Source organism: Vicia villosa, linkage group LG3, assembly GCF_029867415.1.
Source record: "Vicia villosa cultivar HV-30 ecotype Madison, WI linkage group LG3, Vvil1.0, whole genome shotgun sequence".
Lineage (NCBI taxonomy): Eukaryota > Viridiplantae > Streptophyta > Magnoliopsida > Fabales > Fabaceae > Vicia > Vicia villosa.
Genome location: NC_081182.1, coordinates 112,387,471 through 112,459,559, shown reverse-complemented (window position 1 = coordinate 112,459,559; position 72,089 = coordinate 112,387,471). Strand labels below are relative to the sequence as shown.

General features: G+C 35.6%; 2 protein-coding genes across 2 annotated transcripts; both read left to right on the top strand.

The window, feature by feature from the left end:
- Window positions 1-22,658: 22,658 nt before the first annotated feature.
- On the top strand, window positions 22,659-56,623 carry LOC131658811 (uncharacterized). Its single transcript, XM_058928065.1, has 3 exons — window positions 22,659-22,799; window positions 22,931-23,198; window positions 56,373-56,623. The coding sequence occupies exons 1-3, from the start codon at window positions 22,659-22,661 to the stop codon at window positions 56,621-56,623; spliced, it is 660 nt and encodes a 219-aa protein (XP_058784048.1).
- Window positions 56,624-57,209: 586 nt separating this feature from the next.
- On the top strand, window positions 57,210-58,204 carry LOC131658810 (uncharacterized). Its single transcript, XM_058928064.1, has 5 exons — window positions 57,210-57,265; window positions 57,369-57,489; window positions 57,578-57,748; window positions 57,823-57,885; window positions 57,989-58,204. The coding sequence occupies exons 1-5, from the start codon at window positions 57,210-57,212 to the stop codon at window positions 58,202-58,204; spliced, it is 627 nt and encodes a 208-aa protein (XP_058784047.1).
- The last annotated feature ends 13,885 nt before the right edge of the window (window positions 58,205-72,089 follow it).

The window sequence follows — 72,089 nt, the reverse complement described above, 5'->3', positions numbered from 1 at the left end:
TTTTGAGTTTGTGGAAGCTTTTAGAGAAGAATAGAATCATCGTTCATGAGCTTTGAAGCCTAAAACGAAGAACACCATTATTAGGGCAAAGAAGGTGTTCGTTCTTGTTTTCATGGATACAGGAACATTCAGACAAAAACGATGGCATATTTGAACTCAGGAGATGTTTTTACATAGGTCTGGGTTGTCTTTGTTTTTGTTCGTCTTGTTTTTGCAGGTTTTCCGTTTCGAAGGTTTTTTTCGCAGGTAAATCCATGGAGGATTCCACAGAAAAATCCGCAGGAAATAATGAAGAAGATGATGATGTGGAGCGCTGACTCCTTGACCCCACGCGCATGATCCTCATTGGCCAGTCAACAGATGGCCATTCTCCCTCCGTCTGTGATTCGTTCGTCCAACCACGCTGGGCCCCACCTTTTGACTAGTTTGAAAATCTGTTTTTAATATCCTTTTTCATATTTATTATTTGATGAGCATTATATTATCAATTGAGAAGCGCAGCTGGGTTGGTAAGCTTGTCTTGACACTAAGTGTAAGGGACTGAGTTCGAATCCAGCCCTTGACACTATTAATTTTTAACAATTTTCGTTGTCAGTTTCTCTTAGATCCCACGCGCGTAGTCTAGGAGGGCGTATCATACACCCTCATGTTCCAGCCAGGTGCTCCCCTCACAACCAGATCTGAAGGGCCAGAAGTGGACGTTCCATGGTACACCCTCAGAAGCTCCCCACACTGGATCACACGCCTTGGATCCTCTCTCAACTGTGGGCTTAACTGCTTGCTCTTCACACTCTCTTTTGGGTTTGCACCCCTGGCCCATGTTTTTTTTATTTGTTTTTCTTGTTTAGTTTTTTTACTAATTTATCCTAATTGTTTTTTTAATTAAAATCAACCAACCCAAAAATACAAAAAAAAAATAGATTTGGACTTAGTTAATTTAGTAATTAAGTTTTAATTAATTTAATTTCAATTTAATAATTAATTAAGTAATTAATTTAGTAAACTTAGGTTTATTCTCACATGTTTTAAGATTAATTTCCCGCGATTCTCTTCTCGTCTCAAAACTTCGATGAATGACGCATGTTTGTTTTTTATTTTATTTAATTATTCATTTAAATTGTTTATTTAAAATATTAGAAAATGATGTATAGGTTGCAAGGAAATTTTTGTAATAGCGTAGATTTATGTTTCCGCGTTTACTTTCCGCACATTATAACTGCTACTACTATCTGTTTAGATGTATGGTTTAGGACTGTATGACAAGATAAAATCAATCGCTAGCTAACCTTAATTCAAGATAATATCTCTGAACATAACACACTTTACTGTTCACACACTCACCTCTAGGGTTTCCTCTCTCAGTTGCCTTCTCGATCAATTAGTCAAGTCCCTTCGAGCGTAGGGATACCTTAGCACTTGCTGCCTGCGATTCGAAATCATCGTTGTCCCTTCGGAATAAAAGCTCATAGTCCCTTCGAGTTGCCTACGATAAATGATCTTGTCCCTCGAGTTGCCTTCGATTAAATGATGATAGTCCCTTCGAATGCTAAGGTATCCTTACATGTTGCCTGTATGACTATTTACAACGCATAGGACTTCCTACTCTCTTAATGGTATGGATAGCCTCTATGACGTTCGATGACCCTTCGATGACCCGCACATCCAATGTATAGGACTACCTACCCTCAAATGGTATGGATAGTACTATCGCCTAAGTAAAGATTTAAAAGTATAGGAAAGACCTCATAACTTAGGGTAGGTAACTCTTAAGTGCTTGCTCACAATCAATTCAAATCAAATTCTTTTCACACCATGTTTTTTAACATTGTATTTTTAGACATTCTCAAAATTAAACTGTTTTTCTAAACACACACGACACTTTTCAAACGTTTCAAACAAACAAGTGAGCTAAGCAACTAAGAGCCCGTAGATAACTACGGATGAAAAGGGTGCTTACACCTTCCCTTTTCATAACCTACCCCCCGAACTCAATCTCTTTTCAAAGAAGGTCTTTCGTGTTCATTTATGCCTTTCCTAATTGGATAAAATAAAAGTTCAGTGGCGACTCTTGCTCACCGCAACATTGTTGCTTAAAAATAAAGTCAGTTCACCGTATTACAATATGCAATGCACTAATGATGATTATTAAAACATATAATGTCTATCATAAGTCAAATGTTTAAACAAACAGAAAAGAGATTGCAAATGAAAGTAGAGCTAATGAACCAATAGTCCATCCTTCTAGACATTAATCAGTTTTGTCATGATTAGGTATGGGAGCAGTGATCACCATAAGAGTCTTAGGAGGGATGAACTCTATTTCACCAGCATCAATCATGTCTTGGATCTTGTTCCTCAGCGTCCAACAGCTATTTGTATCATGACCAAGGCTATCAGAGTGGTATGCACGTCTCGCATTGGGATTAAAGCTCCGAGCAGAAGTACTAGGATTCTTAGGGGGGTCCTTTAAAGTAATCAACTCTGACTTCAGCAAGTATTGTACTGCCTGAGCCAGTGACATATTGATCTTTTTGAATTGACGCTTAGGTGCATCTGGCTTGCGTCGTTGTTGTGGAACTGGTGTAGAGATCATAATTGTCCCCACGGATTGGTTGCGTTCATTTCGACCTTTCAGATTGTACACAGCATTAGCCATATGAAGTTCCTCAGGTGAATTGAAATCAATGATCTTGTCATCGATTAAGTCTTGGATCTTATGCTTCAATGGTCCATAATCCTCTGTATCATGACCAGGACTATTCAAATGATAAGCACATCTCGCATGATACTTGTACCCAAGAGCAGGATTGGTAGGAACTGAATATTGAGGAAATAGGGTTATCAAGTTTTGATTGAGCAGTTGTTGCAGAACTTGAGACTGTGGCATGTGCAATGGAGTAAATGATCGCTTAGGTTTGGATTTCCGATTATCTTTACTAACTTGATGCTTATGTTGATTCTTCTCCTTCTCGATCAAAAGTGTCTTCAATTCTTCTTGCCCCTTGGCCAAGCTAAGGATCATCTCTTGGAACTGGTTGTTATGAGCTTGGAGATTCTTGACAGATTGTTCGAGATCCATTTCCTTACTGAAATAAACCGCAGAAAGATGAGAGACCTGCTTATAGAAACCTGTGATGCAATGTTTATGAATGGTATGCTTATGCGTATGCAATGTTTCAAGGACCTTGGAATTCAAATTCGTTTAAACCAAACAAGAAAGAAACTTTATTAATAATGCTTAAAGAAAAAACTGTCAATTGTTTTATTATTATCTTTTACAAAAGGGAAGGAATTAAAATAGGAATAAAAATAAAACAGTAAAGATAAAACAAAATCTTCAAGTATCCCATGGACGCTTCCTTTTTGCACCAATGTAAGCGTTGACCTTCTGTTCGTCTTGAAGTTGCCTTGTAAGCTCCAACACTTTCTTCTCTTTAGCGCGGAATTGAGCTTCAAAAGCATCTCTTTCTTCTTTTAGCTGAATCCAAGATCTCTTTAGTTCCTCGATGTCAGTTGGCATGTATGGATGAGCAATAACTTGAGGAACCTTTTCTTCGCACTGGGGTTCCACAATTATGGGTCTGACATATGGATAAGGCATGATGAAGCATTTAGCACGAGTGCATACCCGTCTGAGGTAAGGCCCTAAAGGAATGGAGTTCCTTTGCCCCAAGTTCTTGCTATCAATTCTGTTTACCATATCCCATGCACGTACAAAGTTCCGGCGGTGACCTCGAGCATCATCTTCATATTCAAACACAACCCCTTGTATAAGCATCTGATGAGGACCATCTCTTCGAGCATAACCAAACTGACGTAGGGCCAAGCAAGGGTTATAAGTAATACCCCCTCTTATGCCAAGCAAAGGCACATTAGGATATTGTCCACAACGTTCGATGATAGTAACATTCTCCTTGGATAAGGAAAGCCAACGGATATCAGAATGAGAAAGTGACATTACTCTCTTATGCCATTTCAGCCCTTGGTCATTCCTCATTATTGAGCGAGGAAAGTGCGAAATAAACCACTTAGATAGCAAAGGTATACAACACATAAGAGTCCCTCGTTTCTTCATAGTACGAGTGTGAAGAGAGTGTAAGATGTCTCCAAGCAAAGTAGGCACTGGGTTATGTGTCAGAAATATCTTTATGGCATGCACATCTATAAACAGATCAGGATTAGGAAATAGCACCAAACCATAAATAAGTAAAGCTAATGTGTCTTTGAAGGCTTGATAACTCATGGTTTTCAAAAACATATGAGCTTTTCCGAATAAGAACTTAGCGAGGAAACCCTTGACTCCACTTCTCGTTTCCCAATGACCTTCAATTTTAGATTTCTTAAGATGCAAAGCAGTGGAAATGACTTCCAGTTTCGGAGTCTCTTCCAAACCAGTGAACGGAATCTGATCTTGGATAGGGAGGCCAAGTATGTCATAAAACTCCTCCATAGTAGGTATTAGCTGATAATCTGGGAAAGTAAAACAATGGTGCTCGGGGTCAAAGAATTGAAACAATACACTCATCATTTCTTCTTCGAAACCTGAGGTAACCAAACTGGGCAAGTGACCATGTCTTTCAGTGAAGCGGGAACCTCCAGGAATCTCTAATACCAACTCTTTCAGCTCGGAAGGTATCTTCACAAAGTTAACTCGGATGGTGTTTCTAGTCTTCATGACCTACAAAATAGAACAAAGATGAATTACTTGGTCCTCGAAACGGTTAGTAAAATGATATGTCATGATGTCATGATGCTTATGATGTTATGATGTCAAGTAGATAACAAACACAAACAAGTCACATAATTTCCTTAGGGTTAGGCTTGCATGTAGTCCAAAGGTGCATACCCTCCCACTGAAGTTTAGTTGGTTCAACCTGTCCTATATAAATATCGGGTTCTACGGAGCTCATATCATTGAACTTTCTCAAAGGCACTTATTTCAGTTCAGCAATCGAATCACCGATCGAAAATGTCCTGAAAGTCCAGTCCATATGAGTTTAGCTTCGAGTATCAACCAACTTCAGTCGGAACCAAAGCCATCCATCTCGCTACTTTCTAATAGGCCAAAGTCAAGTTCAACTAGGGTTCTAAGGGCAAATTAGTGCTTAATGACACCACGCAGCAGCCAAGTGTTTCCTCAAGCCGGATCCCAAGGAACACTAGGACACACCAATGTATCACACTAACGATGGCCACCATACCAACCACATCAGTATACGCTTTGCAGTCTCCTTGGTCTCATGCCATTTACCTAAGGTACTCAGATACGGGTTAGGATCTTTCATACAAGTAAACCCAAGTAGGCCCACAAATATAAAGCAAACAATACAAACAATTGAAAACATTTAAAGTGAATCCTAAACTTTAAGGTAACCCCTCTTTTTATTCGAATATAATCTCCAGCAGAGTCGCCAGTTCTGTAATACAGTGGGAGAACTGACTTTTTGAACTGTTGCGGATAGCAAGAGTCGCCACCGACTTTTATTTTATCCAATTTTAGAAAGGCTAAAAGAACAGAAAAAGACCTTTAAAAGAGATTGAGTTCGGGGGGTAAGTTATACAAAGGGAAGGTGTTAGCACCTTTTGTATCCATGGTTATCCATAGGCTCTTAATTGCTTAGCTCACTTTTGTTTCAAAGTGTTTGTAGTGTGTGAATAGTAAAAAGAGTTTGAAGAATATCTTTAGCTTGTAAATGAGCGTAGTCTTTTTGAATTTGACTTTGAAAAGGAGTTAGAAAAGATTTTGATTTGAATTTGAAAAAGAGTAAGCAATTAAAAAGCAATTACCCTTAAGTTAGAAAAAAATGTTCATTTAGACTTTAATGAAAGGGATATCCATACCATAAAAAGGGCAGGTAGTCCTTTCATTGGATTTGAAAAGGGTCATCGAGATTATCGTTCGCCACAGACTGTCCCTACCATGTAGAGGTAGGTAGTCTAAGGGAAGGATATAATAGTCATTTAATCTTTTAGGCAACAGGCGAGGATACCTTAGCAATGGGGACAATCATCGTTTATAAGGCAACCTCGAGGGACAAAATTGAAGATGAATGAACTGAGGGCAACATTTGCTTTAGGTATCCTCGGAATCGAGGGACTTTACTATTTTAAAGGCAACAAATAATAAGGCAACAAGGCAACAAATAATAAGGCAATAGGCAACAAGAGATGCTATCCTAAAGGTGTGTGTGTGGCATAATCACGTGGTTAAATTCAGTTATTTTATCTTGTAATTAATTATTCTAGGTTAATTTAAGGCCTGCACTCCCTAGGATTACTAACCACGCACTTTAAAAAACACGGAAATTAAAGGCAGAATTTAAAAGTCCTACGATATTACAATAAACACCTGTGGGCAAGGGGAAATAAAGGCAGAAAAAGAATAAAGGCAAGAAAAATAAGAGACAAAATGATTAATTCAAACGTCTCGAGCCTTCATCGAATCCTTGATCAACCCTGAAAAAGAAAAGAAAAGTTAGTGCATTGAAGATCGACAACCCTAATTTATCAAGATAAATCAGGGTTAAAACAACTGGTTTATATAAAATATGAAAAGTAAATAATTTAATATTTTAAATAACCATTAAATGTTAAGAAAATTGAATGTTCGATGAAATATGACAATTAAATAATTATTGGATTGAATCCTAATTATTTAATTGATTAAACGTATATGCAAAAATTTGAATTTTTAGTAAAAAAGCAAATATTGGTAGAATTAAAAAAAAATACCGAGTTTTCGATAAAAAATAATTACATAAAAATAACACTCTTGGTAAATATAAGAAAAATTTAAAGAAAATATTTAATAAATAAAAGAGAAAAGAAAACAAATAAATAAAGGGCTATGTAATTAAAAATAAAAAAGATTGAAAAAACTTAGCTTCGGAGCCTGTGTGGTTGAAGTGTGGAGTTCCATGGTAGTCTGGCGCTATAGCGATCCTTGGATCTAAAGATTTGATAATCTAACGTTGAACATGCGCGGGCGCACCGTCTTCATGCTTGGGGCAGCACACTGGATCTGCAAATAGGTTTAGACAAAGAAAATATTATAAAAGTTAACGCAAGATGTAACACCCCTCTAATACCCCGCGGTAATTAATAAAATTAAATCAGAGTAAACATGCAAAGGGTGTCACAATTCAAAAATAAAAGAAAACACACGTTCGGCATATGTCATGCATTCACTGAAAATATCTGAATTATAGCTCATTAGATAAAAATCATGTTTACACAGCGGAATCAAATCATCAAGTCAACATTACATCGTTAATGTATCAGACTTCAAATAAAACAAACGATAGAGTTATAATCGAAACTCAAAACATCGCGTTCCTAGTGTTACATCTATCAGAGCATGACACCGACACAACAACTAAACCGACTTATGAGCTAATCCTCACCAAGTCGAAAGCGGCTATCCTCAATCTGAAAATATCAACAGTAAGGGTGAGTCTCATCACAGTTAACAAATGTTATTGCATCTTAAATAACAACACATCATAGTTTATCATTCACCCAATTACATCATATTCAGATTATCAGGAACATCCATCGTTTACACAAACATCATCAGAACACATCTTTCACACAAACAATCATACTCAACACTAATTCAACAAAACACGCAAGCAACACATCATCAATATTTATAACACTGGAATACTTCCAATCATGTTATAAAAGTATGCATATGTATGAACTGACACTATGCATGTGGTACCAACATCGTCAAATGGGAATAACCCATGACCGATCCAACATCATCCAGATACGGCCCTGCCAGCACAGATTCCACACAATGGGAATCATGCCCTTCACTGATCCAACACACCCTTATGGATACAGTATCATCAATGCACATGAATGAATGCAACATATACAACATACTTATACCATCGTCAAGTCTAATGAGTAACATCATCAAATACTCATTTCATCATCATCATCATTAACATCATCATCATCATCAAAGTATGTTTATATACATTAGCATCATTCAATACAATCAATCATCATCATCATCATCATCATCATTAAAGAACATACATGTGTCCACATCAATCATCATCATCAATAAGAAGAACACACATGTACCCACATCATTCCAAAACAAATCAATCAACATCATACAATTCTCTACAAATCATCACATCACAATGTTTTCAAAACAACATCTTTTATTGTCACATTTCATCATATATGTTAACAATACATCATCCAATCAACAAATCGTCACATGATTAATATTTCAACATAGCATGTATTTAACACATCTCATCACATATATGTACAATACATCATTCATCAAGAAATAAAATCATATTTAAAAATAATTGGATTCACACCTCATTTCATCATTTAAACACGTAGGCTATCTCATAAGATTCATCGTGCTCGAAACGGCACTAAAAATGGACCTACGGTTCGAAAGTTACACATCAATTAACTTTTCCGATAAAACAATTATCGCTACAGCACGCGGCGCAACCAAAGTTCGCGGCGCGACCTGAACCACAAAAACACGTTCGCGGCGCCAACCTATGCACGCGGCGCGGAACGAGAAAAAGTTACGCCTTCGCGGCGCCAACACGGGGACGCGGCGCGAACTGGCGATTTCGCAGACTATCGGGTCTGCGTCAGATCCTGCGATCTGACTCAATCTGAGTCCAAAACTGACTCTAAACATCATATGCAGGCAGTTAATCATCAATTGCATCACTATTCATCATCACACATCAAAACAACACATAATCTATCAATAATTCATGCAATTTTCATCAATTCATAACCTCCCTAAACCTAACATATGATCCAATTGACTCAACAACATCCCTAATCAATATTATTATCTAAGAACACGATAATAGATGATAACCAGAGAGTCCCCCCTTACCTTAGCCAAGATTTCTTGATCTTTGGTCCTCTTCCTCTTTGGTTCCTCTTTACGTTCCTCAGCTCTTCTCTTCCACTTCTCATTTTTCACGTTCTGACTCTTTTCCTCATTTCCCAATTTTCCTTATTTTATGAAACATAACATTTTAATTAGTAAAGGCTTTACTAACATAGTACCCCCTCTTTACTAACACCACACTTGGCCCAATAGCCTATCTCATATTTCTTTCCAAATAATTCCACAAAATACTGAATAATTCCAAATAATAATTTAATTTCCAATTAAATTTAGAAAATATGGGGTGTTACAACTCTCCCCCACTAAAAGAGTTTTCGTCCTCGAAAACATACCTCAAGTAACCAGCTCGTATAAGAGTCCTTCACCTGACTCTCCAGCTCCCAATTAACAGTACCATCAGCCAATCCCAATTAACATAACCAACAGGAAACATGTTTCATACATTCCAATCCCAGTTCTTACGTCACATTTGACCATCCAAGGGGTACCACTCATAATATCTCCAAAAGGTTAACAACAATAGAACTTTGAGGTACAACATATACCATACGCTCAACAACTGAGTAATACAATTACACAATCCATAGTATGATCACACTTGATCCATAATGCAGTAATGCATTCCATCTACCAACATACCAACCTCAGACACACTCTTCCATCTGAGCGATAAAACAATACTTACACTTTTCACCAGCTGCTTCCTTCAAGAAACTCAACAATAATATTCATATATCGTCGGATTTCAACTTTCTGACTCCTCTTAAGTCACACCAGCAATTATCCAACACGTTACATTCCGCTTTTCCGCATTACTCTGATTACTCATCACAATCATCTATACCAAATAGATTTTTTGAGTTTTACCCGATTCCGACTCTCTCTTTACTAATTCGTTCAAGAATCATTCTTCATCATTCGTGGTACCAATTTACCACTTAGCAATACTTACTCGTACTCAAAAACAAATTCTTGAATTACTACATCTATTAAAACATTCTAACCATCAGAACGAGTATACACAAGCAATTATAATCACACTCATCAGCTTCAATACACAATTTCTTACAAAACAACTCAAATTGAGTTTCGCTCTTTTCTAAGAATTAAATCAATTCCTCCCTTCATAGAGTATAATTCCTCATTATAATTGGAATCTACAATAACCCCTTGACAACAACACAAAATTATTACAACATCATATATCATCAACTCTTCGTTTTAATTTCGCCGAATACATACTCGTTAACTACGTACAACCGTAATAACATATTCATCATCTCAGCAATTATTCAAAAGAGTTATAATTCTTCGACACGACATCCTTACATCCACTGGATTCTAAATCCAACATACAGATCAACACGTATTCTCTATGTAGGCTTCCGACATATTAATTCCTCACTTGCCACAAGTAGTACTCATAACACTACTCCACATCACACTTTCACTGCACGAATCTGATTACCCGTCTTAAGTCATCATCCACCATATTGCACTCTTTTGTATTCACTTCTTCATAAGTTCACACAACATGGTGAGTGATTATTCCCACGGCTTTGCATTCATCACATCTTATACCATTAAGGTAACAAAACAAGCTCATCTCATCTATATGATTCCATCTACTACCAACAAGAGATTTAGGGTGATCAAGTCCTAAATTTGTCAATATTAGTTGAAAATCATATTTAAGCATAAACCGTCGTTACTACATAATAGTGTCCTTTCCGAGTTCGCACCCAAACCCATTAACATCATCATAGTTCAATAATTCAATACGGTGTCCTTCTTCTAGAATATTATTCCGAAGCTCAAAACATCAGGAACACAAATCTAATCACTAACCTCATTATACTATTCTCGTCGATTCCGAATTCACCGCCTTTACCTTGGTAATTCAAAGTCAACCCATCGATCAACTCAACATCATCTTTCTGACCTTCTCTAATCTCTTCAAGAATACCACTAGTCATCTTCTAGCATACCCAATCTAACACTATTAGGAGTGCCTTCACATACCAACTCAAGTCTCAAAATTGTCCAATTAAATCCAACTCATTCACCATTAGCACCGACATTTTTAAAGACTTCCTACGCAACACAGTAACACAACATTCATAACTCGTGGTTTTACTTCAAATTCTACGACATCTTTCGCGTCCATATATCATTCCACTCGGAGTCTCAACAAAGTCTCCCTCACATTTAATAGGTCTCAGAAATCCTCTAAAATTCTTCTTTTATACTTATCGTTACTTTTCCATCACAAATACGATTCCAAGAGTTCTAAAGTTTATTCCATCTTTACTACTAATTCACTTCTCACTAAAATCCATCGGTACTCAACTCATCTTTATCGCCGAACATCTCGTCAATTAATTCGTCGACAACATATTCTACTCTATTCTGTTTCAAACAATCGCGGTAGTAGGCATTCTTATTCAACAAGTTTCACGCTTCCTTAACCAACTTCACAATATCCCCTTATAGGATCAATCTACTGTATTCATAACTCTCCCATAAGGTAGAACATAATTCCACCTCTTCGTAGGTTCAAACGGCACATTAATCCGACACTCGAAACTCAAGATATGAATTTTCCAATCATTGCCCAAAAATGCAACACTGACATCATGCAACGACACTCTATACGATATATCCAAAACTCCTCAATTGGTAAATTCAATTCTTAAAATTACTTCTCACAAGCCTTCTAATTATTCCTTCAATCCACCCAACACTGACACTGACATCCCGTGCAGTACCAATAAACAAGTATAGTTATAAGAACAAGAGTAACTGTAACTTCACTTCTTTCCAACGTCATCCTGTCACGATTAATTATGTTACAGCTGCTGCAACCATTTTTATAACAAAGTTCATCTCGTTAGCTTTCCGACGCTTTAAACGGAACTCGATTCGGATACCCGGAACTCCAGTTATGAATTTTCGAAGTTCTGCAGCTATTCAACAATTTTCCTGCGTTTTGCTTACGAAAATCTCACTCCACAACTCATTTTCTTCATCTAGATCACATCCCAAACAGCCCCTTATCATATCTCTTCACTTCCGAACATTCTTATAACTTAGTAACATATTCCATCACCGAAGTGCGATTTCTGGAACATTACGACAGCAATCCTCTTTGCAACTTGCAGCTTAACCTCTTGCGAGACGTAAGGCTACTCAACTGACAACTTCTCAGCACACCAGCAGAGCTGACACATCGCAAATTTCCAATTTTCCTCTCCTACAAATAATCACCAAATACCTCTAATCATCTTCCTTCAAGATGTTCCAACTCAATTACCAGTCAAATCTTAATTCCAAGCCACCTTCAATTCGGGAAACAACAAACTCCCACAACGCTTGCACTGTTGCCAACAACAGCCTACTGAATCAATCGGCTTACAACTGAAACATCACCGAGAAGCCAAACTTCTCCCCCACTTGTCTCAATCCAACACCTGCAACAAACAACCAAGTACCGACAGTGATTCACTCACATGTCGCGTACCAAGGAGTAAAACACCGACAGTATTCAACTGTCGTGCAACTCAACTGACTCGACATTTGGCCGGACGGACCGACCTGCTCTGATACCACTATTGTAACACCCCTCTAATACCCCGCGGTAATTAATAAAATTAAATCAGAGTAAACATGCAAAGGGTGTCACAATTCAAAAATAAAAGAAAACACACGTTCGGCATATGTCATGCATTCACTGAAAATATCTGAATTATAGCTCATTAGATAAAAATCATGTTTACACAGCGGAATCAAATCATCAAGTCAACATTACATCGTTAATGTATCAGACTTCAAATAAAACAAACGATAGAGTTATAATCGAAACTCAAAACATCGCGTTCCCAGTGTTACATCTATCAGAGCATGACACCGACACAACAACTAAACCGACTTATGAGCTAATCCTCACCAAGTCGAAAGCGGCTATCCTCAATCTGAAAATATCAACAGTAAGGGTGAGTCTCATCACAGTTAACAAATGTTATTGCATCTTAAATAACAACACATCATAGTTTATCATTCACCCAATTACATCATATTCAGATTATCAGGAACATCCATCGTTTACACAAACATCATCAGAACACATCTTTCACACAAACAATCATACTCAACACTAATTCAACAAAACACGCAAGCAACACATCATCAATATTTATAACACTGGAATACTTCCAATCATGTTATAAAAGTATGCATATGTATGAACTGACACTATGCATGTGGTACCAACATCGTCAAATGGGAATAACCCATGACCGATCCAACATCATCCAGATACGGCCCTGCCAGCACAGATTCCACACAATGGGAATCATGCCCTTCACTGATCCAACACACCCTTATGGATACAGTATCATCAATGCACATGAATGAATGCAACATATACAACATACTTATACCATCGTCAAGTCTAATGAGTAACATCATCAAATACTCATTTCATCATCATCATCATTAACATCATCATCATCATCAAAGTATGTTTATATACATTAGCATCATTCAATACAATCAATCATCATCATCATCATCATCATCATTAAAGAACATACATGTGTCCACATCAATCATCATCATCAATAAGAAGAACACACATGTACCCACATCATTCCAAAACAAATCAATCAACATCATACAATTCTCTACAAATCATCACATCACAATGTTTTCAAAACAACATCTTTTATTGTCACATTTCATCATATATGTTAACAATACATCATCCAATCAACAAATCGTCACATGATTAATATTTCAACATAGCATGTATTTAACACATCTCATCACATATATGTACAATACATCATTCATCAAGAAATAAAATCATATTTAAAAATAATTGGATTCACACCTCATTTCATCATTTAAACACGTAGGCTATCTCATAAGATTCATCGTGCTCGAAACGGCACTAAAAACGGACCTACGGTTCGAAAGTTACACATCAATTAACTTTTCCGATAAAACAATTATCGCTACAGCACGCGGCGCAACCAAAGTTCGCGGCGCGACCTGAACCACAAAAACACGTTCGCGGCGCCAACCTATGCACGCGGCGCGGAACGAGAAAAAGTTACGCCTTCGCGGCGCCAACACGGGGACGCGGCGCGAACTGGCGATTTCGCAGACTATCGGGTCTGCGTCAGATCCTGCGATCTGACTCAATCTGAGTCCAAAACTGACTCTAAACATCATATGCAGGCAGTTAATCATCAATTGCATCACTATTCATCATCACACATCAAAACAACACATAATCTATCAATAATTCATGCAATTTTCATCAATTCATAACCTCCCTAAACCTAACATATGATCCAATTGACTCAACAACATCCCTAATCAATATTATTATCTAAGAACACGATAATAGATGATAACCAGAGAGGTTACCTTAGCCAAGATTTCTTGATCTTTGGTCCTCTTCCTCTTTGGTTCCTCTTTACGTTCCTCAGCTCTTCTCTTCCACTTCTCATTTTTCACGTTCTGACTCTTTTCCTCATTTCCCAATTTTCCTTATTTTATGAAACATAACATTTTAATTAGTAAAGGCTTTACTAACATAGTACCCCCTCTTTACTAACACCACACTTGGCCCAATAGCCTATCTCATATTTCTTTCCAAATAATTCCACAAAATACTGAATAATTCCAAATAATAATTTAATTTCCAATTAAATTAAATTTAGAAAATATGGGGTGTTACACAAGAGGCATGGATCGAACCCCTGCTCTTGCATGCCAAACACTTCAGGCCACACGCTAACCACCAGGGCGTTTTTCTTTTGATGTTAAATGAGTATCACGCGTGGAATATAACCCAACGAACAAGAGAAGACGAAAGTGAAACGCGCTGTCATACCCCAAAATTTACTCGATTGTTTTACGTTTGGTTAAAATTAATTCCTTAAGGATATACCAAAAAAAATAGGAGCCATGGGGTTTAACATTTCTATTGTTAAACCCATTATTTTATAAGTTGGTTAGAATTAAAATAGAGGTGTGGTTAGTAGGTATTGGGGCCCCAAACATTTGACCCGCATATTTTATTTTGGTTTTTTAATTCTCCCAACCTATTTTTGGTTATTATTATTGACTAAGGGGTGCATACAAAGGAAAAGGGGTGTGATTGAAATTCACTAGGCTGAATCTTGAAATGTTTGGCCCATCTATTTTATCTTAGGGTTTTTTGTCGATTTTTACAATTTATTTAATCATCAATTAAATATTTCTAACCTATTTTCGTCATTTTGGATTAAGCATTATTTAAATTTTATTTAGATAATAATAATTATTTTATTATTACTAATTTATAAAATATCAAATTGGGTTTTTGGATATGGGTTATTTCTTCTTATAGATTTTAACCTAATTCTCCAACTCTATGAAAAGGAGTATTGGCAACCCTGAAAAGGGGACGGTCCTTCACTTTCACGTATTATTTTCACAAATTCACACTACATTTTTCACACAATTACGTTTTCTACGCTTTTTTCTCTTCTCCCTTTGAGGGTTTGTCTTAGGGTTTGTCTTGAACATCCCTAATCCACAAACTCTTTCCCCTTCAAACACAATTTTCAAACCACTCAAACACAATTTCAAATTATTCAAACTCAAACATTTTCGCCCGATGATTACCTATGAGGCCTCCTAAAAAAAAGGGTTTTTTGGCCATTGTCGTCTCGATCTGACAATTGCCTATTTTCACTATACATGGCTTTTGGCCTTTGGTCATTGTTGTCTCGATCTAACAATGACTCTCTCCCTTGGGTTTACCTTTTTGGCCAATGATTAAACCTTTTGGTATGAGGCCGCCCTTTTATTAAAAAGGTATTTTCTATTGTCAATATATTTTTTACAAACCTTTGATTTTTTTTTCATTTTGGCCAATGATTTCTATGAGGCTCTTTTATGATGCATTAAGGCCTATTAATTTTATTAAAATTTTGTTTATATGCCTTTTGGTATTCGGCTATTGTTGTCTCGATCGACAATGATTTTACCAAAACTGAGATTTACCCTTTTGGGCAAAGGCTAACCTTTTTTAAATCTATTAGTGAACAATTGTCAAATCTTTTTTATAAAACCTAAACCTAAAGATTAAATGGGTCCCCATGACTACAAGGGAGGCAAAGAGTGCGTAAATTTTTAACCAGGTTGCCACAATTGGTGACTCTGCTGGGAGCTTTTGTAAAAAGTTAGGTTTACCCTAGTTTGATCTTTGGGTTTTATTATTATCATTATTTATTACATTTTACCATTTATATTGTTAATTATTATTAATAATTTTATTATTGTAATTATTATAACTAACCATTTAATTATTATTATTAATTAATTTTAATAATTTTATTATTATTACTATCAATCAATTTAACTAATAATTATTACTGTGATTATTAATCATTAATATTATTATTGTTTCTTATAATTAACTTTCTACATATACACATCTATCCTATAAGAAAAGTCTACCATTTCCCCATCTCTTAGCTATGCCACATCAGTCTCTCTTCTCACAAAATTCCACATCATTCCCTTCCCATTGTATGTTGCAGCAGTTATAAGGATTGAACTTTAAACCTTCAACCATCTCGCAGTTACAAATTATTTATTTTCTCTGGCCATTCACATTCACAACTGCTTACAACACTAATGACCTCATATAATGCTTCTGCCTTCCAAGCCCCTTCTGCCTTCCAAGCCCTCCACGTTCCAAAACACTTTTATCATTACTATATATAACCGATCATACTTTCACAGTATCTATCATGTTCATCAAACCTAATCGTGGAAAATTTTGGTTTATACTATTTTTGCAATTACAGCCATTCCCATGACTATTCATGTGGAAAATTTTGTTTTATACTATTTTTGCAATTACAGCCATTCCCACGACTATTCATGGACAAACCGGTATTTAACATTTTTTCCTTTCTTTTCTTGATAGAAAATATCTTTCATGTTATTTGCAGGTTGAATTTGTAGTGTACCATTCTCCAGTACTAATTGGCATTTCATGTTATTTGCAGGTTGAATTTGTAATGTACTATTCTGAAGTACCAATTGGCGTCACTCCGTAGTATATGGTTCGTTTTTTATGGTTCGTTTTTTACATGGGTTGTTTCCAATCCCTATTTTTTATTTTTTTAGTAACAATTTAAATAATGTCCTAATATGTGTTTTGGATTTTTTTCTGGTGCAGACAGTAGCAAACATCGTCTATACGATTCGTTTGAAATAAATATTCTTCTTTGACTGTCCCGAAAGTTTGAGCTCTAGAAGTAGAAATCAAAATCTGCTTGAAATTACTGGGTTATGCTTGCGCAAGTTTTGTCAAAAATGTAGATATTATACTATGTAAATAACATGATATTTTATATTAATTCATAGAATGAACTTTAATTTTTTATATTTTAAGTGCAAATATTAATAAATAAATCTTAATTGATTGATTTTATATTTGAGTGATATTTATATTAAATCTTAGTAATTATAGAAATTGTAGATATTATAATATGTAAATAAGATAATATTTTATATTAATTCATAGAACTAAAGAATATTTTAGTTAGTTCAAATTAAGAAATTAATGTTATCAATATATATAAAGTTAGTTTTATAAAATATTATTGATATTTATTTATTATAAGGTCGAACAAAACAAAAAATAAAGATAAAATATTATAAATTAAAAATGTATACATAATTTTGAAATTTATAAGAAAATAGAATCAAAGAGTAAAGAAAAAAACATTATATTTGTTTAGGTAAATAAAGAGTTTTGAAATGAAAAGACATAAATCATTTACCTATAAAAAAATAAAATATCATAATCATTTTACTTGGTTGCAACTTTAATTTTTGATTTAATCTGATTGCAACTTTTGATTTATTATTTTAAATTTTTTGATTTAATGTGATTACAATTTATAACTTCTTATCCATAATAATCCAAGCAGTCGATTTGAACGTGATTTTAAAGAATGGTTTGTTGAAATAATGAAGCAGCGCACCTATTTTCTTGATATGAAAATAATTGGTATATTATTGCAAATTTTAATAAATAAATTTCATTGATTAATTGATTTTATCTTTGAGTGATATTTATATTAAATCTTAGTAGCTGTAAAAATTATAGATATTATAATATATAAATAACATAATATTGTATATTAATTCATATAACTAAAGAATATTTTCGTTAGGTCAAATTAAAAAAATTAAGTTTATCAATATATATATATATATATATATATATATATATATATATATATATATATATAAAATTTATAAAGTTAGTTTTATAAAATATTATTGATATTTATTTATTCTAAGGTCGAACAAAAAAATAAATATAGAATATAATAAAATATTACAAATTCAAAATATATACATAATTTTGAAATGTATAAGAAAATAGAATCAAAGAATAAAGAAAAAAACAGTATATTTTTTTAGGTAAATAAAGAGTTTAGAATGAAAAGACATAAATCATTTACCTATAAAAAAGTTAAATATTGATTGCAACTTTTAATTTATGATTTAATGCATGTGATTGCAACTTTTGATTTCTTATTCTTTTAGTACTTACCATATGTATATTTAAATTCTTAGATTTGAGAAAATATTGTACTTTTATATCTTACAAAACTATATTGTTTTTACAATATTGTATGATTTACCTAAAAATAATATAATTTTGAGTAAATAGTGTACTTTTGTATGATTTACCTAAAATTATCTAACTTTGTAAGATATAAAAGCCTTTTTAACGACCCATACCTTAAAATCAGTACGTTGGGAATAATTTAATTGATATAGAATGAATACATTAAAATCATATCAATTACTTACCAATATCTTAATTGGTATAAAATAAATACGTTACAAATATATTTAGTACTCCAATTATATTGATTTTGTATCACCAAAAATTGAGTGAATCATATTATCATTAAAAATTAATAAATATAATTTATCTCACTTGATTTCCTTCAAAATTATTTAATAGAAACTTTCAAAAATAATTAATTTATCAACATAATTTTGAAACCAAATTTCATATGGTTAGAAGATTTTTAACCTCTCATTTAACAAAATGATAAATATTATTAGATACATGTTTTAATAAAATGTTTTAGGCATATCATTGCTTTTATATATTGTATGGAGTTTTTTGATAAAAAATCCATAGATATTATTATAAAAATAAAGTATATTTTCAAAATATTTAAAATACAACACGTGCCATCGTCATTCTCTGTATAGAAAAACTAACTATTATTTTCTATTTTCACTTTAATAAGATTTCTTACTAATACTACTAAATTATTTAAAATATAAAATATGAAAGTTATATATATATATATATATATATATATATATATATATATAAATGAATTTTTTTAGAGATTATTAAATAAAATATATATATATATATATATTAGATCTATTGACGTTTTTTATAAAAAAAATATTTAAAAATAACTATGGGTGTTAATAAGCATAAGTAATCGAATGAAACATAAATACTGTATGAATAAATAGTAATAGAATGAAACATAAGTAATGTATGAATAAATAGTAATAGAATGAAACATAAGTAATATATGAATAAATAATATCAAAATTGTATGATATTTTTTATTAATCATACAATTTGCTTGTCATTTATAAAATTTAAAATTTTAATTGAACAAGTTCATCAATAATCAATATATATATTTATCTATATATAATATAATATAATTGAAATATTACCATTAAAACTTTAATGGGTCAATTCTATCCAAATACAAAATAATATATTACGGATACACATGGGTAATTATATGGTACACACATATGGTACTGATATTAACACATTTAATTAAATGTAATAACGAGAATAAGTTTACAATTGATTTAAATAGTTTTATAAATAATTCCAAAACAAAAATATTTATATATAGGAATAATTAACTATTGATTCAAATATTTTATATATGGAATAATATATTTGATTTGTAAATTGAGTTTAATCAATTATATTAAATATTTATTATTAATTGTATTATATAATTTTATAGAATATTTCTTCATTATAATTTGTCAATTTAAGATTTTTGTTATTATAAAAAAATTTAATTATCATCAAATATTTTTAAACAATGTTAAAATTAATTTGTTTTTGTTTCAAAAATATCATCAAAATATTGAATATTAATAGAAACATGAAGTTACTGATAAAAAAATTGAATATTAACGGGAACATGTAGTTATTAATCAAAATATTGAATATTAATAGAATTTTTTTAATATTAATGGGTACATGAAGTTACTAATCAAAATATTGAATATTAAAGATAATATTAAATTACTGATCAAAATATTAAATGTATTGAATATTAACGGAAACATGAAGTTACTGATAAAAAATGGCATGTTAACAAGAGCATAAAGTTACTGATCAAAATATTGAATATTAACGAGAACACGAAGTTATTGATCAAACTATTGAATATTAACGGGAAAACAAAGTTATTGATCAAACTATATTGAATATTAACGGGAACATGAAGTTATTAATCAAAATATTGAATATTAACGAGAACATGAAGTTAGTAATCAAAATATTGAATATTAACGTGAGTATTAAATTACAGAGTAAAGTATATAATATTAACGGGAACATGGAGTTACTGCTAAAAATATTGAATAATAACGGAAACATGGCGTTATTAATCAAACTATTGAATATTAACCGGAACAAATTTGGAACATTAACAGAAACACGAAGTTAATGATCAAAATAATGAATATTAATGGGAACTTGAAGTTATTGATCAAAATATTGAATTTTAACGGGAACATGAAGTTGCTGAACAAAATATTGAATATCAACGAGAACACGAAGTTACTGATCAAAATATTAAATATTAAGGGAAACATGAAGTTACTGGTCAAAATATTGAATATTAATGGGAAATGAAGTTTATTGATCAACATATTGAATATTAGTGGGAACACGGAGTTACTAATCAAAATATTGAATATTAACGGGAGCACGGAGTTATTGATTAAAATATTAAATATTAACGGGAGCACAAAGTTAATGATCAAAATTTTGAATATTATCGAAAACATTAAGTTACTATCCAAATTTTAAAAATTAACAGGAACAAATTTTGAATATTAACGGGAACACAAAGTTACTAATCAAAATAATAAATGTTGACGGGAACACGGAGTTATTGACAAAATATTGAATATTAACAGGAACATTAAATTACTGATAATTTTTTTGAATATTAACGGAAACGAATTTGGAATATTAACGGGAACACGAACTTATTGATCAAAATAATGAATATTAACGGGAACAAGGAGTTACTGATCAAAATAATGAATATTAACAAGAACATGAAGTTACTGATCAAAATTTTGAAAATTAACGGGAAGAAATTTGAAATATTAACGGGAATACGAAGTTACTTATCAAAATAATGAATATTAACGGTAACATGAAGTAACTGGTCAAAGTATTTTTCTATTAATTATGCATTTTGAATGAATCATTAATATAAATGGAGTTTGTAGTGGTTTCTCATAGGCCTACAAGACATAGCTGATAGTTTGAGATTGGGCTGATAGTTTGTAGTTATAATTGAGCCAAAATAGTTAATTTTCTTCTTAGCTAGCAAAAAATAATCGATTCTCCTTAGCTGATAGTTTGAGATTGGGCTAATAGTTATCACTAATTGAATTATATAATTTGATTGAATATTTCTTCATTATAATTCGTGAATTTGCGATTTTAAAACTTTTCCTTCATTATAATTTATTAAATAAAATATTACTATTTTTATAACTTTTTCAATTTTACCCAAAACTTAATCTTTTACTAATATCTTTTATTTTTCTCAATCACAATGCGCGAAAACGACGGGTACCCGTGCGAACGCACGGGTAAGACACTAGTCTACTATCTACCCATTACTAATCAATTGCCCAAACTGACGATAATGCCCTTCTACTAAATAAATCTTCCAAAGGCAAAAGGTTATTCTGGTAATCAACAAAATAAAAAACAATTCATGCCATTTGTTCTCTTCTGATTGGTGTTTTTTAAACTTTTGTACTTTCTATTTTCTTTTACAAGACCATCGTTCCCTCCAATACAGTTCAGAACCTTTTTCTTGTCTTCTCTATCTACCACAACCCATACGCCTGTTCCTTCTATACCTCGTGAACGCAAGCTCAGGTTTGAAACTTCCACCTTGCTATTCTCCGGTTACTTATGTTGCCTGCGTGCCACCGTCTTCCTTGCTTTGTTTTTTTAACCGTTTTCTTTGTATCTTCGTTCCTTTTGCAGGCCTTTAAGCGGTTTCCAAGCTCTGTTACTCAAAGCACGGTACTTATAACATCGTTGTCTTGCTTCTCTATGTTACTCTTGCAGGGTGTATTAAAAAAGGGTTTCTTTCCTTTTCTGTAGCGTGTTCCATTTTTAACCGTTTTCGAAGCTCAAAAAACATCGATGTCCAGCTTCTCTATGTTACTCTTGCATAGTGTATTAAAAAAGGGTTTCTTTCCTTTTCTGTAGCGTGTTCCATTTTTAACCGGTTTCAAAGCTCAAAAAATTGTTTCCTTTCTGTTCTATTTTAAAGTATACATAAGCTCTCTATCATTCAGTTAGTTTTCTTTTCCATTTACCACAGGAACAATGTCGAGGGCGCCCATTCTCATTAAGGATTTGGTCAAGGGAAACCAAGTATGGAAAATGCTTATCCGGGTTGTTGATATGTGGGTTGTTATTGAGAAAAATGGACAACAACACCTTGAAATGGTTATTCAAGATGGAAAGGTAACATTTTTCTATCTTTCTAACAGGTTAATGTAATATTTTATCAATGGTCTCTTATATTGTTGTTTATATTTTAATGGAAAGGTTTCATTTTTCTTTATGAACATTCTATGTTTGCATCCATTTCACAGGGTGATAAGATTCATGTGACCACTTGGAAAAGAGACTTCCAAGATTGGATTGAAGTTGTCAAAGAGCATGAGACATTTTATCTTTATAATGGAGAGCCGGTTGATAACGATGGGCCTTTCAAAGTTTGTTTTAATCCACTCAAGCTCATCTTCAATGGAGGTACCACCATGACAAAAGCTGATATTCCTGAAATACCAACTCACAAATACAATTTTCACCCTATTGAGCACTTTCTCAAAGGAAACTACAAGCATGATATGTTGTATGGTGAGACTTCAACCATTTTTCTTTTTCTAAAAATGGTTCTAAATATCACTGTTTATGCATAGTTTGAGCCACTGTGGACCTCCGTTTTTTAATCCGGGCCATACCTCTGTTCGGTAGAGATACGTGAACTGACTCTTTTTTATCGCTTAATGCTTTTGCATTTTTGAAAATATCACAGAGTCGCCACCGACCTTTTATTTTATCCAATTAAGGAAAGGTTTATAAAAGACACAGAAAAAAGACCTTTAAGAAATTCTGGGTAAGGGGGTAGGTTATACAAAGGGAAGGTGTTAGCACCCTTTGTATCCATGGTTATCCATGGGCTCTTAAGTTTGCTTAGCTCAATTGTTTTTCGATCATTTTTCAATTGCTCTGAAATTGCTCATATGTGGTTCCAAATACTTTTGTAAATTGAATTTTGTAATGCTCCGTGTGTGGATGTATACAAAATGCTTGTTTATCTTTCGAAAGATGTTTTGAAAAGAACGTTAACTTTGTAATAATCCGTGTTTGGGATATATACAAAGTATTGTCTTTTGGAAAGTTTTGAAAAATCAACAGTGTATGAGAATTTTGTTTGTTTTGATTTGAGCAAGCAAACTAGGAGTTCTACCCTGAGTTGTAAGGTCTTTATCCTATTTCCTTTAAAAATCTATCCTTTCACCGGATATAAAAGCAAGGTTCGATTTTGTACTCAAAACAGTAGAATTTGACTTTGATTTTGAAAGAATGAGAAGGGATTACCTGAAGAGGTGCAAGTGTGATTGTGATTGTATTCAGATATTTTATCTTTGAAGTTAGTGATCTAACGGTTCAATTTTATCTTTGACATACACGCAGTTTATATTTGCTGGAAATTAAAATGCGGAAATGTAAAGTGCGGAAAGTAAATCTACGCTATTACATCGATTGTGCAGGAAATGTAAACTAGCCTATTTACATGAATTTGACATCCTATACATTTATCTAGGAATTTAAATTGCAAGGAAAATAAAAGGCATGTTTTTGGATTTTTTATGATTGATTTTAATTATAATTAATGCTTGATTAATTAAATTAAAATGAAGAAAAAAGATGAAAATTGATTTAAACCTAGAAATTAAGTTTAAAATATGTACAAAATATTTGTCAATTAATTTTAAAACAAAACTAATTTTTTTGGAATTTTTGAAATTTGATTTGAAATTGATTTATTTAATTAATAAATAATTATGCAAATAATTATACAAATAATTAAAACCTAGAGAGAAAATTATTCAAAATATGTACAAAAATAGTTTATAATATATAGACAATATTTTATATAAAGAACAATTTTTTTTTATGATTTTTTTATTGGTTAGAATAATTAAAAAGCAAATATATAAATATATACTAATTAATTATGCAAAATATTGAAATTTTGAAGAAAAATAAAATATTTTTATTTCAGAAAATAATATATTATTTTAGAAGTCTAAAAATATTTTTTGTGTATTTTTTGGATTTTTAAAACTATTTTTAATTAATTTAACAAAGAAATTAAAATAAAATAGAAATATAAAAAGGATACTGATCCTGTGTGAAAATCAATGAAGTCCATAGCATAGGGCTGCTTGTCTGATGCGTTGGATTGGCTTGGAGATTGATCCAAGGGTTCAGATCATGAGGGAGCATGATAGCCATGTGGGAATCAGTGCACATGATTAGTCAGATATTCAAAGTCCACACTGGGACCCACGCTGGCTGACCAGCGAATGAGGAGAAGGAAATCTGCCACGCGTGCAGATGGAAAGGTCAACTTTTGACGGACGAACCACGCTTGGACGCGTGGTCGTCTTCAACCTCCGTCTGCCTTATTTTTTAAACAATAAGCGGGGGTTTTAAACCTCCCCTATTTGTACGTCAGAAACACAACTTTTGGTAGCTTCCCACACCTGCAAAAATAAGCGTTATGAATAAAAATAAAGGACCCAGATCTACTTAAAATCACCTCCTGAACACGATGGTGGTATTAGTTTTGCTATTTGGGCGCTGTATCTATGGATTCGAAGAGGTTGAAGCTTAAGCATGCAAGAACACTTGTTCATGGCATAGAGCTATCCTCACGTGGAAACCCTCATGTTAAAGCCCAGATCTATCATATGAGGCCTCATGAACTCATTAGAATGATTAGTTTATATTGAGGTTAATTAAATATAGGAAAACGAAAATTGATTATGTGTGAATATGAAGAACACTTATGCACGTGATACGACTCTCATGGGACCACACAAAGAGTTTATTCTTACTTTATATGACCTTAGAAGATGATTAGAGTGATTGTTTGGTATTGATATTGATTGGAATATTGAATTTGAAAATTACAAAGTATATGGAATTTTTGAGAGATTTGATGAGTTTTCTTGCTATACTCTTGCTATATTTCGTGGGTCTTCTTGTTGTTGATGTATTCCACTTCTTTTATAGGCCAAGGGCTGCTTGGAAGTGAAGCTAAGAGCATTGATTGCTTTGTTGAAAGTTTGATTTTTAAATATTAAAAATCTTTGAAAACTTGACCAAGTCTTGCTCTCCTTCAATGCACTTGCCTTGTACTTCATTTGGCTGCAGAAAAATGGAGATTCTTTGATGAGTCATGCTTGAATTGTAAGCTACCATTTATCCATGCATTTTCCTTTTAATTTTAATCTTAAAATAAGATAAAATCATGCAAAAAATGGATAAAAAAGGTATGGGCTTAGTCTTGGTCGTGGGAGGCCCATAGTAACATGGAAATGATGTTTGAATGCTGAAAACTTGGCCCCTTTTGAAAAAAAAATGCAATTTTGAACAATGTTGGTTTCATGCATTTTCCAAAATTTAGCCAACTTCAACAAGGTGTAAATCCCTCAATTTTTGTCATATGAAGGAGATCTTGCACTTTTTGGAAACCTCAAAGAGTCCTCTAACCAATGCCTTTGGTCTCATGTCAAAATGATTTTTGAAGCTCCTTGTGTGTCCTTTTGAAAAAAGTGTCTTTTTGTTGACTTTGAAAATGTCCTGTAATGTCTTTGATCATATTTTTCAAATGGTGAATCCCATGACCATGGGATCAATGGCATTTGAAAGATAATTGAATTTCCTTCAAAATGAGCTTTGGTTTGAATTTTTTGGATGAAGGATGAGAGAGTTATGATCAGTCAAAGTTGAGTTGACTTTTCAGGTAAAAACCCTAATTTTGAATCTTAGGGTTTTGTTGATTTTTGATCTTTCATTGATGAATTATGATCATCCAATGATCAAATGATGAATCCTTTGACAAAATATGGATTTTGACAAAAAAATTCATTTTTGACTGTCTGTTGACTTTTTGGTCAAACGGGTCGTCTGTTGACTGTTTGAGCTGCTGACGGTGCGTCTGAGTGAATTGAAGTTTGAAAATTTGTATGATGGTACTTTGAGATATATGGATGTGTATGAAATCCATTTGAGCTCTCAAAAACTTGTTTCTCCTGTAAAAACAAGAAAACCCTAGTCAGGGACTGTTTATGTAGGAGACAGTTAAGCGTACCTGATTTTTGTGCAGTGTTGAGTCTCTGCTATTCGCGTGATATTCAGAAGACTTCTAGAACAAAAATCTTGGAATTTTAAATTGTGAAAGATTGATTTGATTGATGGTACAAAACACTGAGAATTGTACTGCCAGCAGTTTGGCTGTCAACTGACCGTTCAGGTATTGATGTAGCAGTTAGAGTGAAAAATCAACTATCAAAGTTAATTTTCTTTTTTTGTTGTTTTTGTTTTATGTGAAAAAATGAAAGTTTATTTACATGACTTGTTAGAAAAACACAGACATAATAAATAACTAATATTTACTGTATGCGGGCAAAATTACCGATAATAACCCTGAAAATCATTTAATGCACAGAAAAATGAATATTTGACTGGCAGAAAACACATAAAATATTATCTGAGTAATTAAGCAATATTATGACAAATAGTACAACATTTAATACTGACAGTACAAATATTACATACTATATTGAACAGTACAACGAATAAACGGTACATTTAAGAAATAAGAAATACGGCAAATTTTAAGAATGACGATTGATAACCCATGCTACAAATAGTAACATGTAGATGATTGGGAGCATAACCATTGCAGGTCCACACTCCTCAGGACTATGCAGGCAGAAGAAAGTCATGATCACCGTAGCAATGGTGATGACTGCAAGAGACAGTGTCTCTATCCATTTTGCCATTCTTGTTAGGGAAGAAAAGAAGATGGATTATGAAGTGGAATTTTGAGAAATGAATTAGAATTTGATGTGAGATTTTATGGAAGAATGAGAGGTATTTATTGAATGGAAAGAAGGATAGAGACGTTGGGGAATAGTGTGATTCCGTACAAAAGGAAAATTTGAATGGAAGTAAGATTTGAAAGAAAGTGGAGATAGTGTTGGAAAAAAGAGAGATTTGATTTTTGAAAAAGAGATTTGAAAAGATTTTTGAAAATAATGGAATATAGTACAAAAATTAGTGGGAAACAAAAGATAATAATAATCTACTTGTTACCAGTACAGTCTGAGTTTCCTGATTCTGCGCCTGCAAAAAGATTTAACTCTGTACCAATTGTGTCAGTACTATTTATCTGTAAATAAATAAATAGCATGTGTGAAGTAATAAACAGTATTTGGCGTTTGCGTAAGAATGAATTCAACCGCAAGCCAAATTACTGTGTAAGAAAAGTTCTAAAAACTAAGTATTTCATATGTCGGGATATTTGTTGAAATAAAAATCCATGATTATATGAGACTCTTAATTTTCAGATTGGAGTTTTCTTGAAAAATATGTGGGCAAATTTTGGGGTATAACAGTTGCCCCTATTCAATCTTCTTAAACCTGAAGAGATTGTCTGAAATCTGAAGGTAGAAGATGATTGAATATTTAGATGCCCTGAAAATTTGCACTTACCTTGATCAGAAGAGATATTGGAAGTTGCATTTGAATGTCGTTTGCGAAATGTTGTTGGCAGATTGAAACATTACCTGAGATGGGCTTTCAGATGCCACCTGGTAAATGGGTTGAGGGTTTGTTCATCAGAATGAATCCATTGATTATATCTTGATGAAGGATTTGAAAGTCTTTGTGTTGACTGTTTCGGAACCGTCCAAGGTTACCGCTTTAAGTCTTGGAAGATAATCGTTACGGAACTTGTCCAAAGTTTTTCCGATTTAGATTTTGGAAGTTGATCATTGTGGAACCGTCTGAGGTATCGCTTTAGATCTGCAATGTTAGATCGTTCTGGAACCGTTTGAGGTATCGCTTTAGATCTGCAATGTTAGATCGTTTTGGAACCGTCTGAGGTATCGCTTTAGATCTGTAATGCTAGATCGTTCTAGAACCGTCTGAGGTATCGCTTTAGATCTGTGATGTTAGATCGTTTTGGAACCGTCTGAGGTATCGACTTTGATCTGGGATGTCTGTTTTTGAGTTGGTAAGTGATCAGAATGAATCTTTGGCTTGATTATATCTGAGAGAACTGTTTATGGAATTCAAGTGAACACTGAATGTGATTGAGAACATCTTTGTTGAAGATATCCGTCTACCTGTAAAATCAAGTTAGTGATATGCAATGTTTATGATGCATGTAAATGTGAGATATTCCCGGAGAAATATGCATGTTATGTTGTGTATGAATATGCGCATGAATATGATGTATGAATATATGATGTATGAATGTATGAATGCATGAATGTATGTGAATGTGTGATGTATGAATGTATGTGAATGTGTGATGTATGAATGTGATGCGTGTCAAGCTTCTAGTTGGAAAAATAAATTCCCACTAGTCAGCTGGACATGAATGTATTGTGATCGTTGATGATCTTTTGTCTTGTTTGAGTACCCTCGTCTGGGGAAATTCTTTGAGAACCCGGGTATCCTGTTGAAGGATCTTTGACTACTGCTTGGGGAATCAAAGGTAGCTGGAAGTTCTGATGCCCTTTCAAATGGGAACGAGGAAGATGCATAATCCTTCGATGCACTATCTGACCAAGTCCGGGTGCGGGGATCACACCTTCTGAAGATAGTAATCTGGAACAACCCTGCTGGGGAATAAGACTTCTTTTGAAGAGAAAATCTTTTCGAGGAAGTTGCTGAGAAATGCGTTTCCCTTGGGGATTTTCTTCTGATGGAATGATATCCAGCTGGCTGGGACATTTCCTGAATGCTATTCCTGTTTTTCCTGGTAAACATCAATCATATTCAAATGCATATGTTCATTCAAAATTATCATTGGGACGCTTACGCATTTAAACAGAAAAAGTGAAAATAGTGATTTTTGAAAGAGCTGCATTGAAAAGAGCCATGATAGGCGGGTTAGCACAGGGAGACAACAATCCTAGAAGTAGGAAATTGTCAGAAAGTTTTGGAAAATATTTATAAAGATAAATAGCTATGTGAGAATGATCCAGTCAAGTTTCAACTCTGCTATTGCCAATCTGTCTTCGAGCATCTCATCCCTCACTTGTTGGAAGAAAGTGATTGGACTGATCGGTGTCTTTGAGGTGTTGAATCTTGACGGTGAGTAGGCAGCTGAACGGAACACAGTTGTATGCTTCATTCCCTAACTTTTGCCTAGGCTGCCCTTTCAGGTTTTCAGCCTACCGGGATAGTATTTGTTTAGTCTCTAATTTTTGCCTGGATCGCCCTTTCGAGTTTTCAATCCACCGAGACGCTCATTTTTTGCCTAAGTTGCCCTTTCAGGTTTTCAACTTAGCGAGCTGTTTTTTTTTCTTTTTTAAGAGAAGTATTTTTTGACTATGTCAGCATTCACAGGATGTGGGAAATCCTCGCCATCCATGGTGGTAAGCAACATGGCGCCGCCGGAGAATATTTTCTTGATTATGAATGGTCCCTCGTAGGTGGGAGTCCATTTGCCTCTGGGATCACCTTGTGGTAAGATGATGCGTTTGACAACCAAGCCACCAGTTTGGTATGCTTGACTTTTGACTTTTTTGTTGAAGGCTTTGATCATACGCTTTTGGTATAGCTGACCATGACAAATAGCTGCGAGCCTTTTCTCATCAATCAAGTTTATCTGGTCCAACCGTGTTTGAATCCAATCGTCTTCGTCTAGATTGGCTTCTTTCATTATCCTTAGGGAATGAATCTGAATTTCAATTGGAAGAACTACCTCCATGCCATAGACTAAGGAGAATGGAGTTGTCCCTGTTGAAGTACGCGCAGATGTGCGATAACCATGAAGAGCAAAAGGCAACATCTCATGCCAGTCTTTGTAGGTTACTGTCATTTTTTGTACGATTTTCTTGATATTCTTGTTGGCAGCTTCCACCGCGCCGTTCATCTTTGGTCGATATGGAGAAGAATTATGATGCTTGATCTTGAACTGTGTGCAAAGTTCAGTAATCATTCTGTTGTTTAGATTTGTGCCATTGTCCGTGATAATCCGTTCAGGGATGCCGTACCGACAAATGAGATTGTATTTGATGAACCGGGCCACCACATTCTTGGTAACAGAAGCAAATGAAGCTGCTTCTACCCACTTTGTGAAGTAGTCAATAGCGACCAGGATAAAGCGATGTCCGTTGGAGGCAGTAGGTTTGATTTCTCCAATCATATCAATACCCCACATTGCAAAAGGCCAAGGAGCCGTCAGGACGCTTAATGGAACTGGAGGTACATGTACTTTGTCAGCGTATATCTGGCATTTGTGACATGTTCGGGAGTGATGATGGCAGTCTGTTTCCATGGTAGACCAGTAATAACCTGCTCTCAGGATCTTTTTAGCCATTGTATGTCCACTGGAATGAGTACCGAAGGCACCATTGTGTATTTCTTCCATGATCTGTTCTGCTTCCTTCTTGTTTACACAGCGAAGTAAAGTCGAGTCATGGTTGCGTTTGTATAGGGTTCCATTGCTTAGGAAGAATTTGGCAGCAAATCTCCTTAGAAACTTTCTGTCGTTAATGGATGCCCCTTCAGGGTACTCCTGAGCTTCGAGATATCTTTTTACTTCATGGAACCATGGTTTTTCCTCGGTTCCTTCGGCATTGATCTCATTGCAATATGATGGTTCATCCTGCCTGTAAATGGTGATCATAGGCGCCTCGTTGTCCCACCTGACTTTGAACATGGATGACATGGTAGCTAAAGCATCAGCTAGTTGATTTTCCTCGCGTGGGATGTGTTCGAAAGTGATTTCCTCGAAGTAAGGAATCAAATTCAGCACATATTCTTTGTAAGGAATTAGATTCGGGTGCTTCGTGTCCCATTCCCCTTTGACTTGGTAGATTACCAAGGCCGAGTCTCCGTAGACTTCCAGGAATTTGATTCTTAGATCGATTGCAGCTTTGAGACCCAGAATACATGCTTCGTATTCGGCTATATTGTTAGTGCAATTGAAGCATAATCTGGCAGTGAATGGTGTGTGACCTCCTGCGGGGGAAATGATCACAGCTCCGATGCCATTGCCGAGTGCATTAGAAGCTCCGTCAAAAACCATAGTCCACCGGGATCCTGACTCGGGTCCTTCTTCTGGTCCTGGTTGTTTGTAGTCATTGACTAGCATAATGTCTTCGTCTGGGAAGTCAAAGTTCAATGCTTGATAATCATCCACTGCTTGATGAGCCAGATGATCAGCTACCACACTTCCTTTGATTGCTTTTTGTGAAGTGTATTGAATGTCATATTCTGTTAAGATTATTTGCCATCTCGCTATTCTTCCAGAGAGAGCAGGTTTTTCGAACACGTATTTGATGGGATCCATCTTGGAGATTAGGAAAGTGGTGTGATTTAGCATGTACTGTCTTAGCCGGCGAGCCGCCCAAGCTAAGGCACAACAAGTTTTTTCGAGTAGTGAGTATCTTGTTTCACAATCGGCAAACTTTTTGCTAAGATAGTAGATTGCGTGCTCCTTTCGGCCGGATTCGTCATGTTGTCCTAGTACACACCCCATTGAGTCTTCTAACACAGTTAGGTACATTATCAGAGGTCTGCCTTCCACAGGTGGCAACAAGATTGGAGGTTTTTGGAGATATTCTTTGATTTTGTCAAAGGCTAACTGGCATTTGTCATTCCACCTTTCCACTTGATCTTTCTTCAACAGTTTGAAGATCGGCACACAAGTAGTAGTCATGTGGGCAATAAATCGGGCGATGTAATTTAGACGTCCCAAGAATCCTCTGACTTGTTTCTCGGTACGAGGTATAGGCATTTCTTGAATGGCTTTAACCTTGGCGGGATCAACCTCAATACCTTTGCTGCTGACGATGAAACCTAAGAGTTTGCCGGATCTTACTCCAAAGGTACACTTATTTGGGTTCAGTCGCAACTTGTATTTCTTGAGTCTGTCAAACAACTTGTGTAAATGACCCAGATGTTCTTCCTCGGTGTTGGATTTTGCAATCATGTCATCGACATACACCTCTATTTCTTGATGAATCATATCATGAAATAGCGCTACCATTGCACGTTGATAGGTCGCTCCTGCGTTTTTCAGACCAAAGGGCATTACTTTGTAACAAAAGGTTCCCCAGGGTGTTGTGAAAGTTGTTTTTTCCATGTCTTCGGGTGCCATCTTGATTTGATTGTACCCTGAGAATCCGTCCATAAAGGAGAATACCTTGCATTGTGCGGTATTGTCAACCAGTACATCGATGTGTGGTAAAGGGAAATCATCTTTGGGGCTTGCCCGGTTCAGATCTCTGTAGTCTACGCACATTCTGACTTTCCCGTCTTTTTTAGGTACAGGGACGATGTTAGCTATCCAAGGAGGATAACTTACAACTTTTAGGAATCCGGCATTGAACTGTTTTTCAACCTCGTCTTTGATCTTTTTTGACATATCAGGCCTACTCCTTCGTAGTTTCTGTTTGACTGGAGTGCTACCTTCTTTGATTGGTAAGCGATGAACTACGATGTCTGTGTCAAGGCCTGGCATATCCTCATAGGACCAGGCGAATATCTTGACGTAGTCTCGCAGCATTTGAATCAGTCTTTGCTTGATGCTGTGTTCTAAATCAGCCCCTATTTTGACTTCTTTCATTTCTTCGTTGCTACCCAAGTTGATGACCTCAATTGGCTCCTCATGAGGCTGTATGGCCTTGTTTTCTTGTTCTAGCAGCCTTGCAAGTTCTCTTGGCACTTCACAATCTTCCTCACTTTCGTCCTCAGTTTGGTAGATCGGATTTTCAAAGTCATGACGGGCAATAGCAGAATCGTTGTTGACTGGATCCAGAGTGTATGTGAATCTGCAAGTTAATTATGTGAGTATGTATGAAGAAAAAACATAGCTATTTGGAAAGCGAAGAAAGAAGGAAAAAGGATCACAAAATTTAAATATGCAAGCGTCCCATGATTTTATTGAATGCGCATGATCATGATATGATAAGCCCTTATAGAAGGACCGGTGTGCTAAGGCACACGGCTTTCAAGCTCATGGTTCGATTGTTCAGGAACCACTTTTATCTTTGCACATTATACACAAAGAAAACAGGAAATGGCATTTACTCCTGGTCAAAGGAGATCACATCCTCAGCTTTCCAGTTGTTCAATCCACTGTTGTGAGCAGGGAGTATCCAACTGTTGTAGTTGTCTTCTTCATCTTCCACAGCATTGATTTCATTAGTGGGAAAATGAGCCGGTGTTCCTTCGGGATAAGTGATATACTCTGCTGGATACGAGAGCCCAGGCTGAGATATCTCTGTTGGCTGAGCGAGATGCTCGATAAGGCCGTCCCATGCAGTCGGGATGATGTTTTGAATAGAGACTTGTGCATTCTGATGAGGAGTGTATGCTGACAGAAAGCAACCCTCGTTATTTGGTATTTCCCTGGCTTCTTCAAAAGCGAAATTGTCATCGTAATGTTCATCCCATCCAGTTGGGACAATGTCCTTCATAGCAATTTGTGAGCTCGGAGGAGCGAAATATTTCACCATATAGTCATATTTGCCGCTAGGTTCTCCTAGCGTGTCCCATACTTCTTTGGGTGGATTTTGATATTGCTCAATGACAGGACTTGTGAAACTTTGATCACCCCATCTGTCATACCCCAAAATTTGCCCACACTTTTTAGTGACAAAAAATTCTCGAAATTATTTTTAAAATTGGATTTTATAAAATCTCGGGTTCATTTACGTTGACATCTTGAATTTTATAAATATTCGATTTAAAGTCTATTTTAAAAATATAGTAGTTTACTCTTAAATTGCTTTTATTTTAATAAATAGAAAATGTTGGCCGATGCTTCATATACTTTCAATTGGCTTTTTTATTTCAAATATATAACATAGCACGATTGGTAAGAATGAAAGGCTTGTAAACAGAAGGCCACGGGTTCAACTCCCGCTTGGTGCATTTCTATGTTTTTTAACTCTTTTTTAATCTTTTTTACACCTGGACGCACCTGGACACAAGTACGTCCAGGTTCTTAATCTTGGGGACCAAGACGGTCCATGGGCCTTTGGGTTGGATCTTTTCCTTTTTAGGATTATTTTGACCTAATTCTCAGTCTATAAATAGTGGCTCTCCACTCTCTTATTTTCATCAACAACTTTTCTAACCCTGATCAACAACAATTAACCAACTGTTTTTACAAACCTTTCCATACGCTTTTCAATTTCTTTTCAAAGGTTTTCAAATTTCTTTTAGTTTTTTGCCTATGATGACACCTGACCTGAGGCCTCCTCTTTTTTCTTTTAAATGATTTGTATAACGTTCTTGGCCGATGATTTTCACATGAGGCTCCAATTTTATTTTTAAACTGTCAATCGTTTCAATTTCAAACTTGTCTTTTACCAGATGATGATTGCTGATGGCTGTTTTTTTTTTTCTTTTTTCCTTAACTGAATCTTTCCATTAACAGTAACAATGTTTGTTTCTTATTTATAAAGCAATTTGTTCGCTCCAGATCTAATTCATGAACAGTTTTTCACTAACACATTTGTCCTTATTATCACATAGTCTCGTGTATATAAGACATGACTTATCTTTACCAGCCATCTTTTACAAAACATAACACAAACCTATCTAACTTTTTTTCAAAACAAGTATTGCTGACTCTACCAATTTTCACTCTTTACAATCATAAACTGTATCAATACCACAATTTACTCACAATGATAATTCTCTAAACATTAACACTGTAATCATCAACGGATGCGAAATCAAAACCATGAACATCCAGACTAACATTCCTTGCTACATATTTTTACTATATACTATACATTAAAATCATCTCTTCTTCTTTTACCAATCTAAACCTTAATATTGAGTTCAAGATTTTTGCAGGAATTGGGAATGAAATCACGAACAGAAGAAGAAGAAAGCAAGCAAAAATATGTTATCGCAGCTTCCGTATTCCCACAGCGAACGCCAATTCATCTCAATCAACGGCAACACACCATTCCAGTTCGTCATCACCGAATCAAATTCGCTATACGCGACGCACAGATGATGAACACTCAAGCCTGCAAAATCAACAATAAAACACAACAGCGAAACAACGCACACAACGACAAAATCATCTTCGTGGAGTTCTTCAATTCGGTGGAGAAGTCCAAAGCGGTATCGGGAGAATTTTGATGAACCGAAATCATCTGATTCAACACCGTGAACCACTCCGAGTCCAGTGCAAAACCGCCCAACGGCACCATCACGACGACATCCCCAAAAGTTTCTACTTCAGATCGAGGAACGAGAACTTTGTGGAATCAACACTGCTATGCTGCAGAGCAATTTGTTCCAACCACGACAATAAAACGCAGCACCGTGTTCCCGCGCAACCCTCGACGACCGATGCTCCCTCCGCTCATCATCGATTGTTCACCAAACTTCCGCATCGAATCTTCATCTCGTTTTCGGCTCTCCGAATTGGTAATTTCTTTCGCTCTATAATACTTCTATTTGGTTTTGCGATTGCAAGAATTGATTTTGTGTTGTTAAGTTTTAATATGAGAGGGAAGCTCTTTATTGTTGGTGTTTTGCTGGAAATTGATATGAAAAAAGGGCAAAGAGGCTGAGAATCGTTTGAAGAAGAAGATGGGGCGGTGTACCATCTTTTGGATCTAGGTTTTTTTTTTTGTGTGTTAATTGATAATTTGGGTTTTGAGCCCATTTTGGCTATGCAACCTCCTTTCCAGCGAACTGCACCCCCTCTCTGGGGCAGATTTCAAATTTCTTTGGGCTTCAACTTGTTTCTAAGCCCAATTTGATTTTTATCATTCCTATTCTCTTATATATCCATATACTATTATTAATTGTTTTATTTACTTCTTAGTTTTGTTTACTATATATTAAAAATTATTTTCATAAAATAAAAAAAATATGATTTCTTTTTTATATATAATTCCTCTTTTAATCAATTTCGGGTTATTTTTCTGACATTTTCTTATTTTTTGTGAGGTACTATTATCTTCGAAGCATTGGATCATTTCATGGACGTTTACCATTATTTTGTATATATTATCTTTTAATTCTCGCTTTAAGTTTTGTTGGGTTGTAATAGTTAATTAGACTTTACTTTTTCTTCCCCGTTTTCGGTTATGTACCCCCCCCCATCCCGAAGCCCTGTAATAGTTAGGACATTTACCTTCCGCATTTTAATTTTCGCTAATATAAACTGCTAGATGTATGCTTAGGATTGTATGGCAAGATTAACTAAAATCAACCGTTAGATCACTAACTCAAAAGATTAACATAACTGTAATTAACACACTCTTCTCACACACTCACCTCTAAGGTACGCCTCTCTTGGTTGCCTTCGATTATATGGTCGTGTCCCTCGAATATAGCGGTACCCATTAGCAAATTGTCCCTCGATTAAAAATCATCAAAGATCATGGTCCCTCGATGACCCTCGGACTGTTGCCTACGAATACATGATCTAGTCCCTCGAATGGTTGCCTACGAAAGATGATTGTCCCTTCGAATTTGCTAAAGGTACCTCTATTATGTTGCCTTCAACGACCATCTGATGACCCTTCGATTGTCCCGCACACGTCCAATATAAACAAGGACTACCTACTTCTATATAGTATGGATAGTCCTAGGAACTTTAAAAAGCATAGAAAAAGACCAACTATTTAGGGTAGAGCTCTTAATATGCTTAGATCAATTAAAAAAACATCTTTTCAATATTCTTTCAAAAAACTAAGGCTACGCATTTACGCTAAAGTCCTTATGTCCCTTTTCAATTCAAAACAAACAAACATGAGCTAAGCAAATTAAGAGCCCGTAGATAACTACGGATGAAAAGGGTGCTTACACCTTCCCTTTTCATAACCTACCCCCCGAGCCCGTTTTCTTTTTAAAGGTCTTTTTCTGTACTTTTTACCTTTCCTAACATTGGACAAAATAAAAGTCCGTGGCGACTCTTGCTCACCGCAACATTGTTGCATATTAAAAATAAAAGTCAGTTCACCGAGTTACAGAACTGGCGACTCTGCTGGGGATAAATAAAAAGAGGGGTTACCTTAGAGCTTAGATTATTTATAACTTGTTTGTTTTGATTGCTTTACTTTTCAAAGTTGTTATGGGCATTGAATGGAAGATGAATCCTATACCCGGATTCGAGTGCACCTTAAGATAGGATGTGGCATAGTCATGGCGACCTCCTTCATGTATGTGGAGGATTGGTCAATATGAGAGTTCACGCTTAAGTTAGGCCTCTATGGGTGTTTGCATGCTTCTCTTGTATGAGGGAGGTTCGTGTGGATATCTGTGGGTGAGTCGGAGCTTAAGGACCTTTAGTTACCTTTAACCCATCTTGGCCTTTAGGAACGTAGTGGGGGGACTACTCTTGATGTATGTTGAGGGCATAGTCGCTACCCGATACTACAACTAAGATAGGTTCTTTCTCAAAGTATCATTGCATGGTATGTATGTATCATGTTCGAGGGTGCTTTAGAAGGATCGATCATTCTGAGTAACTTTTAGAACCTGGTTACTAAATTCACTCTTATCCTTAGAAGTACCTATTGGGGAAGGGTAGTCACTTGGTCAGACTTCATGCAAGCCATTAAACCTAAGGACACTTGTATGACTTGTGTGTTATCTAACCAGTTGATTTCCTTGCAGGTTTCATTGTAGGACTTACTTGTCCATACTACCTTATGCTTTTACATAACCTGTTGACTAACCTTTTTCAAGGATCTTAGGGATTTGGACGCATAATTTCCAGGTACTATTATGGAAGGATTATCAAGAGCCGAAATTTCTATCAAGGGGCAAGAGGATTTATTTTCCTCTAGCTAGATGCCTTCAAACTCAAAGGTACAGTTCCTATCAAGGGGCAAGAGGATTTATTTTCCTCCAGCCATATTCCTTCAAACTCAAAGGTACCATACCCCGAATCAGAGGCTATGACCCACTGGATATGGTGAGCTTGATTCTTATAGAAGGACGTCCAAAGGTGAAAAGTCAAAATTCTTCAGGTGAAGCTGCTACCAACAGACAAGCTTCTCACTATTTTATTCTCCCTGGAGCTGGACACTTGCAACTCTTATGTGACTTTGTCAGAATCTCCTTCCTAAAAGTAATCTAGAGTTTCAAATACTAACACTTGGTTTTTCTCCCGCTCTGGGGCACTTGACCCTTCGATTGATGATTGTCAGCCATTCAGAAACAAGGTTCAAAGCCTGATCGATGCAAAGGTTATCATCATTTGTACCTGAAAGTCAGATTTGAAGTTCTCCTTCGACTCAATGGATCTTCTGAAGCAACACGTCCATACAGAGAAAAACTCCTCAACATTGACAATCTCTATATCATCATGCATGTTCATGCGTGATCTTTCTGGTTTTTATTCAATGCTTTTCATATGCAATATATGTTTGTTTTTGAACTATAACAATAATGCACTGAATATGTTTGTCTTGAAAAAATTTATTCGCTCTCGCTCTAACATGTTTTCTTTGCTTGTGATACCAAACTCTCGGTGATAAAGCATGATAACTCCGAAGGGAGAATGACGAACACGTAATACTCATAATCCCAAATGGTGTGCTTTCGAGTAAAACCCTGTTGATGATGTACAGGCATTGTTTCAAATCCCTAAACACTGGAGATATAAGGAAGTTAATCCCTTGTCAACCCTTTTGAGCCTTGAAGTAGAAGTTTCCTTTCTATACGAAAAAACCCTCACATTTAAACCAGGGGCAGGGTAGTGTTCAGTTAACCTGGTTGAGCATTCAAAATTCATCAGGACCACGCATATAAGGATACAACAATGGTTATCCTTCAAAAGGTTGAGGAAAAGTTGAGACCGCAATGGTCATCTCTCGCGCAACAAAAGGTCAAATATGACGATACAACAACGACTATCCCTCGTCAACCAAGAAATGAGGCAATCACAATCTTTCCAAAAAATCAAAGACGTCCCAGGATCATACAACTTGTTCAAAAAATGGAAAAAAATGAAAAAAAAAATATATGAAAAAAGACCCGCTAAGTCAACAACTTGAAAACAAGTGACTTAGGCAAAAATTAGGGCATCCCGCTGGACATCAAAATTCAAAAGAATTTATCCAGGCAAAAGTTAAGGAACATGAAACAAAAAAGATCCTTAGCAAAAGGACGAGGTCGTGTGACAATAAATTCAAAGAACAAGATCGTGTGATCAAACACCAAGAATAAAAGGTAAATGATTGACATGTCCAAACATTTCATCGATTCCTCAATCGTCTCAAGCTCCTCTTGAAGGATGAATGCTCGCATCGAGTTAACTGAACTTAGGTTGGAGAACATCACGAAGGGGGTGGGCACCAATAAAATTTTGAGCCTATATATCTTTTTTTCTAAAACCATGAACCTGGCCACGTTACAACCCTCAAAAGTCCTAATTGAAGCAGGGTTAATTCGAAAGCATACTGTAAACGAGAATACGGTAAACCGACTCCTATGAGTTTTGCTAAAACGTTTGAGTTGGTATCACACCACTTTTCACAAAAATCGATGTTTTGACATCCTTTCAAAAAAAAAATCTTTTTTAAAAATCTTCAAGACAAACATGAACGTTGCATTAGAATTATATTTCTCATACTAAACATTCTTTGCGTATGAACAAGTACTTGACACCAGGAAAGCTTCCATCATGAGCTGCAGATGAAAAGTTTAATTCTCTCAAGGGACAAGTTGTCTTCAGAACTCCATTGAGTTCGAGCATGAACATCTCAAATTATAATCACCCTCAGGGGCACAAAAGCAGTCGAAATATTCCGTTGAGTAAGCGCTCAGATATCTGGGGCAATCAGGTCAAGATTCGAAGAATCTCTCATAAGCGTTGGGCAATCAGGGGCATTTGCCCAAGCATAACTGAAATTACCTCCAACCCTGATCAATCAGGGGTATGATTCCTAAGTTCATGATATAGGGGCATGTTGCTCATGATAACACAAATCCTAGAAAGTCCTCCCAACAGACAAAGTTGCTTCAGAAGCGCATCAAAAGGCAAAGATATTTCTTACGCTTGACTCAGTTGGCTAAAGGACAATATACACAAGGGGCATGGCATGGTATTATCCCATTCATCTGAGGCAACCAAGTCAAGATCCAGAGAATCTCTCAAAGACGCTGAACAGCCAGAGGGGCAAGTTTATCACTTGGGGCATGTTGCATCAATCACAAATCTCAGCAAAAGCTATTTAGCTGCTAGCAGCAGGATCAGTATCTCCTTCGAAGTCCTAATTCCAGTAATCTCAAGAATCAAGTATACCAAGTTACCAACTCCAGAGGCAAATAGACTTCCCCATGCAAAGGGCCACATATGGTTAAGAAAATGTTTTCCAACATCAAGTGACATGGGGGCAATGAAAATTGAAATCTCAAGGGATTTTACCCACAAAGTTGTTTTGACAACAATATCCCCACAAAGTAATCCTCGAGGAGTTACCTCCAAAATAATCTCTTCCCAATAGAGACTTGGCTCCCCAACACTACAGGCTCTCCGATACAATCTTCTTCTCCAACAGGGTTTATTCAAACTCACTGTTCTCAGTAAAGTTGGCACTCACAGTGGAAACTTGGTCAGTTATCCATCTCTCTTATCCCCAATCAGGGTACATCAGGATCAAATCACTCAAGCTACTTTCATCCCCAAGCGGTAATAAAAATCCCCAGCTAGATATCCTCAGACAAAAAGACAGGAATTCTCAACCACCCTGTCATTATCTCCAACAGCATACAGAGATTTATTTTCTCAACCAGCAATTACCTTACAAAGTTACCAATATGCTTCGACTATATAGTCAAGCCATGCATCATTCATAATACATACATAACATACAATATTCTCGTTTATTTCGAGAACCTCATTCACATTACATGCATAACATACAACATTCTTGTTTATTTTGAGAACCTCATTACACAATACATGCATCATGACATTGCATAAAACTAATTTCGCCTTTTCAGGTCATTTCACAATCAAAAGAACATTATCATCCAAGTACAGTGCAAAGAAGATCGTATCAACGATTCAATCCTAACACTCATTCAAGACAAATACAATTCTAATGCTTCATTCCAAGTCTTTCCCCAAAGATAATTCAGAAACAATTAAAGAACTTCTCATCCTTTATAGGAACCTTTCTAGGTAGTCTTTTCTAAGACGTTTATCAACCTTTCTAGGTAGTCTTTTATAAGACGTTTATCAAACCTTTCTAGGTAGTCTTTTCTAAGACGTTTATCAACCTTTCTAGGTAGTCTTTTCTAAGACGTTTATCAAACCTATCTAGGTAGTCTTTTCTAAGACGTTTACCAACCTTTCTAGGTAGTCTTTTCTAAGACGGTTACCAACCTTTCTAGGTAGTCTTTTCTAAGACATTTACCAACCTTTCTAGGTAGTCTTTTCTAAGACGGTTATCAACCTTTCTAGGTAGTCTTTTCTAAGACATTTACCAACCTTTTTAGGTAGTCTTTTCTAAGACGGTTATCAACCTTTCTAGGTAGTCTTTTCTAAGACATTTACCATCCTTTATAGGAACCTCTCTAGGTAGTCTTTTTTAAGATATTCCTCATCCTTTCTAGGAGCCTTTCTAGGTAGTCTTCTCTAAGACATATCTCCACCTTTTTAGGTAATCTTCCTTAACATCTTTATCCAATTTTTTTAAGACATCTCTTGCCCTTTCAAGGAGCTTCTCAGTTAATCTTCTACAAGATAGTTCTTCCCGAGCTTTGTTTAAAGCCTAATCTTATTTACATCAGTCATTGATCTATCCTATTTAGGAACCTCTCCAGGTAGTCTTATGTAAGACATCACTTCATTTTGATGAATTCCTCCATCTCAGACAACATCTTACCAAACATCTGGATGGCATCTTTAAGCCCATCTCCAATATTACTTCCTGCACCAGCGAACACAAATTTTTGGGTACTCTAGTGTTCAATCCTCTTCCACCTTCAGATCACGAGTGGCGAATACGCCAATCTACCTCTTAAGGTTTAAGAAGATTGAACAGGGGCAGCTGTCATACCCCAAAATTTGCCCACACTTTTTAGTGACAAAAAATTCTCGAAATTATTTTTAAAATTGGATTTTATAAAATCTCGGGTTCATTTACGTTGACATCTTGAATTTTATAAATATTCGATTTAAAGTCTATTTTAAAAATATAGTAGTTTACTCTTAAATTGCTTTTATTTTAATAAATAGAAAATGTTGGCCGATGCTTCATATACTTTCAATTGGCTTTTTTATTTCAAATATATAACATAGCACGATTGGTAAGAATGAAAGGCTTGTAAACAGAAGGCCACGGGTTCAACTCTCGCTTGGTGCATTTCTATGTTTTTTAAAATCTTTTCCTTTTTAGGATTATTTTGACCTAATTCTCAGTCTATAAATAGTGGCTCTCCACTCTCTTATTTTCATCAACAACTTTTCTAACCCTGATCAACAACAATTAACCAACTGTTTTTACAAACCTTTTCCATACGCTTTTCAATTTCTTTTCAAAGGTTTTCAAATTTCTTTTAGTTTTTTGCCTATGATGACACCTGACCTGAGGCCTCCTCTTTTTTCTTTTAAATGATTTGTATAACGTTCTTGGCCGATGATTTTCACATGAGGCTCCAATTTTATTTTTAAACTGTCAATCGTTTCAATTTCAAACTTGTCTTTTACCAGATGATGATTGCTGATGGCTGTTTTTTTTTTCTTTTTTCCTTAACTGAATCTTTCCATTAACAGTAACAATGTTTGTTTCTTATTTATAAAGCAATTTGTTCGCTCCAGATCTAATTCATGAACAGTTTTTCACTAACACATTTGTCCTTATTATCACATAGTCTCGTGTATATAAGACATGACTTATCTTTACCAGCCATCTTTTACAAAACATAACACAAACCTATCTAACTTTTTTTCAAAACAAGTATTGCTGACTCTACCAATTTTCACTCTTTACAATCATAAACTGTATCAATACCACAATTTACTCACAATGATAATTCTCTAAACATTAACACTGTAATCATCAACGGATGCGAAATCAAAACCATGAACATCCAGACTAACATTCCTTGCTACATACTTTTACTATATACTATACATTAAAATCATCTCTTCTTCTTTTACCAATCTAAACCTTAATATTGAGTTCAAGATTTTTGCAGGAATTGGGAATGAAATCACGAACAGAAGAAGAAGAAAGCAAGCAAAAATATGTTATCGCAGCTTCCGTATTCCCACAGCGAACGCCAATTCATCTCAATCAACGGCAACACACCATTCCAGTTCGTCATCACCGAATCAAATTCGCTATACGCGACGCACAGATGATGAACACTCAAGCCTGCAAAATCAACAATAAAACACAACAGCGAAACAACGCACACAACGACAAAATCATCTTCGTGGAGTTCTTCAATTCGGTGGAGAAGTCCAAAGCGGTATCGGGAGAATTTTGATGAACCGAAATCATCTGATTCAACACCGTGAACCACTCCGAGTCCAGTGCAAAACCGCCCAACGGCACCATCACGACGACATCCCCAAAAGTTTCTACTTCAGATCGAGGAACGAGAACTTTGTGGAATCAACACTGCTATGCTGCAGAGCAATTTGTTCCAACCACGACAATAAAACGCAGCACCGTGTTCCCGCGCAACCCTCGACGACCGATGCTCCCTCCGCTCATCATCGATTGTTCACCAAACTTCCGCATCGAATCTTCATCTCGTTTTCGGCTCTCCGAATTGGTAATTTCTTTCGCTCTATAATACTTCTATTTGGTTTTGCGATTGCAAGAATTGATTTTGTGTTGTTAAGTTTTAATATGAGAGGGAAGCTCTTTATTGTTGGTGTTTTGCTGGAAATTGATATGAAAAAAGGGCAAAGAGGCTGAGAATCGTTTGAAGAAGAAGATGGGGCGGTGTACCATCTTTTGGATCTAGGTTTTTTTTTTTGTGTGTTAATTGATAATTTGGGTTTTGAGCCCATTTTGGCTATGCAACCTCCTTTCCAGCGAACTGCACCCCCTCTCTGGGGCAGATTTCAAATTTCTTTGGGCTTCAACTTGTTTCTAAGCCCAATTTGATTTTTATCATTCCTATTCTCTTATATATCCATATACTATTATTAATTGTTTTATTTACTTCTTAGTTTTGTTTACTATATATTAAAAATTATTTTCATAAAATAAAAAAAATATGATTTCTTTTTTATATATAATTCCTCTTTTAATCAATTTCGGGTTATTTTTCTGACATTTTCTTATTTTTTGTGAGGTACTATTATCTTCGAAGCATTGGATCATTTCATGGACGTTTACCATTATTTTGTATATATTATCTTTTAATTCTCGCTTTAAGTTTTGTTGGGTTGTAATAGTTAATTAGACTTTACTTTTTCTTCCCCGTTTTCGGTTATGTACCCCCCCCCATCCCGAAGCCCTGTAATAGTTAGGACATTTACCTTCCGCATTTTAATTTTCGCTAATATAAACTGCTAGATGTATGCTTAGGATTGTATGGCAAGATTAACTAAAATCAACCGTTAGATCACTAACTCAAAAGATTAACATAACTGTAATTAACACACTCTTCTCACACACTCACCTCTAAGGTACGCCTCTCTTGGTTGCCTTCGATTATATGGTCGTGTCCCTCGAATATAGCGGTACCCATTAGCAAATTGTCCCTCGATTAAAAATCATCAAAGATCATGGTCCCTCGATGACCCTCGGACTGTTGCCTACGAATACATGATCTAGTCCCTCGAATGGTTGCCTACGAAAGATGATTGTCCCTTCGAATTTGCTAAAGGTACCTCTATTATGTTGCCTTCAACGACCATCTGATGACCCTTCGATTGTCCCGCACACGTCCAATATAAACAAGGACTACCTACTTCTATATAGTATGGATAGTCCTAGGAACTTTAAAAAGCATAGAAAAAGACCAACTATTTAGGGTAGAGCTCTTAATATGCTTAGATCAATTAAAAAAACATCTTTTCAATATTCTTTCAAAAAACTAAGGCTACGCATTTACGCTAAAGTCCTTATGTCCCTTTTCAATTCAAAACAAACAAACATGAGCTAAGCAAATTAAGAGCCCGTAGATAACTACGGATGAAAAGGGTGCTTACACCTTCCCTTTTCATAACCTACCCCCCGAGCCCGTTTTCTTTTTAAAGGTCTTTTTCTGTACTTTTTACCTTTCCTAACATTGGACAAAATAAAAGTCCGTGGCGACTCTTGCTCACCGCAACATTGTTGCATATTAAAAATAAAAGTCAGTTCACCGAGTTACACCATCCAGTCGGGGTAAGGTCTTCCATAGCAATATAAGAACTCTGAGGTGTGGCATACTGATAATTATACCCGCCGTTTGGTTCTTGAATAGCATCCCACATTCCCATGGAAATAGGTGGAATTTCATCTGGATATGGCTGAATGATATGGTTCATGAACACTCCTTCATCTTCAATAGCGTTTACTTCTTGGCTGACGAAGTGTGACATCAATCCTCCAGAACGAGGACCTTGATCATTCTTTTGATTTTCACTATCATAGCCCAGGCCTAGCTTGTCAGATTTGTAGGGTATATCGGGAAGCTGTCCCCATACTGTGCAATCACCCTGTTCAATCATGGCTTTGGCATCTTTGAGAGAAGCCATAGTTGTAGTTGGAGTAGCAGGAATATGCTTGGTGGTAGAGACATCTGGAGAGACCACCTCAAATGATTGGCATGGAGTTTCGATGAATTCGTCCTCCAACTCGACATATTTGGAATTGCTTAGGTGACTAACCACATATTCCTCTTCGCCATAAACTGTGACAATCTTTCCTTTTACTGGATATTTTAACTTCTGATGCAGGGTAGAAGTTACAGCGTTTGCCCCATGTATCCAAGGGCGTCCAAGTAAACAGGAGTAGGCTGGGTGAATTTCCATTACGTAAAAGATAGAATCAAAGATCTGAGAACCCACTCTAATTGGGAGATTCACTTTTCCGTATACCGTTCTGGTTGACCCGTCAAAGGCTCTTACCACCACATCACTTGGTTGTAACACAATTCCTTCGAAGTCAAGCTTTTCTAGTACTGTTTTCGGTAACACGTTCAGAGAAGAACCGTTATCTACTAGCACATGAGATAGGGTGGTGCCATTACATTCAATGGAGATATGTAAGGCTTTGTTGTGATTTTTTCCAGCAGGGGTTAGATCCACATCAGAGAAACCGAGACCATTGTTCACGGTTAGATTGGCAACACAATTCTCAAATTGGTCGACTGAGATCTCTTGAGGCACATGCGCAGCTTTAAGGAACTTCATCAGGGCTTTGGCATGAGCTTCTGAATATTTTAGCAGAGATAGCATTGAGATTTTTGAAGCGGTGTGCCCCAGTTGCTCAACAATATTGTAATCACTCTTGCAGATGATTTTCAATATTTCCTCCATTTCTCGCTTTGATGGATCCTCAGCAGTGATCTCTACCGGGGTTTGAATTTGTTCAACTTGTGGCTCTTTGCCTCGAGCGTTGACATTTTGATTAGGAACTGGGACTCGGACTGGACCAGCAGCAACATTTGGAGAAATTTCTGGTGAAAAGATTCTCCCACTTCTCGTGATCTTGCTGGTACCCACAATATTACTCACAGTTGGAGTAGTTAACTTTGCGGTCTCTTCAGTCGAGGTACTCTGCTTAACTCCATGAACGTAAACATTAGCGTCGTATCCCCATGGGACAACTTTGTCTGAGGAGTATGGAAATGGAGTTGGACTAGCAATGACTACTGATGCCACTTTGAGTGTAGCAGAAATTTTGAATGGAGCCTTGGCAGAGATTTTGAATGGTAAGCTAGAGATCACTGAGGCATCTTCTATTTTTATCCCGTTTGCAAAGACTTTGCACAGCATGTCCATAGAAGGGAGCCTTTCAAACATAATGATACGGCGATCCATCCATTTTTGAATTCCCATCCTCAGATTTGCACAACCATTGGGCGAGTATGAGCAATAAAAGCAGTCGGGGTCACATCCTGGGAAGTAACCAGCTCGGATTAGCTTTCCTTTGACTTCGCAGAGTGGAGTTGATAATTCGTTCACATCATAGATGTAAACTGTGTCCAGGATAGCGTTGACAGTTTTGTCATGCTTTGGCATAGGTGCTGTGATAACATTTGGAGTTTCTGGAGGATCGAACTCAATTTCCCCAGCATCTATCATATCTTGTATTTTATTTTTCAGGGCCCAGCAGTGATCTGCGTCATGTCCTGGATAGTTTGAGTGATAGGCACATGTCGCATCAGGGCGATAATTTGGAGAGGAAGTGTTGACATTCTTTGGAGGACCTCTTAAGGTGATCAGATCTGCTTTTAGCAAGTGCTGCAATGCCTGAGAGATTGGCATGTTGATTTTGGTGAAATTTCTTCTTGGTGCATCTGGTCGATGCGTATATTTTGGCTGTTGATCTTTTTGAGGTGCAGATGCGGAGATCAGAACTGCCCCTACAGATTGATGCTGCTCACTTTTGCAACTTTTCTGAATTTGTGTTGCATTGACCTCATTTCTCCCGTTGATGGGCCTTTTTGTAGTACCAGAGGTGGAACCTATTTGAATTTTTCCATTTTGAATGCCACTTTCGACACGTTCTCCGGTCAGTATCAGGTCAGTGAAACCTGATGATGAGCTGCCCAACAAATGGCTATAGAAAGGGCCAGTTAAAGTGCCCATGAACATGTCAACTAGTTCGCGATCAGATAAGGGTGGTTGAACCCTTCCAGCCATATCTCTCCACTTTTGTGCATATCCTTTGAAACTTTCTTTTGGTCCCATAGACATGCCCCTTAGTTGAGTACGGGTTGGCGCAAGATCAGCATTGTATTGGTACTGTTTGTAAAAAGCAGCAGCTAATTCCTCCCAAGTATGAACCTTGGTATTTTCCAGCTGGTAGTACCACTCGAGTTGTGTACCTGACAGACTTTCTTGGAAGAAGTGAATCCACAACTTGTTATCTGTGGTATGAGGTTGTATCTTTCTCACATAGGATCTCAGATGTAGTTTCGGGCAAGAAACTCCATCATATTTTGCAAAGACAGGAACTTTGAATTTTGGAGGGATAACAACATCCGAGATGAGCCCCAAATCATTGAAATCTAAGCCAGGTATTTTTTGTATCTCCATGGCTTTCATACGGTCTTCCAGCTGTTGGTATTTTTCATCATCCGGTTCGTCCCCAGAATGATCATTTTCTTCATTTGAAGAGAGAGAGGGTTTAGCAGAACCCTGGTTGCTTTGATTGTCTTCTTGTTCATCATCACCGACTGTTTCAGGGATCAGTGGTTTTTTGAACTTTTTGACCGGAATTTTGATCTTCCTTCTCAGGTGACTCACTCCTGCAGATCCTTTGGGCTTCTTTTTCTTCTTGATCATCAGGGCTTTCAGTTCTTCTTGCCCCTTTGCCAGTTCCAGAATTGCCATTTGAACTTGGGCATTCTGTGCTTCGAGATTCTTGATACTCATTTCAGATTCCATCTCTTCTGACTGAAATAAACAGCGAGAAGATGAGAAATCCGTCATGTGAACCTGTTATGAAATGTGTATGACTGAATGCCATGTGTATGCAAATGCAATGTATATGAATGCAATGTATGAAATGTATATGCAATGCATGAAGTGAAATGTGTGTGCAATGTTTCAAGGATCTTAGAGTTTAGATTTGTTAAAAAGAAACAAACGTTAGTTAATCAATTTATTTCTCTTTTTTTTTTGCTTCTTTTTTATTTGCCTCATTTGGGCTTACAAGACAGAAATGAAACAAAATAAATGATCCTTCAGGTCTCCCGTGGATGCTTTCTCTTTGCCCCCAGGAATGTGTTGATCTGTTGTTCTTCTTGAAGCTGTCCGGTGAGCTCCAATATCCTTCTCTCATAGTCCTGACAGTATGATTTGAAGGTGTCTCTTTCCTCTTTGAGTTGAACCCAAGATTTTTGCAACTCTTCTAGGTCAGTTGGCATGTCCGGGTGTAAAATAACTTGAGGTTCATATCCTTCGACCTCTGGTTCAATAGTCACAGGTAGAACAGCAGGATATGGCATAAGGAGTTTCTGAGCATGAGTGCGGACCCATCTGAGGTAGGGTTCCATAGGAATAGAATTCCATTGCCCCAGAGTTTTGCTTTCTATTCTATAGACACTGCCCCATGCATGTATGAACCTTCGTCGGTGTCTATGAGAATCATTCTCGTAATCAAACACAATGCCATGGATAATCATGTCATGAGGACCGTTGCTCCTTGCATATCCGAATTGGCGTAGAGCTAAAGAGGGATTGTAAGTGATGCCTCCTTTGATACCAAGGAGTGGCACATTAGGGTACTCTCCACAATGATCAATGATAGTAATGTCTCTTTGAAAGAAGCTGTTCCATCGGATATCTGAATGAGACAAAGACATAATCCTGTGAGACCATTGCATTCTTTGTTCATTTCTCAACACTGATCGAGGAAGATGAAATGTAAACCACCTAGCCAGTAGTGGTATACAGCACATGAGAGTTCCTCTTTTCTTCATGGTACGAGTGTGTAGAGAATGTAGAATGTCTCCCAGCAAGGTTGGTACCGGGTTACGGATTAGGAAAAGGTTGATGATGTGTACACTTATGAACTGGTCGGGATTAGGGAATAAAACCAACCCATAGATCAAGAGTGCCATAACTTCCTCAAAAGCTGGATAACTTTTGTTTTCTAGCAGTAGTCGAGCCTTTTCAAACAAGAACTTGGCAAGCAAACCCTCAACTCCACTCTTTGTTTCCCAATTGGACTTGATTTCTGATTTCCGCAGATGTAAAGCAGCAGCAATGACTTCAGGTTTTGGAATCCTTTCTAAACCAGTGAAAGGTAATTGATTTCGAACAGGCAATCCCATTAGTTCAGAGAATTCTTCCAAAGTGGGTACCAACTGGTAATCAGGAAAGGTAAAGCAATGATGTTCAGGGTCAAAGAACTGGAACAGGACCCGTATCATGTCTTCTTCAAATTTTGAGGTAACCAAATGGAGTAGGTGACCATGCTTTTCAGTGAATTGAACATTCCTGGGGAATTCTGACACCAAGTCTTTTAGCTCAGATGGTACCGTTGAGATGTTGATTCGGATGTAATCTCTGGTGGTGGGAGCCATTACCTGCAAAAAACAAAGGTAAACTCTTTGATCCTTGAAGTGTTTGGTGCAAAAAAAATGATATGCTTATGATGCAAACATGTGGCACACAAAAACAAATCAAACAATAGCCTTAGGTATAAAGGCTTGCATGGAGCTGATAGGTGATACCCTCCCCACTGAAGTTGAGTTGGTTAAAACCTGTCCTAGAATAGTATTCGGGTTCTATGATCCTTGGAAGTAACATCTCAATACGGCGCTCGAGCGGCCGATCAAAATATTCCTCGAGGATAACTAACTTCGATCAATTTCAAAGCTAGCCACTTAATAGGCCACAAGTCAAGTTCAACTAAAAAGGTTCTAAGACAAATTAGTGTTTAATGACATTTCGGAAGCCTAATATACTCCTTGATCGTTTTCAAGGGACATCAGTAGAAACCAAAGCATCACACTAACGATGACTACCAGATCAACCGTATCGGTACATGCCGTACAGTTTCCTTGGTCTATTGTCATATACTTAAGGTATCTCGAGATTCGGGTTAGAATCTTCCACACAAGCAAAATACCCAAGCAAACCTTTGAAAAAAATAGAGCAATCAAGTCAAACAATTGAAAACATCGAAGTGATCTATTCTCTTAAGGTAACCCCTTTTGAAAACATTTTGTTTTTGAAAGTAAATCCCCAGCAGAGTCGCCAGTTCTGTGGACCTCCGTTTTTTAATCCGGGCCATACCTCTGTTCGGTAGAGATACGTGAACTGACTCTTTTTTATCGCTTAATGCTTTCGCATTTTTGAAAATATCACAGAGTCGCCACCGACCTTTTATTTTATCCAATTAAGGAAAGGTTTATAAAAGACACAGAAAAAAGACCTTTAAGAAATTCTGGGTAAGGGGGTAGGTTATACAAAGGGAAGGTGTTAGCACCCTTTGTATCCATGGTTATCCATGGGCTCTTAAGTTTGCTTAGCTCAATTGTTTTTCGATCATTTTTCAATTGCTCTGAAATTGCTCATATGTGGTTCCAAATACTTTTGTAAATTGAATTTTGTAATGCTCCGTGTGTGGATGTATACAAAATGCTTGTTTATCTTTCGAAAGATGTTTTGAAAAGAACGTTAACTTTGTAATAATCCGTGTTTGGGATATATACAAAGTATTGTCTTTTGGAAAGTTTTGAAAAATCAACAGTGTATGAGAATTTTATTTGTTTTGATTTGAGCAAGCAAACTAGGAGTTCTACCCTGAGTTGTAAGGTCTTTATCCTATTTCCTTTAAAAATCTATCCTTTCACCGGATATAAAAGCAAGGTTCGATTTTGTACTCAAAACAGTAGAATTTGACTTTGATTTTGAAAGAATGAGAAGGGATTACCTGAAGAGGTGCAAGTGTGATTGTGATTGTATTCAGATATTTTATCTTTGAAGTTAGTGATCTAACGGTTCAATTTTATCTTTGACATACACGCAGTTTATATTTGCTGGAAATTAAAATGCGGAAATGTAAAGTGCGGAAAGTAAATCTACGCTATTACATCGATTGTGCAGGAAATGTAAACTAGCCTATTTACATGAATTTGACATCCTATACATTTATCTAGGAATTTAAATTGCAAGGAAAATAAAAGGCATGTTTTTGGATTTTTTATGATTGATTTTAATTATAATTAATGCTTGATTAATTAAATTAAAATGAAGAAAAAAGATGAAAATTGATTTAAACCTAGAAATTAAGTGTAAAATATGTACAAAATATTTGTCAATTAATTTTAAAACAAAACTAATTTTTTTGGAATTTTTGAAATTTGATTTGAAATTGATTTAGTTAATTAATACATAATTATGCAAATAATTATACAAATAATTAAAACCTAGAGAGAAAATTATTCAAAATATGTACAAAAATAGTTTATAATATATAGACAATATTTTATATAAAGAACAATTTTTTTTATGATTTTTTGATTGGTTAGAATAATTAAAAAGCAAATATATAAATATATACTAATTAATTATGCAAAATATTGAAATTTTGAAGAAAAATAAAATATTTTTATTTCAGAAAATAATATATTATTTTAGAAGTCTAAAAATATTTTTTGTGTATTTTTTGGATTTTTAAAACTATTTTTAATTAATTTAACAAAGAAATTAAAATAAAATAGAAATATAAAAAGGATACTGATCCTGTGTGAAAATCAATGAAGTCCATAGCATAGGGCTGCTTGTCTGATGCGTTGGATTGGCTTGGAGATTGATCCAAGGGTTCAGATCATGAGGGAGCATGATAGCCATGTGGGAATCAGTGCACATGATTAGTCAGATATTCAAAGTCCACACTGGGACCCACGCTGGCTGACCAGCGAATGAGGAGAAGGAAATCTGCCACGCGTGCAGATGGAAAGGTCAACTTTTGACGGACGAACCACGCTTGGACGCGTGGTCGTCTTCAACCTCCGTCTGCCTTATTTTTTAAACAAATAGCGGGGGTTTTAAACCTCCCCTATTTGTACGTCAGAAACACAACTTTTGGTAGCTTCCCACACCTGCAAAAATAAGCGTTATGAATAAAAATAAAGGACCCAGATCTACTTAAAATCACCTCCTGAACACGATGGTGGTATTAGTTTTGCTATTTGGGCGCTGTATCTATGGATTCGAAGAGGTTGAAGCTTAAGCATGCAAGAACACTTGTTCATGGCATAGAGCTATCCTCACGTGGAAACCCTCATGTTAAAGCCCAGATCTATCATATGAGGCCTCATGAACTCATTAGAATGATTAGTTTATATTGAGGTTAATTAAATATAGGAAAACGAAAATTGATTATGTGTGAATATGAAGAACACTTATGCACGTGATACGACTCTCATGGGACCACACAAAGAGTTTATTCTTACTTTATATGACCTTAGAAGATGATTAGAATGATTGTTTGGTATTGATATTGATTGGAATATTGAATTTGAAAATTACAAAGTATATGGAATTTTTGAGAGATTTGATGAGTTTTCTTGCTATACTCTTGCTATATTTCGTGGGTCTTCTTGTTGTTGATGTATTCCACTTCTTTTATAGGCCAATGGCTGCTTGGAAGTGAAGCTAAGAGCATTGATTGCTTTGTTGAAAGTTTGATTTTTAAATATTAAAAATCTTTGAAAACTTGACCAAGTCTTGCTCTCCTTCAATGCACTTGCCTTGTACTTCATTTGGCTGCAGAAAAATGGAGATTCTTTGATGAGTCATGCTTGAATTGTAAGCTACCATTTATCCATGCATTTTCCTTTTAATTTTAATCTTAAAATAAGATAAAATCATGCAAAAAATGGATAAAAAAGGTATGGGCTTAGTCTTGGTCGTGGGAGGCCCATAGTAACATGGAAATGATGTTTGAATGCTGAAAACTTGGCCCCTTTTGAAAAAAATGCAATTTTGAACAATGTTGGTTTCATGCATTTTCCAAAATTTAGCCAACTTCAACAAGGTGTAAATCCCTCAATTTTTGTCATATGAAGGAGATCTTGCACTTTTTGGAAACCTCAAAGAGTCCTCTAACCAATGCCTTTGGTCTCATGTCAAAATGATTTTTGAATCTCCTTGTGTGTCCTTTTGAAAAAAGTGTCTTTTTGTTGACTTTGAAAATGACCTGTAATGTCTTTGATCATATTTTTCAAATGGTGAATCCCATGACCATGGGATCAATGGCATTTGAAAGATAATTGAATTTCCTTCAAAATGAGCTTTGGTTTGAATTTTTTGGATGAAGGATGAGAGAGTTATGATCAGTCAAAGTTGAGTTGACTTTTCAGGTAAAAACCCTAATTTTGAATCTTAGGGTTTTGTTGATTTTTGATCTTTCCTTGATGAATTATGATCATCCAATGATCAAATGATGAATCCTTTGACAAAATATGGATTTTGACAAAAAATTTCATTTTTGACTGTCTGTTGACTTTTTGGTCAAACGGGTCGTCTGTTGACTGTTTGAGCTGCTGACGGTGCGTCTGAGTGAATTGAAGTTTGAAAATTTGTATGATGGTACTTTGAGATATATGGATGTGTATGAAATCCATTTGAGCTCTCAAAAACTTGTTTCTCCTGTAAAAACAAGAAAACCCTAGTTAGGGACTGTTTATGTAGGAGACAGTTAAGCGTACCTGATTTTTGTGCAGTGTTGAGTCTCTGCTAATCGCGTGATATTCAGAAGACTTCTAGAACAAAAATCTTGGAATTTTGAATTGTGAAAGATTGATTTGATTGATGGTACAAAACACTGAGAATTGTACTGCCAGCAGTTTGGCTGTCAACTGACCGTTCAGGTATTGATGTAGCAGTTAGAGTGAAAAATCAACTGTCAAAGTTAATTTTCTTTTTTTGTTGTTTTTGTTTTATGTGAAAAAATGAAAGTTTATTTACATGACTTGTTAGAAAAACACAGACATAATAAATAACTAATATTTACTGTATGCGGGCAAAATTACCGATAATAACCCTGAAAATCATTTAATGCACAGAAAAATGAATATTTGACTGGCAGAAAACACATAAAATATTATCTGAGTAATTAAGCAATATTATGACAAATAGTACAACATTTAATACTGACAGTACAAATATTACATATTATATTGAACAGTACGACGAGTAAACGGTACATTTAAGAAATAAGAAATACGGCAAATTTTAAGAATGACGATTGATAACCCATGCTACAAATAGTAACATGTAGATGATTGGGAGCATAACCATTGCAGGTCCACACTCCTCAGGACTATGCAGGCAGAAGAAAGTCATGATCACCGTAGCAATGGTGATGACTGCAAGAGACAGTGTCTCTATCCATTTTGCCATTCTTGTTAGGGAAGAAAAGAAGATGGATTATGAAGTGGAATTTTGAGAAATGAATTAGAATTTGATGTGAGATTTTATGGAAGAATGAGAGGTATTTATTGAATGGAAAGAAGGATAGAGACGTTGGGGAATAGTGTGATTCCGTACAAAAGGAAAATTTGAGTGGAAGTAAGATTTGAAAGAAAGTGGAGATAGTGTTGGAAAAAAGAGAGATTTGATTTTTGAAAAAGAGATTTGAAAAGATTTTTGAAAATAATGGAATATAGTTCAAAAATTAGTGGGAAACAAAAGATAATAATAATCTACTTGTTACCAGTACAGTCTGAGTTTCCTGATTCTGCGCCTGCAAAAAGATTTAACTCTGTACCAATTGTGTCAGTACTATTTATCTGTAAATAAATAAATAAATAGCATGTGTGAAGTAATAAACAGTATTTGGCGTTTGCGTAAGAATGAATTCAACCGCAAGCCAAATTACTGTGTAAGAAAAGTTCTAAAAACTAAGTATTTCATATGTCGGGATATTTGTTGAAATAAAAATCCATGATTATATGAGACTCTTAATTTTCAGATTGGAGTTTTCTTGAAAAATATGTGGGCAAATTTTGGGGTATAACAGCCACACTTAGTTTTTGTTGACATCTTCTGTACCTTTTCATTTCCCAAAAGTTTAGTGAAAACACTTATTGCATTTTTCAATTTCATACATTTATCTGTGTCTATATCATACTTTGCAGATGTTATCGGGGTATTGCAAGATGTTTTGAAGACACAGATGGGAGGTGGTGGTAGGAAATCTTGCGTCAATATCACATTACGTGATGTCGAAGGCAATGTTATCGAGCTGGCGTTATGGGGTGATTACGGAAAGCAGTTCATCAACTACACTACCCCGGATAACTTTTCTGGTCCTACTATTATAATCTTGACACATGCTTGGTGCAAGATAAATACAGGTTTGATTAAGTATACATATAACATGTCATAGTGGTTCATTTGTATTCTAATTGACTTTATAAATTATTTAAAGATAGCTGAATTAGATCACTATATATTGTTTCATTTTCTAACTAGCACACTGCACATTTAAATACAGTCTCTGGTTTACCATCGCTGTCCAACGCATGGAACGGCTCTAGACTTTACATTAATTTGGAGCATCCACAGGCTGATGAATTCAAAGCTAGGTAATGTGCTGTGAAACTGCAATTAATTTAATTTACATGCATATCTTATGACTAATATGTTGTTCTATCAGTTTTGGAGAAACTGTTTTGTCCAACATACCTGCCCCTTCCCAATCATTAACGGCTGATTCATCCATTCAATCTACTAACAATTTCTGGACTAACATGTGTGAGGTCAAGAGTATCCGTGCAATCTCTGAAGCCGCAAAGGTCTGATTCTTATTACATTGTTTGTAATATTATACTTATATTAGGATTAGTGTAGTGCTATTATCCATTCTGTTATGTCTCAGATAGAATGTAATATTTTTATAGAAAACTGATTTCCCGAGTGTTTTACGCAATAGTATTGTTATGCAACCACTATTGGGACGACCACAAGTTTTAATGTCTCCAAGTTTGGATGGTATTTTGAATCAACTGGAAATGCGGATCCTGAACCCGTTACCAAGTAAGCACTTAGTCTTTCTGTGTATAAACTGATTGTGCATAAAATTATGGTAGAATATGTTGTTGTATAAACTGATTTTTACCTATTCATTTTAGATTCAAACTTGAAGTTGATGTAGAGTATGATGGATATAAGGGAGTCTTTGTTTTTTGGGATAAGGATATTATTCCTTATACTAAGTTGACTGCTAAGGAATTAAGGGAAGTTATGAAGAAGGTGAGCTACACGTTGCCATTTGGTTTGCCTTACATGAATATAGATTTCTAAAAAAACATGTTTATAAATAGTTTGTTTATTTTCATAGGCTGGAGAGGACAACCCTAAGATTTGGCCTACTCACCTTAATGTTCTGTTGAATAGAAAATTGGCCTTTCGTATCAAGTACCAATTGCAATACCAACGATTCTCTATCGTGAAAATACTTCACGACGACGACCTTTACGATAAGTTTCACAACTACCTCACCCCAGATGAGGTGAGCATACTGTTATTGATGCATATTGTCCTAATTTTGTGGAAACACTTAACTAATATATTCCATTATTTCAGAATAAACCAAATGCCGCTGTTATGGAAATCGACACCACTTCTCCAACTATTAATCCAAACAAAGTAAGTTCATGTTAATTGAATGCAGACAATATTGTAACAAAATAGAATGGCCACTCCTATAATTTCTTCTATTACTAATGATAACTTCACTATATGGCCATAGGAGCTCACACAAACTTCTGAACAATCAATCGGTGCTATCCCCGATTCTGGTGCTCAGCATGAGGGGAGTCCTTCTGCAAGCAGCAGTACCCCTACCAAGAGGGTTGCTACGTCAACCTCAGTCAACGAACTCTTCGACCAAGACGAACTCACTCCTAAACAATCAGCCACTAAGGCCAAGACTGGAAAAAAGACAAAGCATATCAAGAAGGATTAATGGAGAAGGTTGATTTAAGTAGTTAGTATCTTTTTTTGATGCTGAATCTAGCATATAACCCTTTGTAAGGATATAATCCAACTACTAAGACTATGTTTGTTGGCTAATGTCATCTAGATTAATCTATATTTTGTGAGATGTACTTTGACTCCTTAATTAACTAATCGTTAAGCATGTTTTGTAATGAAGCTGAAAATCCTATTCCCTAATATGCACTGCAATTTGGTCTTTTATGAAATGAGTAATATATGTTGAAAGTGTGCAATATATTCATGCAGATGAATTTTAGAAAACACTTTAAATGCTTGATATGTCACCAATTTGATAAAAACAACCATTAAACCCATAATTAATACAATGTACATGGCTTATGAAAGAATTATTAGTTGGAGAAGAAATAGGAACACATATTTTATTCATCAAGTGTTCCAATAAGTTTAGTGTATCATTTTCTTTGTTTTAAATTAAACACAATAAATATAACTATTTCGTTGGATACTATTTACTTATCAAGTGTTTACAAACTGTGTTTCAAAACAACTTTGTACTTGCAGCCACCTTCTTTTTCGGGTACACCTGCTAGCTGAAGCAATATATGTTGGTATACTCCTAGGCTGATTTGTATAACTTTGTAGTTTAGTGGTCCTTTGATTTCTCTTTCATGTTTTTTAGATTATTAAAGGCATTATATTTCCATGTTGTACATCTTGCCAACACTGCTAACATATTTTCCTTTTATCTGTTGTGCAAATGCAGGCTGGCACGGTAGTCATCAGAAAGTACATAGGTAACAGCTTCATGGATATATTTTACCCTTTCCTGAGACAATTCAGCAACTTGAAAATACAGAGGTCATCTTTTTGAGAAAACATAGAGTATAATGTCACATCAACCATAAATGCTTGGAGATTTATTATTGTGTGGTAAGTCAATGCCTTGAAAATACACTTTTGCTTTTTTCTCCTCCAATTTAATGTAATGTCAGCTTTGGTTTACCATTTCCCCATGTCAATGCCGCATATGTATGGTTTTTGAACCATTTCCATTTAACTTTTGTAAAGAAAATTTTATTGCTTCTTCATATTAACTAAAAGCTAAACCTATTATCTATCCTATAATGTACTTTATTTCAGAGCATTTATAAGAATGCAGTGTACCTGCTATATACTTTATGAATAACTTCCACTGCATATCAATTTTATTTGGGCTGCAAGTTTGGAAGGAGGGAAAGATTGTGACAATATTTTTTACAAATAATATGTTTTAAACTTATAGTTCCACAACTCTGGATGATTGGATATCATGTTAGCATGGGACACAATGTTTTACAAATACATGCTAGGTGTTAAAAATGTTGTTGCTCTAAAATAATATTTTAAACTTTTATAAACATTGCAAAATTAATTATAGAAAACTATAATACCTTGACATTTATCTGAACCGTGTGTGTTATCAAATGCTTTTCTTTCAAATGAGGATATGCAAGTGAGGATGGATCTCCCATACTGTTAACAAATATATCTTATGCCACAGGTCAGCATCTTCAATGTTCCTAAAACATAATTTCAAAGCAAATCTATGGAACTCTTCATATATTCTAATTGTGGTTTTGTTGGTGACAAAATAATGAGTTGTGGAACCTAACTCTTCATATGTTCTAATTCTTCATATCTCCCATACTGTTAAGAGTTTGAAAAAAAAAAGGTATGCGGCCATTTTGAAAAACATTTGAACCTAACAATGGTATTGACAAAATAGAACATGGTTTGAAATATCATAGGCATAGCAAGTGTGAAAAAACTCACAAAAATGTTAGTGCATAATGGACCCATGGCTCTTTATTCTCAAATCATGTATATTTGCAAACTGCAATAGGAATTATACTCACCTTAGGTTGAATACTAGCAAAAGGTTGGTCTTCAATGAATCTCTGTATAGTTGATAGCATTGTATTGAAACATGGTTTACAATACTTATGCTAAAGAGTATAATAAGAAGCATTTAGACCACCCACTCAATTAATTCAGTTGGTTGATATCATTTATGAGTGTTATCTACTATGTTTGAAATTTATGTTGTGAACTTTAATATGCTAGATTTTGATATGTTTACTATCCATTTGATTCATTAAATGCAGAGTAAATGTAATTGTCAATACCAGCAAGAAGTATTATTGTTGGTACCAAAGACAACTAACTTTAATCACACAATCTAAGTATATTATAGTAGTTTAGAGTAAATTGCTATGAATTTTATTTTATAACCATCATCGTTAACTTATTTCAAAAGTGTATGTGGTTGACTGTTGTAGTACCTTGATTGCTGCCAAATATGGACTCTGTTGACAGAATTGGATGTTCGAAAAAAGCCAGGGCAAGAAGATCATATATTTTGAAAGAAAATCGGTCCAAACGTCAGAAATGTAGTCCTCAACAACTGCTTCGTGGGGATACCATGACTAATACTCCAATAGCTTGCGCTCTGAGACAACCTTTGTCCGAGCTTACTCCATCATATCAAAACAGTAATTCCAGTGCACAAGACGATGAACACTCTACTGTCCGTAATGCACGTTTCGTTGGTTCAGAACCTAGCATATCAAGACACACTTTTAAAACAAATTTGAGGTCCTGCCAAATTGGTTCTTTGGGAACTAATCTTTTGTCAAAGTTTGCATCCAATTCTACGCTAAAGGTAAATGAAGTGTGCAGTCCTTCCTCATTGGAATATAGGCAAGAACGGTCGACTCATCATGAAAACACCATCATTGAAGCTGGAGGTTCTTCTAATATAGACAAGTTAGTTAAATCCCTTTACATTTTATCATAAATTTTTTAATGTTAACTATGCTATAGATTTCTTCTAATAATGCTTTAATAAGACTGTGCCTGTCCAGTTAACTTGTGTGACTGTCCTATATGTGGGAAGCAGCTAGATGAATTTAAGCAAGGGGATGGTGTCACCATAGTTGGTTGAGCTGAATCATGAAGCATTAAATTTGAACATTATGTTTTGAAATGAATAGAATTGTTTTTTTTAATGTGTTTTTATTTATGAGTAGCTTTTTTGTGCTGTTTGTGGCTTTGCCAGTTTTGAGTAAGCATTTATGTTGGCGTGGAAAGTTTGGTGAAGCCTACATTGTGTACAATTGCATCATACATAACTTTATGTGTTCCGCCACATGGATATAATCAGAAAAACAAAATTGAATAGTTTTTAACATGAATATAAAATGTATACCTCTATGTACAATTGCATTTCAAACTCCAGCTTTAAAATGCTTACGTGTTTTGTAGTTGAATTGAATCTAAAATCTCATGTTAAAAGGAAAGATATGTGAGATTTTATCGAAGCATTATTGAATAAACTAATCAATGAATACTATATTTAATTTAAGAAAATATTTTAATATGTAGTTATATTAATGATGGAGACATTAAATACCCTTATTTTAGATACATGAGTTGAAGCAAAATTGTATTTTTCTAAACACTCAACTTTTTTATATTATAAATTCTAAAATCTTACAGTTACTACTACCTCCATTATCTAGGACATATATTTTAAGAAAGTCGTGGCCGTTAGATCAACCATCATTATAAAATGTTTCATCAATGATTTAATTCTTGATGTAGCTCTGTTGACAAGTTAATGATCTTGCCAACGGATTCATGTCAAATATATTGTAACAAACAGCCTTAGATCAAAATGGGACAGATAAGCGTTTTCAATAGGAGTAGAGTTACCTAAGCTGGCTATACTTTCTATGTATGATGCAATTCATGATTTACAATTTCAACAGAGCAACACCAAAGTCCAAACCAGGTCGGGGTAGGCCTAAAAATCACTATGGAGTTCCAAACATGGCTAGGAACTTGACCATAAAGTTTCCTGTACTCGCAACCAGCTTAGGGCCAGCCACACCGAACTGTACGCTCAAGGCAAACTCACAAACTAGGTACGTAAACTCCTTGGTGTTACTAACCTTTTACGGTGGCCACTTTGTCGGAATCTAAACAGCAAGTTTATGAACCAGATAATTTTTACAAAAGTTCATAATTTAACCCACACCTTTTTCAATATTGGCAGCAATCCATTTGTGGACACTAAGAATTGCGGAACTGCTGCTGTGCAGTATGGACTTCCAACTCATCCTGAGACACAACCGTGCGATTTAAACGACGCGTCGTCTACCAGATCAATAACACGGTATAATTCAGATGCATTACCGTTGTGTTTTCAACAATGCATGATTATTACAACAGTGCAATCTAATACATGAGGCAATATTTCATATCACTTATCATAATTGATACATCTATAACATTTTGCATTATTTTCATCATGCTGTGAAAATTTTGGAAGTTATTCACTTAGTAACCACTTGGAGTGATTTCTACAGAGGTGCAAATGTCCCCAAACCACGAAGGGGAAGGCCTAGGAAACAATTAACAGATCCAATTCCACTGTTGAATTTGAATAGAGACTTTTCTAACCAAACCATTCGTCTGCCGCAGCCCTTTCCAAATGCAACACCCGTATCAAGGTATCGAACACGGTACATCTTATTATAATACAATTAATGCTGACTAATATTAACTGTTGGTCTGTTTTTTTTACAATCATGAATGTCGCTACACCATCGGTGGCTGCCCTGCAAATGTCACAAAAAATCCACCAGCCTAATTGTCACAATGGACCACAACTGTCACAGATAACACACAATCACCATCATAGCACTGAGCCAACATGTCCTATTTTTACACCTACGATCAACATGGATTTTGAGAGCGACTCCGAAAATGATAGCGACTACGACCCTTTTGCAAGTATGTCTAATACTTTGTTCTATCACTGAATATGTCAATTCATACTTACCTACTTTGACTTTCCTGTGTTAACACAAACTTACAGTATGATTAGCTTATTTTCATGGATGTTAATTTTCTATGTATATCCATAACAGCATATGTATCTGAAGATGAAAATATTTCAGACTCAGACGATTACGAAGCACCATTTACAATCAATGCAAATGCAACCGGAAATTCAGAAGGTACGTAGTTTTCATCCAGTAAAGATACACAAACTCAATATATTAAAACAATATGTCCAAATGTTTCAATAATTGATACATTGCTGTCTTACGTAGAATATTACGATATCGGTTCCCCTCTTATCGAATGTCGTTATTATAAAGCAAAAATGTGGTATCAAGAGAGGATGCACAAAAGCTCCCATTCTGCTAACCCAAAGTTCATGATGTGCTGTGGGAACGGAAAAGTGGAACTCCCAATGCTAAGACAGCCGCCGGATCAGCTTGCAAAGCTTTTGTTTGATCACGACAATTTAGTTAGCAGGAAGTTTCAACAACATATCCGACTATACAATATGATGTTTGCATTCACTTCACCGGGAGCAAAGGTGGACAATCGTTTTAACAATGGGCGTGGGCCTCCTACACTACGGATACAAGGTCAAACGTGTCATCGAATTGGAAGTTTGTTGCCTCCTCAAGGTGAAAAACCAAAGTTTGCTCAGTTATATATTTATGACACGGAAAATGAGGTGGAAAACCGAATGCATTATCTACGGTAATTTCCAATATCACTTCTCTTTTATTTTTTATAACCTACCAGATCTAATGTAGTGATTGGCATTTGATAATAAACTGTTTGTATTAATGAATCTTATTATCTAATGTGAAGGAAAAAATAGATCATTGATCCAATGGTTGTAAATGAGTTGTCTCGGATGCTGTATGAAGTAAATCCTCATGCTAAGAGCTTTCAAATGGCGAGACAATGGTTGAATAATGGAGAAACTCCAAATCTTAAGCTACGACTCATTTCTAACCGATCGACCGATGGGAGAGTGTATAATCAACCTACTGTGTCTGAAGTTGCAGCCTTGGTTGTTGGTGATATTGACACAGCAGAAATGAGGGATATCATCATGCAAAAGAGAGGAGGAGGACTTCAAAGAATCAACGAATTACATGCTGCTTACATGGCTTACCAATATCCTTTGATTTTTCCGTATGGTGAGGACGGTTATAGACCCGATGTAGCTCATAGGGACTTGCCTCTCAACGAAAACAGCATAAGAAATAGGCTCACAATTCGTGAATGGCTGGCCTTTCGCATTCAAACCAGGCTGAAAGAAGCTAAGACTTTGTTATCTTCTAGAAGGTTGTTCCAGCAATTTTTGGTCGATGGTTACACAATGTTAGAGTCCGAGAAACTAGAATGGCTACGCAAAAATCAACCAAAGCTTCGGGTGTCCAAGTACAACTCTTTAAATGAACAGGGCGACCATAGTCAAGCTCCAGGTTTAAGCATAGGTAAACGAGTTGTGTTGCCTTCTTCCTTCGTCGAAGGTCGTAGGTTTATGGATCAATTGTACTATGATGGCATGGCTATATGCAGTAAAGTTAGATTTCCTGATTTGTTTATTACATTTACCTGTAACCCAAATTGGCCTGAGATTCAAAGAGTGCTTGGACCTCTACATTTGAAGCCTCAAGATCGACCGAATATCATTTCAAGAATTTTCAAAATCAAGTTTGATCAATTGCTTTCAGATTTAACCAAAAAAGGTGTTCTTGGCAAAGTGCTTGCTTGTGAGTTAATTACCCCCTATACTTTGACTTGCTTATTCTATTTATAATATTAATAAAAAAAATTATTATGCTCTTCCAATTGTAGATATGTACACCATTGAGTTTCAAAAGAGAGGATTGCCTCATGCTCATATATTGATCTTCTTGCATCCTTCAAATAAATATCCAACATCCGAAGACATTGACAAGATCATTAGTGCTGAAGTTCCCGATCCCGAAACACACCCTAGGCTGTACAATTTGGTGAAATCTCACATGGTTCATGGTCCTTGTGGTTTGGTAAATGTCAACTCACCTTGCATGAAAGATAGGAAGTGCACCAAGTTTTACCCTAAGAAATTTCAACCTACAACTATAGTGGACCAAGATGGCTATCCGGTTTATAGGAGAAGAAACAACGGACACACCATTGAAAAAAACGGCATCATATTTCATAGTGGTCATGTAGTTCCTCACAATCCAAGTTTGTTGTTGAAGTATGAAGCCCACATCAACATGGAATGGTGCAACCAAAGTACTTCTATCAAATACCTTTTTAAATATATAAACAAAGGATCAGATAGAATTTCCGCAATCATACAAGGTCAAGACAAAGACAACGTTGACGAGATCAAACAATATTTGGATTGTCGATACATCTCCCCAAGTGAAGCATGTTGGAGGATTTTTTCTTACTCTATACATGGAAGAAAGCCAGCCGTAGAGAGATTGTTTTTTCACATGGAAGGTGAAAACTCCGTGTACTACAAAGACTACGAGCAAGTTGGTGATGTGTTGCTCAAACCGAGTGTAACAGAGTCCATGTTTACTTCTTGGTTTGAGGCTAACAAAACTTATGAAGAAGCAAGATTACTAACTTACGGTGATTTTGTTTCTATCTACTATCTACCCATTACTAATCAATTGCCCAAACTGACGATAATGCCCTTCTACTAAATAAATCTTCCAAAGGCAAAAGGTTATTCTGGTAATCAACAAAATAAAAAACAATTCATGCCATTTGTTCTCTTCTGATTGGTGTTTTTTAAACTTTTGTACTTTCTATTTTCTTTTACAAGACCATCGTTCCCTCCAATACAGTTCAGAACCTTTTTCTTGTCTTCTCTATCTACCACAACCCATACGCCTGTTCCTTCTATACTTCGTGAACGCAAGCTCAGGTTTGAAACTTCCACCTTGCTATTCTCCGGTTACTTATGTTGCCTGCGTGCCACCGTCTTCCTTGCTTTGTTTTTTTAACCGTTTTCTTTGTATCTCCGTTCCTTTTGCAGGCCATTAAGCAGTTTCCAAGCTCTGTTACTCAAAGCATGGTACTTATAACATCGTTGTCTTGCTTCTCTATGTTACTCTTGCAGGGTGTATTAAAAAAAGGTTTCTTTCCTTTTCTGTAGCGTGTTCCATTTTTAACCGTTTTCGAAGCTCAAAAAACATCGATGTCCAGCTTCTCTATGTTACTCTTGCAGAGTGTATTAAAAAAGGGTTTCTTTCCTTTTCTGTAGCGTGTTCCATTTTTAACCGGTTTCGAAGCTCAAAAAATTGTTTCCTTTCTGTTCTATTTTAAAGTATACATAAGCTCTCTATCATTCAGTTAGTGTTCTTTTCCATTTACCACAGGAACAATGTCGAGGGCGCCCATTCTCATTAAGGATTTGGTCAAGGGAAACCAAGTATGGAAAATGCTTATCCGGGTTGTTGATATGCGGTCAAACACATCCTTAGATACTATCGTGATACATCTAAGCAGGGACAAAGGCAGAAACTCTTGTTAGTGGGGGCAATATATATGAATTATTTATTTATTTTAGATTAAATATTATATTTGAGTTATGTTTAATTTTTACAATAAAAATTAATTGAGTTGACTTTAATGGTAAGATAGAATATAAGTTAATTAATAAAAAGTATGTTAATAAATAAATAAATAAATAAAAGTGATATTAATGGTTTGAAATAAAATTTATTTTGAGAGCTGAGAAAATATAATATGACAATATTTTAAAGAAACAAATTTTATATGAAATTCTTGATGTTATATTAAAAAAACTCTCAACAAATTTACTTTTATGCAGTATCAAAGTAATTCTAATACTAAATAAGTATACACTTTTTGGTGGAATAATGACGTTATGTAGAATATCGCCACTTTTAATAGTTACATACAAGTCTATATTACATATAAAAGCAGGATATCCTTGACCGATTTTTGCGAATATGCAGAAGTCTTTCTCCTTATTATAAGGGATCCTCAAAAAAAAGTTTGTATCGAATAAAATATATACTTCGATTTTCTGGTATTAAAACTTTGGCTTGTAAACACAAAAGTAGTGTACGCGCTTTTTTGAAAAGATTACGTTCATAAGAATTATTGCAAGAATTCTTTATTGAGGAAGAAGATATTTTTTCTTTGATTTTTCCAAGAGATTCCTCTACTTTGCAGAGGTTACATAGAAATCGTATTTGGTATTTGGATATTCTTTTCAGCAACGATCTGGTCCATGATGAATGATTGGTTATGTTATGATACTTAAATATTATAGACATTTCTATATCTAAAGGATTATGAAATGTTCATGTAGTATAGAGTTGAGTTTCAAGATTCCTCTTCTGGAGAAGTCACTTAGGTTTAGATGTATACATAGGAAGAGCTGTGTGCAATGAACATACAATAAAATGAAATAAAATCTAAGAAGAATGTTTAGAATGGCATGAGACATATACTTTACTTATATTTATTGTGAATAGAATTTATAAATCTTGCTTTGAATAAATAACATTTGTAATGATATTCATATAGAAAGATATAAAATCTAGTTGGGGCATTAGCCCACATAGTGCTAAACATAGATCTGTTTTTGCATCTAAGTATGGGTTTTAGTATTTCAAAAGAAGTGATTATAGTTTGATTGATTATTTCGATTTCGATTTTGTCGGTTGCAAGTCGGATATGAAAATTACTAGTGGAACTTGTCACATATTTTCAAATTCCTTAGTTAGTTGGCATGGCAAGAAGCAAGTTTTTGCTGCCTTGTCAACGGCCGAGGCGGAATATGTCGCAACCGGTAGTGATTGTGCTCAAAATTTATGGCTAAAACAACAACTACTAGACTTTGATATTAAACTTTCACGTATTTCCATTATGTGCGACAACACTAGTGCCATCCATCTAACCAAAAATTCGGTGTTACATTCTCGCACTAAGCATATTGAGATACTTCACCACTTCCTACGCGATCATGTTGAAAAGGATAATGTTGTGTTTGCGCATGTTGATAGTAAATATGAGGGCAAGGAAGCGTTTCAATGATGTCAAAATGTGTTCTTCAAGTTTGGAAGTGACTCTAATCGACAAGACAAAGAAGGAAGCATGAAGGATATCAAAATTTGCAATTTTGGAAGTTTGTGATGTATAGGTCGACCCACGCAGGGCTCAGGTCGACTCACAGCTTGAAAAAAATGGCAAATTTGGATGTTTGAAAATGCTCATGTCGACCTATAGAATGCTCAGGTCGACTTGTGCTCTTTTGGTGAAGCTTCGGGAACGCTCAGATCGACCCATAGGTCGACGCATCCTGGAACTCATGATGGGGAAGTATGCGTCGACGCATTACCCTGTTTAGGTCGACACATGACACGTTGAGTGAGCCATGGGTTTGCTCCGATCGACCCATATGTCGACACACAAATTGCCAATCCTTCTATGTTGCAGCCACGAGTTTGCTCAGACCGACCCTCTCAGTTGCTTAGGTCGACTTGTCGCTGTACAAACTGATTTTTTCCTGTTTAATTACTCCTTTAGCTTTGGATAACATATATAAGGCTCTTTGGTTATTTCATTTGGTTTTCAACAAGAAAAATGAAATAGATACATAAGGCTCTTATCATCTTCAACCTCTCATTCATCCATTGACAATTACACATAACAACTTTTATCGATCAAGGTGAAGAGCGTGTGTTGATAACGTCTGATCAGTGGTTTTCACACATATATTTGCTGTTGTTTTTAAGTATTTTTAAGTTATATTATTGAGTGTTTTATTTCTTTATTCGTCATTTTATGCTTTGGTTGTATGTTTTATGTTTTCAGACTGATATGGAGAAATCGGAATAAACCAGTGCAAAACTCAGAGTTTCGAAGGAATTTCAAAAACATGCTACAGGAGGCCTGACACGGGTGGCCGTGTTGCTCAACACGGGCCGTGTCAGGAAGAGAGCTGGGAGCGAAGTTTGAGAGAAAGGAAAAAAGGGGTGCAACACGGGTGCCCGTGTTGCTCAACACGGCCCGTGTTGCTAAGTCTGGGACCAACCTATAAAAATAAACATAACAGGGGACCAACACGGGTGCCCGTGTTGCACAACACGGCCCGTGTTGGATTTGACGCTGATTTCAGTGATTTTTGTGATTTTGTTCAGTGGTTCGCCTGTAAGGGTGTTTTTGGGATTTCCAACCAACTTAAGTGAGTCTGCAATATTTAGGAGAGTTTTCAAGATGAATTAGGGATCTTTTTGCCACACGAAGGATTGGAGGATTGAGAGAAGCAGCCTATGCAATTGGAGAAGAACAGAGAACTCTCATGAGCGGAAGCCATTGAAGATCAAAGTTCATCATCTCTATTGTAATGTCTTTATTTGATATCCTTGTAATTTCTTTGGATGATATGAGTAGCTAAACCCCCCAATGCTAGGGGGTGTCCATGATTAACATTTGTGATGATTTTGAATTCCGAATTTCAATAACATATTTCTCTTTTACATTCAATATAATGGTATAAGGTTTTTAATGCTTTCCTCGTCGGACCAACTGGATTGATTTATGACTAGCAATTAGGATTGACCTCCATTGTTAGGGTTTTTATACCATTATACTATAGTAGATATCACCTAGGACTAGGGATGCCCTATAGTAACCGGAACATTCTTGATAATAATAATGCTTGAATTCATCACTAATATCAAAGGAATTTGGAATTAGGATTGAATGTTCAAAGGTTTGCCCACTAAGGACTTAGGAGCAAACACCCTTAAGAACCGGTAATTGATAAGTTGAATTTTGTTATGAAATAAGGGTTCAAAATTGTTACATGTTAATGCACACACCTACCCTGGCAGATTACTCATATTTGGCCAAATACTTCTTTTACTTTTATTTGCAATTATAACTTCCAAACCAAAAACCCCAAGGCTTTTTGTTTAATTGAATTCCCACTAACTCTATAATATCACGCAGTCCTTGAGATCGATATTCGGGGAATTTCCCTATTATTACTACAGAGGCAAAATAGTACACTTGCTATTTTACCGATCAACGTCCAACGGTAGATTGAGTTCTTGTTCGGGTTAAGAAATTATGGGTTTTTATTGAATAAAATATGAGGGTTTGTCCTCCAAGATCATAGGGATTTGGGGTTTTTGACAATTCTTTGCTTCATCAATATTCAGCCGTGCTTAAGGGATTGAGGAATCAGGGGTTCGCTCAACAAGGTAGCAACAATCGGAGGATAGAGAAAGAAGAATTGGGGTCACGATCTTGGGATCAAATCATCCGAGTAGAGGGTTTGAGAAACGAATTGGGTTCTCAACAAGGTAGCTACAACCGAAGGTTTTTCAAAGATCAGTGACACACTTGGTTCAGTTCGAATCAAGGGAAGAGAAGAATATTGTTTCAATTTTCTGCATTTGTAGTTGGTTGTGGGTAACATTTCTTCTCTTGTAAACACTTTGCAATTCAATACCATATATCCTAATTCTAAGTTTAGAATTAGGGGCAGACGTACCCGACACGAGGACGACAAGGGTAACTGCCTAAAAAAATTGTGTGTTGCTTTTCTTTATCGCACTTTATTTTCATTCAGCATAATTTGTGTTGTTGCATGCTGTTAAAAATTTGGTGAAATTTCGCACACCAAGTGTTTGACAAAATAACAAACACACAAATTTTTGCCGAAATTTCTAAACAGTTCATTGAAAGTAATTAACACTAAAGTGGCACAAGTAAGCACATTGATACATCAAAAGCAATAATTCATTTTTTATTGATCATTCGGTTTAGCATATCCGGTTTTCCAATAACTGATCGTTCTTAGACGATTCAAAATCCGGGGCGCTTTCGTTTGAAAATCAAAAAGCGCTTAAAGTAAAACAAAGGATCCATTCAACCCCCTTCTAGATCCGTCACATCGTCTAACAGTAAAAATCAACTTGCAGATATCTTTACGAAACCTCTTGCAACTGAATCATTTTTCAACATTAGATGAGAATTAGGGATACTTGATATCTCAAATGTTGCCTAAATATATTTGTTTCATGCACTCTATACATACTTGACCAAACTTTCATGTGAGAGTTTCATATTATATGAGTACATCCTCTGTTTCATTCATCTATGAGGTAATATCGTTCCATTTTCTCCTTGAAAGTAAGTCTTTTTCCATTGCAATCGTGTCTATGTTCCAAATGCTTGATATACTCAATGTATGATATATTTCATGAATGTTCAGTTCCAAACATTTCAATTGTTAATTGTGATACGTTTCAATTTATATGCTTATAGTGACTCCGTGCTATTGATTCTTTAACATTTGAAGTATATATTCTTAGCGTGTAAGCATGCTATGTGCTATGTTCTTCGTATGTTCTATCTATTTTCACATGAATTAAATTGAGTATGTTGGTGCAAGTGTAACTCTTGATTAAGTCATGTCACATTTTATGTTAGCATCTTTGATTTTGGTTTTAGTGGTGATATATCCTTCACCAAGCTAGGCACATGTGTGTGCAGCATCGAGAGCACCAATGTGAGTGTTGTGTAAACATTACATTTTTGAAGCAACTTAAGAGTTTTGTTATTGCATTGCATTAATCACTTTTCATGACATTTATATGTGGTTATTTGTATTGCTTGTTATTTAAGTTTCAATTTTGCATCACTCCATGTATATGGGTATATGTGAGTGGATGTTCTTACTTTTACAAAACGCCTATGTGTGATATTTTAGTATTTATGTGATGAGTGATAATTCTCATGGCTTACTTTGTCTCTTTTTGATGTTGTTAAATGGGGAGAAGCATATGCGGGACGAAGTTGGGATGCACATATTCATGAGGAGCATTCATGAAGACACAAAATGCATATAGTCGCAAGTTTTGCCATCATAAAAAAAGGGGAGCATGTGAGTGCACTTTCTCATTAGATGTCTTGCATGATTTCAAAACTACATTAGCATTTATGTATATTAGATGGTATCTCCGAGTCATTATGTGCACCTT

Excerpts from the sequence above, each read along its gene's own strand:
- LOC131658811 (XM_058928065.1), top strand. The coding sequence starts at position 22,659 with ATGTCGAGGGCGCCCATTCTCATTAAGGATTTGGTCAAGGGAAACCAA. Across the intron at positions 22,800-22,930 it reads TGGTTATTCAAGATGGAAAG|GGTGATAAGATTCATGTGAC; the intron begins GTAACATTTTTC and ends TCCATTTCACAG. Across the intron at positions 23,199-56,372 it reads CAAGCATGATATGTTGTATG|ATGTTATCGGGGTATTGCAA; the intron begins GTGAGACTTCAA and ends CATACTTTGCAG.
- LOC131658810 (XM_058928064.1), top strand. The coding sequence starts at position 57,210 with ATGTCTCCAAGTTTGGATGGTATTTTGAATCAACTGGAAATGCGGATC. Across the intron at positions 57,749-57,822 it reads ACTACCTCACCCCAGATGAG|AATAAACCAAATGCCGCTGT; the intron begins GTGAGCATACTG and ends CCATTATTTCAG. Across the intron at positions 57,886-57,988 it reads CAACTATTAATCCAAACAAA|GAGCTCACACAAACTTCTGA; the intron begins GTAAGTTCATGT and ends ATATGGCCATAG.